Source organism: Callithrix jacchus, chromosome 11 (genome assembly GCF_049354715.1).
Source record: "Callithrix jacchus isolate 240 chromosome 11, calJac240_pri, whole genome shotgun sequence".
NCBI lineage: Eukaryota > Metazoa > Chordata > Mammalia > Primates > Cebidae > Callithrix > Callithrix jacchus.
Genome location: NC_133512.1, coordinates 98,685,106 through 98,756,580, shown reverse-complemented (window position 1 = coordinate 98,756,580; position 71,475 = coordinate 98,685,106). Strand labels below are relative to the sequence as shown.

General features: G+C 48.0%; 1 protein-coding gene across 3 annotated transcripts; it reads right to left on the bottom strand.

Moving 5' to 3' along the window:
- Nucleotides 1-40,468: 40,468 nt before the first annotated feature.
- On the bottom strand, nt 40,469-63,521 carry PDIA4 (protein disulfide isomerase family A member 4). 3 transcript variants are annotated; one of them, XM_035254487.3, is made up of 10 exons: nt 63,190-63,521; nt 58,300-58,477; nt 56,037-56,242; nt 53,031-53,169; nt 50,430-50,566; nt 50,038-50,196; nt 45,932-46,083; nt 43,276-43,432; nt 42,547-42,780; nt 40,469-41,599 (listed from the first exon to the last, which is right to left on the bottom strand). In XM_035254487.3, the coding sequence occupies exons 1-10, from the start codon at nt 63,275-63,277 to the stop codon at nt 41,184-41,186; spliced, it is 1,866 nt and encodes a 621-aa protein (XP_035110378.3). In that variant the 5' UTR covers nt 63,278-63,521; the 3' UTR covers nt 40,469-41,183. The 3 variants fall into 3 exon arrangements, with proteins under 3 accessions (XP_035110378.3, XP_035110376.3, XP_035110377.3); XM_035254485.3 differs by having other exon boundaries at nt 43,276-43,435; nt 50,347-50,552; XM_035254486.3 differs by having other exon boundaries at nt 50,347-50,552.
- Nucleotides 63,522-71,475: the final 7,954 nt, after the last annotated feature.

Here is a 71,475-nt window from a genome sequence, read left to right as displayed (position 1 = left end):
TCTGGTCCAAGCCCCGTGTGAAAGTGGATGAAAGTGCGTCCTTCGGGCACTGCTGCCATCTGCTGCTACTTTGCTTCAGGAAGGCATTTTGCAGATCACAGGCAGGGAGACGACCGAAAAAAACCAAAGCTCATTTTGTTGGCATTAAATGTTTAACGTTTCTATTGCTGAGCATTTGGCACACATACGTTCGTTTGCTTTTCTGTGATTCATTAATGTCTTCAGGTATTTTCAAAGGACAAGAGGCTTCCATTTGGTAATTTACTTCTATTTCCCATCATGCAACTACATTTATTTTAAATAGTAGTTTGCATTAAATTATTTAAAATTAAAGAAAAAAAATCAGAAAATATACCGCTTTTTGCAGCATTATTTTGTAAGGGTCACATAACATCAGACTTTTTGGAAAATTCTTAAAATAACTCATCCTAACTTATTTAGAGTAGCCACTTCAGAGATTTATATAATGAAAGTGAAAGTGGTTGCTCTGGCTGGTCCGATGGTAGTGGGTTATCAGAACTTATTAACATTAGTGTCACTAAAGTTGGTATACAACCCCCCACTGCTAAATTTGACTGGCTTTTTGCCATTTGATTTTGTATTTCAATTAAAGAAGCTAACTTTACAAAATATTCATGTTGGGGAAAAAGCATTCTTATATGAATGTCCTCGTCTTTTTTTTTTTTTAGGGTCTCACACTCTGTTGTCCAGGCTGGAGTACAGTGGCACAATCATAGCTCACTGCAGCCTTAAACTCCTGGCTCCGGCAATCCTCCCACCTTAGCCTCCTGAGTAGCTGGGACTACAGATACATGCCACCACGCTTAGTTACTTTTTTTCCCTTTTTTAGAGACAGAATCTCACTATGTTGCCCAGGCTGGTCTCCAACTCCTTGGGCTCAAGTGATCATCCCGCCTTGGCCTCCCAAAGCGCTGGCATTACAGGCGTTAGCCACTATGTCCAGCCTGAATGTACTTTTTTTTTTCTGAGCCAGAGTCTTGCTTTGTCACCCAGACTGGAGTGCAGTGGCACAATCTCAGCTCACTGCAATCTCCACCTCTGGGTTCAAGCAATTCTCCTGCCTCAGCCTCCTGAGTAGCTGGGATTATGTCACTACCACGCTCAGCTAATTTTTGTATTTTTAGTAGAGATGGGGTTTCACCATGTTGGCCAGGCTGGTCTTGAACTCCTGACTTTGTAATCTGCTCACCTCAGCCTCCCAAAGTGCTGGGATTACAGTCATGAGCCACTGCTTGTGGCACCTGGTGATAGAGCAAGACTCTGTCTCAAAATAAATAAAATAAAATAAAAATAAAATAAGTGGATCATCTAGGCAGCCTTCCACCTGCTTCCCAATGCCTTTGTCTCTTACAGTTGAACAGTGTGCACTCAGTTGCCTGCACCGTGGCTGCGGCTGCCCGGTCCGCCACAGAACAGAACAGGCAGGGGCTCGTGGTGAGGGAAACGGTGCCACAGCCGCCCGGGCTTTCTCCTCTGCATGGCCCGGTAGCAACTAATAACTGTGTTAGCTGGTTATCAAATACCGTGCTCTCCAGGGCCCCAGTAGAAATTGATCCTTCAAAGAGACTCCTGTTTCCAGCACCCACCTCTCCCATTTCCCCCACCCCTTCTCTGAGTACCCTAACCAGTGCCCTGGCAAAAAACACCCCACTATCCCCCAGGACAGAGCCCCTGTGCTGTCTCTACCACCTCGTGCCTCAAATTCTCTTTATCCACCTGCTTTTCTAGTTCCCCAACTAGCTAGACAGCAAAAACGTTGCCTGAGGTTTTTTTTTTTTTTAGATGGAGTCTTGCTCTGTCGTCCAGGCTGGAGTGCAGTGGTGCATTCTTGGCTCACTGCAACCTCTGCCTCCCGGGTTCAAGTGATTCTCCTGCCTCAGCCTCCTGAGTAGGGGGGATGACAGGCATGCACCACCATGCCTGGATACAGTTTTTTGTACTTTTATTAGAGACGGGGTTTCGCCATATTGGTCAGGCTGTTTTCGAACTCCTGACCTCAGGTGATCCTCCCGCCTCAACCTCCCAAAGTGCTGGGATTACAGATGTGAGCCACCACACCGGGCCAGCCCAAGTTCTTTACACCTACGAATTCCCTGTGCCTAGAATGCAAACTCCCTCTTCATAGGTTCCCAGTGTTTTGGGAGTGAATGAACACTTGAGTCAAAAAACATTTAATATAATTTGCTGATTGTAATATACAAATGTTTCAAGAGCTTGGTCCAGAGGTTACTTTATTCCTGATCAATGGGTCAAGCCAGCAGGCCCCTCTGGGAGCTGGGGTAGGTGGCAGGTGGCAGTGAATGATGGGGTTATGGGACAGGGCGGAAAGACAAGCAGAATGAACCAGCATCGCTGAAGACAGATCTCTAAGACATCAGGGCTTGAGTGCTCCCTCGGCTCGGGCTGTGGTGACCAGGCGTATGTTGATAAGGCGCTTCTCCTGACTGCACTTCAGGCACATGCAGCTCAGAAGCACCTTCAGGAGTCCTCCCAGCCTCTGGAAGTGAAGGGCCCCTGGCACCGTGTCCTCTCAGCCCAGAGCCTCAGTCAAGGCCGTTGTCCAAATACAAGGAGGTCCTGTCCGCCCGTTCTGCCTTTGCACAGAAGGGTGAATTCGACAGCCCTCGTATCTATTCACAATCCTTGCTGCACTTTATTTCCAGAATAAAAACCACTCCAATCCAAAACAGACAGTGTTTGTGTGTGTTTCAATTTTCTGCTCCATCCATTCCGTTTGGTGGAGTTTCTCCAAGAAACTTCTCAATTAAGCTTTCATCGACATTGTTTCGGCATCAGAGTTATTTTTTTTCCTTTCCTTCTTTGCTTCCATCTCTGAGGAATGGAATGATCGACTTCCCTGATGCACCAAAGGGTTAACAACAAAGGCTTCCTGGAAAAGGGAGAAAAGCCTCCACAGAAAGCTGGATTCCTGGCGGCCTGGGCCTGAGGGGCAGCATGGCCTTGCGCTGGTGGTGAGGGAGTCTCCAGAATGGCTGAGGGTGTGGACCCTGAGCCTTGATGCCTCAGTCACACTTCTCAATCCTCCCAGGAGCTGGCTCCAGGGATGGGGATCACCCCAGCAGCTGGTGTAGCTGAATCATGATCCCCGCTGCTTCTTATAAAAAAGATCCTGAGGCAGTCAGAAGCTCCAAGAACATTTGACTGTCCAAGAAGATGCAGACCCCAAAAGGGGAAGGATTCTGTTTAAGGAAAGGAATGGGGCGGCTCTATCACCATCCTACACCAAACAGGGACGCCTGGGAGGAGCCAGGGATGCCGGCTCATTGTTTTAGGAGGAAACAGGGAGGTGGACAAGTGTACCTTTAAAAGGATAGTTGGGGCCAAATGCTGTGGCTCATGTCTGTAATCCCAGCACTTTGGGAGGTCGAAGCAAGTGGATCACTTGAGATCAGGAGTTCAAGACCAGCCTGGCCAATGGTGAAACCCCATCTCTACTAAAAATACAAACAAATTTCCCAGGCATGGTGGCACATGCCTGTAATCCCAGCTACTAGGGAGGCTGAGGCAGGAGAATCGCTTGAACCCAGGAGGCAGAGGTTGCTGTGAGCCAAGATCATGCCACTGCACTCCAGCCTAGGTGAGAGTGAGACTCCCTCTCAAGCAAAAAAATAGTTGGCCCTCTGCATCTGCAGTTTCCGCATTCATGGATTCAACCAACTGCTGATCAAAAATATCTGGGGAAGAAAAATGGATAGTTTTGTCCGTCCTGAACACAGACTTTTTCAGGGTCATTATTTACTAAACAATACAGTATAACAACTATTTCTATAGCATGTACATTGTATTAAGTATTATATAAATCTGTACTTGGAATCTAGAGATGATTTATAAGTGTAGGGAGGTTATGTATAGGTTATATGTAAATTCTACATCATTTGTTTTTATGAGACAGAACTTTTGCTCTGTCATCCAGGATAGAGTACAATGGTGTGATCTCCGCTCACCAAAATCTCCGCCTCCTGGATTCAAGCCATTCTCCTGCCTCAGCCTCCCAAATAGCTGGGATTACAGGCATGCACCACCATATCTGGCTAATTTTTGTATTTTTAGTAGAGACGGTGTTTCACCTTGTTGATCAGGCTGGTCTCTAACTCCTGACCTTACATGATCTGACTACTTCGGCCTCCCAAAGTGCTAGGATTACAGGCATGAGCCACCACGCCCAGCAATTGTATACCATTTTATTTGAGGGGCTTAAAAGCAACCATGGATTTTGGGATCCAGTGGGGGTCCTGGAGCCATTCCCCACAGATACCAAGGGATGACTGTAGATGACTGTACATGCCACATTGCATTTACCCATTCATGCCCCTCCATGGGTACTGGGTTGCCTCCACCTTATAGCTAATTGTGAACTATGATCTATGGTGCTATGAACACAGGTGTACACAGATCTTCTGTTCCAGTCCCTGCTTTTTTTTTTTTGAGACAGGGTCTTGCTCTATCACCCAGGCTGAAATGCAGTGGTGCAATCATGGCTCACTGCAACCTCAACCTCCCAGGTTCAGGTGATTCTCCCACCTCAGCATCTCAAGTAGTTGGGATTACAGGCGTGTGCCACCACATCTGGCTAATTTTTTTTTTTTTTGAGAGAGAGACTCACTGTGTCACCCAGACTGGAGTATAGTGGCACTACCTCAGTTCACTGCAACCTCTGCCTCCCGGGTTCAAGCGATTCTCTTGTCTCAGCCTCCCGTGTAGCTGGGACACATCCAGCTAATTTTTGTATTTTTAGTAGAGACGGGGTTTCATCATGTTGGCCAGGCTGATCTCGAACTCCTGACCTCAAGTGATCTGCCCACCTCGGCCTCCCAAAGTGTTGGGATTACAGGCGTGAGCCACTGCACCTGGCCAATTTTTTAAATTATTTGTAAACACGGGGTCTTCCTATGCTGCCCAGGCTGGTCTCGAACTCCTGGGCTCAAATGATCCTCCTATCTCAGCCCCCTAAAGCAACTGGGGCTACATGCATGAACCACCATGCCCGGCCAGATTCTTTCAGGTGCACACCCAGAAGTGCAATTGCCGAATCATAATAAGGTAATGCTATTTTTAATTTTTTGAGGAACTACCAGACTGTTTTACACAGCAGCTGCACCATTTTCTGTTCCCACCAGCAGCGTGCAAGTGTTCCAATTACTCAGCGTCTGTTCATTGCTTTTGGTCATTTCTCACAAGTCAGTCAGTCAAGGTGCGGCCACAGCATTCCTAAAGTATTGTACTTCAAAACGAGTGCGATCGCGGCCCTGGGCGTCAACCAGGCGAGGTAAGGCAGAACGACCGCCTGGCCTCTGGCGCCCCCTGCGGGGCATGGACAGGGTGACAAGTGCTGGCTCGAACCTGCACAGGCCCGGAGACGCAGCCGAGACGAGCTCGGGGCTGGCTGGGTGGTGCCAACATTCGCTTCTCGCAGAGGCTCCAGGCAAGTGCCAGAGAGGGTGAGGTTCCCTGGGAGTCTTCACGTAGGAGAACAGGATAAAGCCCGGTGTGCCCGCTGCTCACATAAGGAGGGTCAGGGTAAGGTGTGGGAGGAGCACAGAGGCAGAGACAGGTAGGGGCTGGAGCATTTCCAAAGAAGTTGGTATGTAATTTTTTTTTTTTTTTTTTTTTTTTTTTTTTTTTTTTTTTATGGAGTCTTGCTCTGTCGCTTAGGTTGGAGTGCAGTGGCACAATCTCGGCTCACTGCAACTTCCGACTCCTGAGTTCTGCCTCAGCCTCTCTAGTATCTGGGATTACAGGTGCGTGTGCCACCACACCCACCTTTTTTTTTTTTTTTCTTTTTAACACGGGAGTCTCGCTCTGTCACCAGGTTGGAGTGCAGTGGCACGATCTCGGCTTACCGCAACCTCCACCTCCTGGGTTCAAGCGATTCTCCTGCCTCAGCCTAGGGTAGCTGGGACTACAAGTGCACACTACCATGCCCAGCTAAATTTTTGCATTTTTTCAGTAAAGACCGGATTTCACCATGTTGGCCAGGATGGTCTCCATCTCTTGACCTCGTAATCTGCCCAGCTCAGCCTCCCAAAGTGCTGAGATTACAGGTAATTTTTGTATTTTTAGTAGAGACGGGGTTTCACCATGTTGGCCAGGCTGGTCTGGAACTCCTGACCTCTGGTGATCCACCCACCTAGGCCTCCCAAAGTGCTGGGTTTACAGGAATGAGCCACAGCACCTGGCCAGGATGCAAGATGTTGATTAAGGATCAATACCTATGACAGAAAAGTGGGCTGCAGGGAGAAGAGGAGTGGGTCCTCACCCAGTCTGGAGGAAGCGAACTACAGTATGATTCCAATCCAATAACCAGCGATCCAGGACCCAGCGTTAGAGCAAATCATGCCCATCAGACTCAAACAAGTTTTTTGAAAAGTTTTTTCAAAGTAAGAGAATAATGGAGCAGACATTTGTTACACTGTTCCTAGAACCAGTATTCACAACAGCCACAGGGTGGAAACCCCAAATGCTACTCCACGGATGAATGGATAAACCAGATGTGGTGTGTTCCCACAATAGATAATAGAGTCCTCAAATGCATAGACACAGGAGCAGAATGGTGGTGCCCAGGGCGCTGGACTGCGGGAGAGAGGAGCTTGGAATGGGAAGTTGTGAGGATGGAATTTCAGTTTTGCAAGATGAAAACATTCTGGAAATTGTGTACAATGTGAATGTACTTGACACGACTGAACTGTACACTTAAAATGGTTAAGAAAGCAAATTGTATATTTTATACATATGTAACATAAAATACATATTAACACATATATAATGTAATTTTTTTTTCGTCGGCCACTCTGCCGCCCAGGCTGGAGTGTGTCATGGCACCTTCGTGGTGCACTGCAGTCAGTCTCGACTTCCTGGTCTCAAGCAATCCTCCCTCCTCAGCCTCCCGACTAGCTAGTACTACAGGCATGTGCCTCCATGCCTGGCTGATTTTTGTATTTTTTGTAGAAACAGCGCTTCACCATGTTGCCCAGGCTTAATTATATATTTATATAATTATAATTAGGCATAGGTTCTGGCTCCAGGGTCTGGAGATATGGTTTGGTCGAGGTGTCCTGGGCTGGACCTCGCAGGGTCATGGAGGTGAAGGGAAGGAGGGCCAGTGCAGGCGATTCTGAGCTACTCCTCCTTCAACAGCAAATAATAAGGCAGCTGGGAGTGGCCGGGGACCCTACCCTTTCTCCCCATCTCTGGAGTTCTTTATTTCTTCTCATTTCTCTTCTTGGATCTCTCCTTTTTCTGCAATTCTTTGTCTTTACTGGCCTAGAAGCAGGGTTAACGTATTTTTTAAATGTTTGTTGTGCTGATTATGTTTGTTGTGTCATGCAGCTCTTGTTTCTGTTGTTTTGTTTTCCTTTTGTTGTTGTTTTGAGACAGAGTCTGGCTCTGTCACTCAGGCTGGAGTGCAGTGGCATGATCTCGGCTCACTGCAACTTCCGCCTCCTGGGTTCAAGTGACTCTCCTGTCTCAGCTTCTTGAGTCACTGGGATTACAGGCACCTACCATCACGCCTGGCTAATGTTTTTATTTTCTGGTAGAGACACGGTTTCACCATGTTGGCCAGGCTGGTCCTGAACTTCTGATCTCAAGTGATCCACCCGCCTCAGCCTCCCAAAGTGCTGGATTACAGGCGTGAGCCACCGTGCGCAGCTTTTTTTTTTTGTTGCTAATGTGTGACTGAAAGTATTACTAACCAGGTATCTCTAACCAGGGAGATAAGCGTAGTTACTGGAAACAGCATCAAAAGGGAGACAGCTGACTTGGCTTAATATTCTGACAGGTTAATATCCTAATTTCCTGGAGATGGAGGTATATAGTTGCTATAAATGGGATAGAACTTCAGGAGTAGGCTAACACTGACATTTAATTTATGAAATGTAGCTTGCTGTAGGTGCCATCTCCTGGTATGCCCCACTCACATTTGTAAGTTGTGCCCCAACAAAAACACCATATCCCTATCCACCCAATCACACTGCTGCAATGAACAAACTGGTGTACCTTCAGCCAATCAATACCTGCTTAGGACCTTATTCTCCTCCAACACAAAAGGAGGAATTAGTCTAGGCCTCTAAAAATGCATCTCTAAAGTTCAGTGATTCTGGTATGGTTTTTAAAACTTTTTAAAACAGTTTTATTGAATATTTATTCACCACTAAATGTATCCTTTTAAAGTACACAATTCCGTGGGTTCTCTGTGTATTCACAGAGTTGTGCAACCATGGCTGTTATGAAATTTTAGAATGCTTTTTGTTTTTTGAGACGGAGTTTCACGCTTGTTACCCAGGCTGGAGTGCAATGGCATGATCTCAGCTCACCGCAACCTCCGCCTCCTGAGTTCAGGCAATTCTCCTGCCTCAACCTCCTGAGTAGCTGGGATTACAGGCACGCACCACCATGCCCAGCTAATTTTTTTGTATTTTTAGTAGAGACGGGGTTTCACCAGGTTGACCAAGATGGTCTCAATCTTTTGACCTCGTGATCCACCCGCCTCGGCCTCCCAAAGTGCTGGGATTACAGGCTTGAGCCACTGCACCCTGCCCACTTGTTTGCTTTTTGAGACCAGATTTCACTCCATCACCCAGGAGGCAGTGGCATGATCTCGGCTCACAGCAACCTCCACTTTCCAGGCTCAGCCTCCCGAGTAGCTGGGACTACAGGCACAGGCACACACCACCATATTCGGCTATTCCTTGTGGAGATGGTGTTGTGCCATATTGCCCAGGCTGGTTTCAAACTCCTGAGCTCAAGTAATCTGCCTGCTCTGGTCTCCCAAAGTGCTGGGATTACAGGCGTGAGCCACCACATCTGGACAGAACATTTTCAGTACTTCAGAAAGAAACCTTATAGTGGCCAGGTGCAATGGCTCACGCCTATAATCCCAGCACTTTGGGAGGCCAAGCTGGGTGGATCACCTGAGTTCAGGAGTTCAAGACCAACCTGGCCAACATAGTGAAACACTGTCTCTACTGAAAATATAAAAATTAACTGGGTGGGGTGGTGCATGCCTGTTGTTTCAGCTACTCAGGAGGCTGAGGCAGGAGAATTGCTTGAAGCCAGGAGGCAGAGGTTGCAGTGAGCTGAGACCATGATGCTGCACTCCAGACTGGGCAACACAGCAAGACTCTGTTTAAAAAAAAAAACAAAAAACAGAAAAGAAACCTCATAGCTACTTGCAGTCAACTCCCCATTCTCCTAACCCCTAGACCCCAGCAGGCACTAATCCACTGTCTCTACAGATTTGTCAGTTGTGGGTGTTTCATGTAAATGGAATCACGCTATATGTGGGGTTTTATGTCTGGCTTCTTTCACTTAGCATCTTTTCAAGACTCATCCATGTTGTAGCATGTATCAGGAGTTCATTCCTTTTTATGGCAGAATAATATTCCATTATATGGATATACCATATTTTGTTTATGCATTCAACAGTTGATGGACATTTGGGTTTCACTTTTTGACTATTTAAGGACAAAAGTTGCTGAGAACATCCAAGTTTCCAATATGATTTTAAGTGGGGTTTTTTTTTTTTCTTGAGATGGAGTTTCACTCTCCTTGCCCAGGCTGGAGTGCAATGGCACAATCTTGGCTCACCGCAACCTTGGCCTCCTGGGTTCAAGCAATTCTCCTACTTCAGCCTCCCCAGTAGCTGGGATTACAGGCATGCACCAACTCACCCAGCTAATTTTGTATTTTTAGTAGAGATGGGGTTTCTCCACGTTGGTCAGGCTGGTCTCAAACTCCCTACCTCAGGTGATCCACCCACCTCGGCCTTCCAAAGTGCTGGGATTATAGGCATGAGCTACTACACCCGGCCTAAGTGGTTCTTTATTTAAACACATCTTGATATATTTTTTTTGCCACTGTGGGTCAGTGGATTGATGGAGATAAATGATCCCTCATGCCTGCTCTTCAAAATAAGAGAAGGCTAGCCCACAGGAAGGCATACACTAAAATACTGAAACATATTTGTTGAAGGATTGAAAAAAAAAGGATATTGTGCCAAAAAATCAAGTGATGGCATATGGTCAGATGGCATTCCCCAGGTGTCAATGGCAGCGTCAAACAGATTAGGTACAAGATGTTAAATCATTACATATCAATGTCCTGTGAACATTATGGACTAAAAACGAGGAAGGAAGGAATCAGGAAAGTGTTCAGAAAATCTCCCTGTCACCTACTTCTTTTTTTTTTTTTTTTGAGACAGTTTCAACTCTCTCACCTAGGCTGGAGTGCAATGGTGAGATCTTGGCTCACTGCAGCCTCTGCCTCCTGGGTTTAAGGGATTCTCATGCCTTAGCCTCCTCATAGCTGTGATTACAGGTATATGCCAACATGCCCAGCTGATTTTTGTATTTTTTAGCAGAGATGGGGTTTTGCCATGTTGGCCAGGCTGGGCTAGAACTCCTGACCTCAAGCGATCCACCTGCCTTGGCCTCTTAAAGTGCTGGGATTACAGGCCTGAGCCACGGCACCTGTCCTCACCTACATGATTTATGGGAGGTCCACAGCCACCTAGTACAACTCCAGGACTTGAGCCTCAGTCCAGCCCACCTTCTGGACTGCCGGAATGGCAGCTCTCACAGCTGTGCACTGCACTAAGTCATCCACAGTGGCACTGGAAATGTGGCCCCCAGGATGGGGTATGATGTAATTAGAATGGAAATAATAAAAATACAAATAATGTTTTTGTATATTTAGTAGAGACGGGGTTTCACCATGTTGGCTAGGATGGTCTCACTCTCGTGATCCACCCACCTCAGCTTCCCAAAGTGCTGGGATCACAGGCATGAGCCACCGAGGTGGCCAATTTTTTTTTTTTTTATTGAGACAGAGCCTCACTCTGTTGCTAAGGCTGGAGTGCAGTGTTGCCATCTCGGCTCACTGTAACCTCCGCCTCCTGGGTTCAAGTGATTCTCCTGCCTCAACCTTCTGAGTAGCTGGGACTACAGATGGACACCACCATGCACGGCTAATTTTTTTTTTTTTTTTTTTTTTAGTAGATACAGGGTTTCACCGTGTTGCTCACGCTGGTCTTGAACCCCTGAGCTCAAACAATCTGCCTGCCTTGGCTACTACATTTTCTATAATGTATGATGTAATTAGAATAGAATATATCCGAATATATATTTTATGACAATAAGAAGCAAGATGTAATTACTTGAATTCATCATATATAGAAGCCCACCTTAGTGCTACAAGGAGAGCGATCATTTCCCTCAAGAGTACATTGTGCATATTTCTGTCCAGTAGGAGGAAATCAATAATTACAGCGTGAAGCTAATCTTTCTACGAGTTCACTTTAAAAATTCAAATGTCGTAATTAGAACATTGCCCAGGGATCCAATTTGGTCATAATGATGCTTGCCAGCAGGCTCTGCTGTTTTCACCGAGATGATAATTATGCCATCGATGGATTGATGTGGTGATTAACTGCTGCGTGTGTCACTGCTGATAGTATTACAATTCAAAAACTCCCTCTGCAGCCCACAGCCTCGTCGCCTGAGGTCCCAGGAACGCTTTTCTCCCATGCTCCAGCAGCACTAACTTGCCAGGCCCTTGCTTCATATAGATATTTATTCACCGTCTAATGCAGACCAACTGGCAAGACTCAAGAGAAAGCTGTACGCAAGGCAAGGAAAAGAAGACGATAGAGGAAAATAACATAAGAAAGGATAGAAGTCTTCGTGGTGGCAAACGTAGGGTGTGGGTGTGTGCACAGATGTGGGCCTTGTTGTGACAAAGGAAAAGTCAGGCCGCTGGAAGATAAATACCATTGAAAACCTGCCTGGTTAACCTTCCACCAAAAAGTACAGGATGGGGAGGGAGAGTAAGAGAAAAAAACCTTTACAGAAGAGAAAGATGACCAACATGTTTCAGCCAGGAGATCAAGGTTGACATCAACAGGGTGAAGTCATGTTGGAAATATATAACCAGAGTCTCTCTGCGCCACCCAGCCTGGAATGCAATGGAGTGATCTCAGCTCACTGCAACCTTCACCTGCCAGGTTCAAGCAGTTCTCCTGCCTCAGCCTCCCGAGTAGCTGGGATTACACGCAAACCACCACACCTGGCAAATTTTTTTTTTTTTTTTTGTATTTTTATGTTTTCGAGATGGAGTCTCTTTCTATTGCCCAGGCTGGAGTGCAGTGACACGATCTTGGCTCACTGCAACCTCCTCCTCCCGGGTTGAAGCGATTCTCCTGCTTCAGCCTCCCGAGAGTAGCTGGGACTACAGGTGCATGCCACCACACCTGGCTAATTTTTGTGTTTTTAGTAGAGACGGGGTTTCACCATGTTGGCCAGGCTGGTCTCCAACTCCTGGCCTCATATGGTCTGCCAGCCTCCCAAAGTGCCAGGATTACAGGTATGAGCCCCAGTGTCCAGCCTTTTTTTTTTTTTGAGACAGTGTCTTGCTCTCTTGTCCAGGCTGGGGGTCCATTGGAGTGGTGTGATTACGGCTTACTGCAGCCTCAACCTTCTGGGCTCAAACAATTCTCCCACCTCAGCCTCCCAAGGAGCTGGGAGTCTCACTCTGTCTCCTAGGCTGGAGTGCAGTGGTGTGCTCTTGGCACTGGGACAACAAGTGTGTGTCTCCATATCCAGCTAATTTTTTTATGTTTTTGTAGGGACCAGGTCATGTTGCCTGGACAGTTCTTAAACTCCTGGGTTCAAGTGATCCTCCTGCCTCGGCCTCCCAAAGTGCTGGAATTATAGGCATGAGCCAACGCACCTGGCCCTCAAGTTTATTTTCATTGCATTCTGTAACTAGGTGGTCCCTGACTCCAGTGGCCCCCCTCAACACGTAACCCCTCACCTCTTGTGCATCAATTTCCCCCCACTGTCTGAAAACATGTGCCGGGCTTAACCATCTTGAAAAATGATGATTCCCGCCAGGTGCGGTAGCTCAGCCTGTAATCTCAGCACTTTGGGAGGCTAAGGTGGGTGGCTTGCCTGACTCTGCTTCCCTGTTCCCTGCGTTCTCCAGCCTTTGCCTACGCAAATGTGTCCGTCCCTTGACACATCTCCTACTCCAACTGCACGATCTCAGCTCACTGCAACCTCCGCCTCCTGGGTTTAAGCCATTCTCCTGTCTCAGCCTCCTGAGTAGCTGGGATTACAGGCACCCACTCCATGCCCAGCTAATTTTTGTATTTTTAGTAGAGACGGGGTTTCACCATGTTGGCCAGGCTAGTCTCGAACTCCTGACTTCATGATCTGCCCACCTCAGCCTCCCAAAATGCTGGGATTACAGGCCTGAGCCACTTCACAGAAGGACCATCCCCCTCTGCCCCAGCTGGAAACTTTAGAGGCTTCATCCAGGTTCCCCATCCACTGTCAATGGCTTGCTTTTGTCTGAATTTTTCTTCAGAATGATTCTTCTGTTGTGTTCTTTACTTTCATTTCCATTCTTGTCCAGCTGCTCATCTCTCACTAAATTACAGCAACATTTAAAAAATATATTGAAAAATAAAAAAGGTAACCAGGTGAAGTGGCTCATGCCTGTAATCCCAGCACTTTGGGAGGCCAAGGCAGGCAGATCACCTGAGGTCAAGAGTCCGAGACCAGTCTGGCCAACATGTCGAAACCCTGTCTCTACTAAAAATACAAATATTAGCTGGGCATGGTAGTGGGTGCCTGTAATCCCAGCTCCTTGGGAGGCCGAGGCTGGTGGATTGCTTAAACCCGGGAGGTAGAGGTTGCAGTGAGCCGAGATCACGCCACTGCACTCCAGGCTGGGTGACAGAGTGAGACTTTATCTCAAAAATAAATAAATAAATAAAAACAAATTTTTAAAAAGGTGTGCCGGGCACAGTGGCTCATGTCTCTAATCCCAGCACTTTGGGAGGCTGAGGTGGGTGGATTACCTGCCACTGGGAGTTCGAGACCAGCCTGACCAACATGGTAAAACCAATCTCAAAAAAAAAAAGGTATTCCTGCACATGGCTCATGAAAGGGGAAAAAAGGGAAACCACAGGACAGCTCCTGACTGACCTGGCTGAGCTCCAAGAGCTGCCAGCGTTAACCCCCACCCCACCCAAGTCTGCTCTGTCATTCGCCGACTTTTCACACTTCCTTCGATGTCACTTTCACCAAACAACGCCTCAATTAGGAATGAATCAGGCTCCCCACTGCCGCAGTGCAGACACCCTGCTGGGGGCAAAGGACCCCAGAATCTGGACCTATTCTACCTTTCCTACCTGTATAGTAGCTTTTGCAATAAGTGGTTTATAAAAATCTAATATTCATCCCCCTCCCTCCTCTACTCCCCGCCCCCCGCCCCCCTCCCCGCCCCCTGCAAAAGCCCTCACAGATTGGTTTTGGAGAATGCTTGAGACCCAAGCAACTCATTATTTGTATAAGTGTAAATAAACCAAAAGAGTCAAACCTTTCTGCCTCTATTAAACATACTGCACGCACCTAAGTAACTTAATAGTCGCTGAAGGAAAGTTTCTCTTTACAGAGCATGCCAACTACTAAATGAAGGAGCAGTAGAATTAAAACATCACCATTTGCAACCCCTGACGAATTAACAGATTGGGCAACAATTATTAACAGATGGGCCGGGCGCGGTGGCTCACGCCTATAATCCCAGAACTTTGGGAGGCCAAGACGGGTGGATCACAAGGTCAAGAGATTGAGACCATCCTGGTCAACATGGTGAAACCCCGTCTCTACTAAAAATACTAAAAATTAGCTGGGCATGGTGGCTCGTGCCTGTAATCCCAGCTACTCAGGAGCCTGACGCAGGAGAATTGCCTGAACCCAGGAGGTGGAGGTTGCGGTGAGCCGAGATCGCGCCATTGCATTCCAACCTGGGTGACAAGAGCGAAACTCCATCTCAAAAAAAAAAAAAAAAAAATTAACAGATGTTAGCATCACAAAAAGAGAGGATCTGACATTATGTAACTCTTCATCGAAGTTCACATTAATTACCATTTATAAAGTAATGCCAAAGAAAGATCCAACTGGAATCTGATCAAGACTCCAGACCCAATCACCCACTTACAGGAGATAGGGAGGAAGGGAGCGCTTTAAACACCGCCCCTGAGGGCAGTCACGAAGCCGAACCTGTAAAAATGCCACAGGTTTCCTCAACAAGTGAATTGCAAGAGAAAGAGAGAGAAACCTGTAGGTTAAAAGAGAACCAAGGGTCAGAAAGTAGATTAGTGGTTGCCAGGGGCTGGGGGGCAGGAGAGGGAAACGGGAGTGACTGCTGATGAATACAGAGATTTCATTCTGGGGTGATGAAAACGTTCTGGAATTAGATAGTGAGTGATGGTTGCAGAATCTTCTGAATATGCTAAACATAAGTGCAGTGGCGTGATCTCACTGCAACCTCCACCTCTCGGGTTCAAGTGATTCTCCTGCCTCAGTCTCCCCAATAGCTGTGATTATAGGAGTTCAAGACCAACCTGGGTGACACGGTGAAACTGTTTCCACTAAAAACACAAAAATTTGCCAGGCATGGTGGCATGCACCTGTACCAGCTATTAGGGAGGTTGAGGCACAAGAATCACTTGAACCCAGGAGGCGGAGGTTGCAGTGAGCCAAGATCCCGCCACTGCACTCCAGCCTGGGTGACAAAGTAGACCAGGCCCCAAACTAACAAGAAAGGCAACACGTTAGCCAGTTACGGTGGACGGATCTTATTTTGTATTCAAATTCCAAAGACAAGCTGGAAAAACTTTTTTTTTGAGACAGAGTCTCACTCTACATACATATTCTTTACACTTAGTTCAAATGCATTCTTGTTTGTTTAAGGACAATTTAGGTGGCAGTTTCTGTGCTTAGAGGAGACTGGCAGAAGCTATGGGCGCTCCCTCTGGCCTTGGCTGGCCAACTACTGCTCGAATAACGGACTTGTAGGAAGCTGGGGAGTTTATTCCATGCCACAGTGGGGGTGGCAGGGCACGGCTGATTCAAGGGGTCGGGATGAAGTGGTGAAGGTATTTTGGGCACATTCTCTGCAGCACACAAGGAGGCTCTAGTGGGCTCAGCACAGGCTTGTGGAGTTGTACAGGCCTGGATTTGATCCCAGCCCTGCCGGCTGTTTCTCAGCTGTGGGATCCTTCACTCTGCATCCCAGAGTGCAGGATCACTGAATGGAGGTGTCTGTGAAACAATCACTATATAAGTCAGTAATGAAGCCCCTCTACCATTAGAGAAGGATTGCAACAGATACGGGGGAACGGTGGGGTTAATTTTTTTTTTTAAGACAGAGTCTAACTCTGTGGGTACAAAAATCATGAGTTTTTGATGATGAGTATGGGAAGAAATATCTAACATTCCTCCCTAAATTTTGGGCCAATTTAAGAGCGAACTCCATACAGCCAGGACAGAGGAATGAAATATGTCCTCCAGTGGAGTTACAAGGGGTGGGTACAGCACAGGCTGAGGAATGAGGACTGGGCTTCTGTGGGAAGGGAACTTAGGGATTTGCAGGAAAATTCAGAGATTAGAGGATGTGGAGAGGCAGAGAAATGCGGGCTTGCAGCTGCTCAGGGACTACTGGGATTGGACAGCAGAAAGGGGACAAGATGAAGTGTCCCTTTAACAGCCACCTGAGGAAGGGAGAGGGACTTGTCCCCACATCAGAGCCCAGGCAGCTGTGAGCAGCCTCATTCAGATCCCAGGCTCAGACTGAAAAACAGTAGAGCAAATGGCTCTCCCAGGGGCCTGGGAATCCAAGGAGAGAGTGTGCCAGGAGGGACCTCGCTGGGGTGTCCGGCTTATCATCACCCTGCATAGAGCAGGGAGATGTCAGAGAAGACCTAAAACAGTCAGAAACCAGCTAGAAGGTGGCTGGCTGTTCATGATTTTCATGGCAACGCTCTGGCAACATTAAACAATCTCAACAAGAAAGTGCTTCTCCCCCAAAGCCTCTATTGGTCTAAATTCTAAAATGTTGCCGCAGTTGCTGAATTTCAGTAACGTACATGGAGGATTGGAATTAGCACATTTTAAGTCTTCCCTTTATTACACATCATATGCTACATGAGAGTTAATTTGGAGAACTCTCAAACCAACACGTGCAGACTCCGTTAAGACATTTGTTTGAAGAGGGAGTCCTTTAGGGTCCCCAGGAATCACATGACTAATAATAAACCACCACGGGACATCTATAGACTACTGCATCCAACAACAGCAGAATGTACTTCTCAAGTTCACATGCAACACTCACCAAGATAGACCACATTCTGGGCCATAAAAGGCATGTTTATCCCTCAACAAATCTAAAAGAATAGAAATCATACAACATCTGCTCTCAGACCACCATGTTATCAAACCAGAAATCAATAACAGAACAGTATCTGGAAAATCCTCAGATTCTTGAGGATTAAACAATAGATTTGTATTAGTCCATTCTCATACTGCTATAATGAACTTCTTGACCAGGTGCAGTGGCTCATGCCTGTAATCCCAGTACTTTGGGAGGCTGAGGCAGGTGGATTACCTGAGGTCAGGAGTTCAAGACCAACCTGGCCAACGTGATGAAACACCATCTCTACTAAAAATACACAAAAATTAGTTGAGCATGGTGGCAGGCACCTGTAATCTCAGGACTTGGGAGGCTGAGGCAGGAGAATCGCTTGAACCTGGGAGGCAGAGGTTGCAGTGAGCGGAGACCGGGCCGTTGCACTCCAGTTTCTTTAGGCAACAAGAGCGTTTTTTTTTTTTTCCATCTCAAAAAAAAAAAAACCTTCCCAAAACTGAGTAATTTATAAAGGAAAGAGGTTTAATTGACTCACAGTTCTCATGGCAGAGGAGGCCTCAGGTAACTTATAATCATTGCAGAAGGAAGAGCAAGCACCTTATTCACAAAACAGCTAGAGCGAGACCAGAGCAAGCAGACAGAAACTACCAAACACTTATAGAACCATCAGATCTCGTAAGAACTCACTCGCTATCACGAGAATAGTATGGGGGAAATCACCCCCCTGATTCAATTACCTCCCACCAAGTTCCTCCCTCAACACCTGGGGATTACAATTCAAGGCTGGGCACAGTGGCTCCCACCTGTATTCCCAGCACTTTGGAAGGCAACGTGGGCGGACCACCTGAGATCAGGAGTTTGAGACCAGCCTGGCTAACATGGTGAAACCCCATGTCTACTAAAAATACAAAAATTAGCTGGGCACGGTGGTGGGCGCATGTAATCCTAGCTACTGGGGAGCTGAGGCAGGAGAATTTGCTTGAACCTAGGAGATGGAGGTTGTAGTGAGCAGAGATCACACCATTGCACTTTAGCCTGGGTGAAATTTGGGTGGGGACAGAGCCAAACCATATCAACACTTCTTTTTTCTTTCTTTCTTTCTTTCTTTCTTTTTTTTTTTTTTTGGTAACAGTCTTGCTCTGTTGCCCAGGCTGGGATACAGTGGAGTGATCTCGGATCACTGCAACCTCCACCTCCTGGGTTGGAGTGATTCTGGTGCCTCAGTCTTCCAGGCGCCATCATGCCCAGCTAATTTTTGTATGTTTAGTAGAGATGGGGTTTTGCCATGTTGACCAAGCTAGTCTCGAACTCCTGATGTCAGGTGATCTGCCCACCTCGGTGTCCCAAAGTGCTGGAATTACAGGTGTGAGCCACCATGCCCAGCCCATATTAATAAAAAATGAAAATACATCCATTCATGGGCTGCAGCAAAAGGAGTGTTTAGAGGAAAATTGATAGCATCAAATGCAGATATTAGAAAAGAAGAAAGATCTATAGTCAGCACTCTAGGTTCCCACCTTAGGAAACTAGAAAAAGAAAAGTAAATTAAATCCAAAGTAAGCAGAAGAAAAGAAATAATAAAATTAGAGAGAAATCAATGAACTTGAAATCAGTAGAGAAAAACAAAGAAACCAAAAGCTGATTCTTTGAAAAGATCAGCCTCTGGCCAGTCTGACAAAGACAAAAAGAGAGAGTATGCAAATCACTAATATCAGAAAGAGAAATGAAATGAAACAGATGGCATGGACAAGCTGAAAGACCCAGAATAGCCAACCACATTGAAGCAGAACCAAGTCACAGGACTGACCCTACCCAACCTGTATAAAGTTGTATGGCTGGTATAAAGCTACAGTAATCCAGACAGTGTTGTATTATGGGCTGTATAAAGCTACAGTAATCCAGACAGTGTTGTATTATGGGCTGTATAAAGCTACAGTAATCCAGACAGTGTTGTATTATGGGCTGTATAAAGCTAAGTAATCCAGACAGTGTGGTATTATGGGCTGTATAAAGCTAAGTAATCTAGACAGTGTGGTATTATGGGCTGTATAAAGCTACAGTAATCCAGACAGTGTGGTATTATGGGCTGTATAAAGCTACAGTAATCCAGACAGTGTGGTATTATGGGCTGTATAAAGCTAAGTAATCCAGACAGTGTGGTATTATGGGCTGTATAAAGCTAAGTAATCCAGACAGTGTGGTATTATGGGCTGTATAAAGCTACAGTAATCCAGACAGTGTGGTATTATGGGCTGTATAAAGCGACAGTAATCCAGACAGTGTGGTATTAGTGACAGAACAGATGAATGCAATAGAATAGGGAGTTCACAAACGGGCCCACATAAGTGTAGTCAACTGATGTTCACAAGAGGCAATGGCAGCACAGTGGAGAACAGATCAACGAATGGTTGTGGAACGACGGGATTTAAGTCGAAACGGATTTTTTTTTTTTTTTGAGAGAGAGAGTCTCACTCTGTCACTCAGTCCTAAGTGCAGTAGCACAGTCTCGGCTCTCAGCCTCTCAAGTAGCTGGGATTACAGGCATTTGCCAATGCACTCGGCTAATTTTTGTATTTTAGTAGAGATGGGGTTTCACCATGTTGGTCAGGCTGGTCTCAAACTCATGACTTCGGAAGATCCACCCACCTCAGCCTCCCAAAGTTCTGGGATTACAGACATGAGCCAACGGGCCTGTCCAACATTTTTAATTTTAAAAATCAACTGAAGGTGGGGTGTGGTGGTTCATTGCCTGTAATCCCAGGACTTCGGGAGGCCAAGGCTCATCTGAGGTCAGGAGTTTGAGATAAGCCTGGCCGACATGGTGAAATCCCGTCTCTACTAAAAATACCCAGAAATTAGCTGAGCGTGGTGGCGTGCACATGTAGTACGAGCTATTCCGGAGGCTGAGGCGGGAGAATGGCTTGAACCCAGGAGGCGGAGGTTGTTGCAGTGAGCAGAGATTGTGCCATCGCATTCTAGCCTGAGCGACATAGAGAGGAGACCCTGTCTTAAAAGAAGAAAGAAAGAAAGGAGGGGGGGGGGGGAGAGGGAAAGAGAGCGAGAGAAGAGAGAGGAGAGAGAAAGAGAAAAGAAAGAAAAGAGAGAAAGGAAGAAGAAAGAAAGAAAAGTAAAGAAAGAAAGAAGGGAGGGAGGGAAGGAAGGGAGAGAGTGAAAGAGAAAGAAGGGAAGAAACAAAGGAAGAAAGAAAAGGAAAATTTAAGTGTGTTTAATGTAAAAGTGAAAACACAGCCTTTACGCAGGGAACACCACAAGATGTAATGTTTTTATTTGATAGGTGGAAAGTTCATTCATGAAATCTTTTTCTAAATTTGAAAAAATAATCTTTAAAATGGACGTATCTTCTTTTTAAAATTGTTAATTGCTTCTTTTAAAGCTAATGAACTAATCGAAAAATACCAATGATCCTTACGATGATTCCATGCGTTTTACTGAAAATAATTTTGTCTTAAGAGGATTGTTCAAAATGATTCGCTGTGGGAGTCAAGAGGCCGGTCCCCCACTGCTGAGCCTGGAAAGGCAAAGAGCCCCGAGGCTGCGCTCCCCGCTCTCCCCGCGCCCTTCGCGTCGGGTCTGGCCCCACCGGCAGAGCCTGGGATCCGCTGTATGGCCCAGGGCGGGGGTCCTGGGCTGCCCCTGCTGAGAAGCCAGGCGCGCGTCCAGCCCCCGGGCGTCTCTCCGAGGCTCTGTGCGCCTCATTCCTCCACGGCATCGCTTTTTATTTATTATTATTATTATTATTATTATTTTAGACGGAGTTTCGCTCTTGTTACCCAGGCTGGAGTGCAATGGCGCGATCTCGGCTCACCGCAACCTCCGCCTCCTGGGTTCAGGCAATTCTCCTGCCTCAGCCTCCTGAGTAGCTGGGATTACAGGCACGCGCCACCATGCCCAGCTAATTTTTTGTATTTTTAGTAGAGACGGGGTTTCACCACGTTGACCAGGATGGTCTCTATCTCTTAACCTCGTGATCCACCCGCCTCGGCCTCCCAAAGTGCTGGGATTACAGGCTTGAGCCACCGCGCCCGGCGGCATCGCTTTTTAAAAGGATAATTGCTCATTATGTATTTTTAAATTTTAGCTTCCATGGACAGAATGTTTCCCTTTCTGTTTAGAGGGGGGTTCCTACCTCCTTCCAGAATAGCTCAAGGTGCCCAATGCACTTTGAAACAAAACCGCTTGATAACAGGGGCTCAGGACTATGGCGAAAACGCCAGAAAAGCTTCCTAAACAGCTCAAACAAAGCCACACAAACCTTGGAAAGCTCAAGAAAAGCATCGTGGGTGACACCAGGATCTGGGACTTTATTTATTTATTTATTTTAAAAGAGGGTCGTTGGGAAGGAAAAGGGGGAGATCCCGGGTAAGGGAAACGCGCGCTCCCTCCACGGGGAACCGAGGCAGGGAGAATCGCGCCAGTGCTGCGCGGGGGGAGTTGGGGGGGGGCGTCCGAGACCACCGAACCCCGGGGACTCCTGATGGAGGAGGCACTGAATTCCGAAGGGTCCCCGACCACCCTCTCTGGGTCGTTTCTTCCTTCCTAAGAGGACGCGCCCCTCTCGCTCCAGACGCCCTGGCCCTGGAGACTGAGGCCCCGCCGGGTGCACTGTTGGAGTCTTGATGGATGACATTGATGGACGCGGCTGATGCTGAGTTTCCATGCAAATCACCCACAATGCTTTGAGCAGGGTTGCCCGAGCTCCTTTAATGCCACCGAAGACAGAAAGACCTTTTGCTTACAAAGCCGATGTGTTTAATAGTTTTATTTTTTAAACATATACTTTATATTTGGGGCGTATTTATATATATTTTTTTAACACCTGTGAATAGTCACCATAACTGTGAAAGAGATGGAACTTTTGAGGCTTATATATATAGCAGCAGCCGCTTCTGTTTCGGCTGGTCCGAGTGCAGTGGTGTTTACAACTAATTGATCACAACCAGTTACAGATTTCTTTGTTCCTTCTCCACTCCCACTGCTTCACTTGACTAGCCTTTTGCTGCGAATTTGGGGTGGGGAAGCATTTTCTGTTCCCCACTATGGAAAAGCCAAGTATTAGACCCTGCCTGAGGGTTTTGTTAAACACATCGCTACTTGCCAGTGAAGATGACTAGTGGACAGAGCACAATGAGTGTTTTTAGGAGCCTGGCATGGTCCATGTTGAAAAGGGAGGTCCCCTTGTCTCTGAATTTTACCTTGAGAATAAGGAGAACCATAGCTTTAGGTGACCTAAGCAATGAACCATGTCTCACCCACCTCCTTACCCACGGTGTCAGACATGAAGGGGAATCCAGGAGAGGCCAAAGGTCTGCAGAGTGCAGTGGTAACAGAGCAAGTTCTGCAAGTTCCAAAGTAACGTGTACAGCATAATTCTATTTCACACTACAAAGGAAAACACTTTGCACATCTGTGCATAAGCTTGTCTGTGTTAATACAGTATCAGCAAGATCAAAGATGAAGGAAATCCCAAACTGTTAACCTAGAAATGATGCAGATGTGATATATCACAGGGTAGGGAAACTGCTCACCTCGGACGCCATGGTTCCTGGTATTATCTCTAAGACCTGGATCCACCAAGCTTTGCTTTTCTTGTGAAACATAAAGATTTCGGTATTGGAAAATATCCCCTTTCTCTTCGCAAATGTTGCGCTATTGCAAATCAAAATTATTTTGGTTTCAAACTACTGTGTGTGCAATGATAGTAGGATATAGTGTGCCATATTTGGAACATACTTATATAAAAAGCTACATACACTAGTGTTCAAATTTACCAGGCATCCTGTATTTCACCTGGCAACCCTATCTTATTCAAATACATCTTAGGAGAGAACTAATGCCAAATTCTTTTCTTCCTCAAGTTATCATATTACTCTGAGCTGGCCTTATAGTTGCACTGGGCATTCATTATTGCTTTGCAGATATTATCTGATTAGGAAGCTTCTGGAGATAGGGTACATATGTCATCAAGACTAATAGAATTGTACAGTCCCATATTTGTGGAATGAAATCTGCCTAAGTCAGAGAAATTTACTCTGCTCTTGCGTTTGTTCATTTCATAGTGTCCATATTAACAGTTATTTCACCATCAATTACACACTTTTTTCTCTCTCTCGCTCTCCCACCCTCCTAACTATCCATCCATCAGTCTTTTAGTTTTTAGCAATGTTTCTGCTGACTGGAATAGTACAGCAATGGGTTTCATGGCTTCGTTGCCATTGTTTGGTTGCTGGTTTTTCTTTGCGGGGTAGCAGAGAGAATACTCTTGGGGAAGAAAGGTTATTCTGGCTCTGCAAGTAATGAAGTCAGTGGCTGGCACTCAGCTGTTTATATGATCTCTCTCAGAACCTCGGTTTCTTCATTTGTAAAACGGTAATGTCTGTCAAACTAACCTAACTGGGTTGCAAAAAATATTAAATGAAATAAGTCATATGAAAATACCCTGTACCTTATAAAATACAAATGTATTCCTTTGCAAATATAAAATGGCGACTATGACCAATAGACTGTTACTCTATTGCAGTATCATTTAATTGCCATTATTCCTGAGATACAGTGACAGTCCTGTGTTAACAGCTGGTGCAAGATCATAGCATCATCAGCTGGCTTGAACAATCACTGTAGTTAAGACATGTCTATTACCTGAGAAGCAGCAAGCTAGCTGTACAGGAAACGGCTCAGGACTTAGATTGAGAAGACTCACAGAGAGCCCTTGGTCTCTGTAAGTCTTGGCTTCCTGAGGGTAATGCTCCTAGTGACTCCTTTACCTCTCTTGTTGGATCGCCTTAAGACTGAAACAAGAAGATAAACATGGAAGCTCTTGGGAAACCCACATGTGTCTTCAAGGTGCCTTGAGTTACTTGCAGCTATAAGAACAAACTAAGTATTCTATTGTTATATACATATTTGTGGCAGTCCACAATCTTATCAAACAACACTTTGCCTCTGAGGCTGTTAGGAATGTATACTTCCATGTCGTGAAGCAGGAAAAATCAGTGAATGACCCTTTGTTTCTGATGAGGAGGCAGCTGTATGGCTTTCTTAAGGTTACACAAGAACCTAAGGGCTGGACCGGGATTGGAAAGTGGCTCTGCTGCATCAGGTGGCAGTCCCACAATGTACTCTGCCCTCTTCCGCCTTCTTCTCTATATTCAAGTTCTTGGACTTGGTTTCTCTTCCTTCAAAATGCTTTCTCTCTGATAATATTCACATCTCTTAGTTTCAAAACTTAACAGAAAGAGATAAAGATAAAATAAAAATAAAAATAAAAAACAACAGGATTGTCAACTTTTAAATGTCTCTTTTGTCCATTGAATGTTGTATCATCAAATACCAGTCTTTCAACATTTAAAAATCCTGCCCTGGTGCGGTGGCTCATGCCTGTAATCCCAGCACTTTGGGAGGCTGAGATGGGAGGATCACTTGAGGTCAGGAGTTCAAGACCAGCCTGGCCAACATGGTGAAACCCCATTTCTACAAAAATTAGCCAGGTGTAGTGGCATGAGCCTATAGTTCCAGCTACCCAAGAGGCTAAGGCAAGAGAATCACTTGAACCCAGGAGCTGCAGTGACCCTAACCCTAACCCTAACCCAGGGAGTTGCAATGACTCAAGATCACGCCACTGCACTCCACTCCAGGTGAGAGTGAGACTCTGTTTCAGAAAAGAAAAAAAAAAGCCCTATTCATCATCATCCCATTTCCTGTCTTTGATCTCTTAGGACATACTAATACTATCTTCTCAATAATTGGTCCTTAGCATCTATTACTATTTCTTTGATTACAGTTTCTTTTTTCTTTTTGTCTGTAATGGGTTTTCCCAGATTTACTGTTTGTTTCTGGAAGAAAAGGATGGTATTTCCCTTGCTTTCTTCCCCACCCCCGCCCCGGCCCCTGCATTCCATGCTCTTATCTCAATGATAGAAACAAAATATTGCTATTTGGTGATGCTGACTTTCAACCTTTTAAAATTGAGATGATGGAAATAAGAACCAACGAAAGGCAAGAGGGTGGCAACTCTGTAAAAGACTAGTCAAGTGCAGTAGTGAGAAGGGGGGAAAGAGTAGAACAAGGAGTTCGATCTGTAACTGACTGTGAACAATCAATTGAGATAACTCACTACCTTCGGACCAGCCAACAGCCCCTGCTACTGCTCCGACTATTTAAAGTCTCCAAATCTGTTCATTTTTACCTTACAGTGATATTTTAGTTTCCATTTATTGATGACTATATTTACAGTATAGATGATATACATCCTCTAAGAATTCTCCAGCACATCTATTTATCAATAGATGGAAAACATACTAAACAACAAGAATCAGCAGTGTTGCTAAGAATCCTGGGAAAGAGACATGCAAAATTAGCATCTCGTCATCAGGGCGTTTCTCTCCTCAGGTCCTGTTTGTCTTGAGTGGCTCAGCCGCCACAAGGTCCGGGAGAGCCACCCAATCTGCAATGGCCTCCTTTATCTGTTTGCTGTGTGACCCTCAGAACAGCTCTGTGGGACCTGGAGGAAGCTGTGAGTCCTACAGATAGTCTGTGCTTCCTGAGTCGGTAAATCCCACTAAGTGCCACTATGTGGAGGCTGACACTTTCCCATCTCACTGAGTCAGTCAGTTCCCTACAGAGGTGCTTCCCCCATTGCCCAAGATCCCTGCCTCCTCCCTAAACCCCAACTGATAGAACCACCACCCCAGGAACATGAAGGGGAAGCATCTGAAATGCCCAAAGATCTGGGATTGCTCCTGAGGACTTTGGAATCTAAAGGGACAAAAGGCAGAAGCAGAAAGTCCGAAGTAAAGATGACTAAGAAAAGGCAAGTGGAAAAGATTTCTGTGAAAGTGTCAGAGGCAAAGCGCTAAAAGACCTGAAACTCACGACAAAAACAAAGAACAGCAAAAATACAGTAGGGATGTGTCTGGAGCAACAAGGATCGGGCTGCTCCTGGGGCAGCAGAGTTCACAGCTCTGTTTTACTCCTGATGAAGGGTCTTCCTCCTGCAGCAACAAGTAGACGCTACTGTAAAGGTGCAGGCAAGGGGAGGGGAAAGGCAGCAGCTGCCCAATGGAATTCACATCTTCAAGGCCTGAGAAAGTGTGCCCCTGGGTGCCCCAAGCCGATGGAAAAGCAGGATCACTGACGATGTTTGACTCCTCCTGGTACCTAGCACAGTACCTGGAACACAGCAGGTGCTATGTAAATGTGCTGAGTGAATGAATGAATGAATGAATGCAATCGAGGAGAATGAAGAACCCCAGAAAACTAGACATGGTAAGATGTTGTCCTAATTTTCAAAAGAGGGGAAAATGAGAGTGAGAGTTTCATAAATGACACTCTCTAAACAATGTTGCTCTGTAGCAAAATTCTAGAATGGATTATTTTAAGAACAAGGCAGGTATACATTGGAAGCCAACTTGAAATTAATAAGAAAAAGTTGTGCACCAGAACAGCTTTATTTCTTTTTTTTCTTCTTCTTTTTATTTTTCCAGATGTTCAAAGGCCTCCACACATTGACTTCCGCCTTGCCTTCCACCACCAGCTCCAAGACACCTGAAGACCGTCTTAAACCAGCGATTCCCTGAGCCTGTTCTGTGCTGGTTCCTCTAAGCTTGCTCTGTCCTCTCTCCAAGACTTGGTGATTTGGGCCTGATTATCTTTGACTTTTGTTATCTATAACTTACAATGTGTTTTGTGAGCAGTTTAATAGATAAGAAAGAAATGCTTGTTTTGGGGAGGGACTCAGAAAGTCACCAATACAAAGTTGTTGCTGTTTTTTTTCTGAGACGGAATCTTGCTCTGTCGCCCAGACTAGAGTGCAGTGGCATGATCTCGGCTCACTGCAACGTCCACCTCCCAGGTGCAAGCAATTCTCCTGCCTCAGCCTCCCAAGTAGCTGGGATTACAGGCACCTGCCACCGCACCCAGCTACTTTTTGTATTTTTAGTACAGATGGGGTTTCACTGTGTTGGCCAGGCTGATCTTGAACTCTGATCTCGTGATCCACCCACCTTGGCCTCCCAAAGTGCTGGGATTACAAGTGTGAGCAGCTGCGCCCGGTCTGTTTTTATTTGTAATTGCACAGCATGATTTTACTAAGTTGTTTATGCCTCTTATCTCTGTCTTTGATTGGGCTGGGGGTGATCTAGTCCAGTGAGGGGACTGGAAGTCCACTCAGTGGCCAGGCTCAGAGGCAGTGGATGGGGATTAGGGCCACTCTTGGAGAGGATGTTTCTGGGGCTGTTTCCTGGCCAGATCCTACCTCACCTGTTTCCAACAACCACATGAAGGAAGACACCGAAGCTGACTAATCAAATTGACTGATGACACAATAGGTGTCATCATACGAGTGAGAATCCAGCAGGCACTAGAGGTGGACAGTGCAGGCTGCAGCCACATGAGCTCGGCTTGAGTCCTAGTTTTCACCACCTACCAGCTAGCTATCGCTGTGCAGTCGCTTACCTTGCTTGAGCCTTGGTTTCTCCATCTAGAAAATGGTCATAATCAAAGTATCTTACTGGGTGTTGGGAAGATTAAATGAGAACCCATGTAGAGTTTGCTGGCACATTAAAAAAATTCCTATAAGAATGTTAGCTTAGGGGCCGGGCGCGGTGGCTCAAGCCCGTAATCCTAGCACTTTGGGAGGCCGAGGCGGGTGGATCACGAGGTCAAGAGATTGAGACCATCCTGGTCAAAATGGTGAAACCCCGTCTCTACTAAAAATACAAAAAATTAGCTGGGCATGGTGGCGCGTGCCTGTAATCCCAGCTACTCAGGAGGCTGAGGCAGGAGAATTGCCTGAACCCAGGAGGCAGAGGTTGCAGTGAGCCGAGATCACGCCATTGCACTCCAGCCTGGGTAACAAGAGCGAAACTCTGTCTCAAAAAAAAAAGAATGTTAGTTCAAAAAAAAAGAAAGAAAAAAGCATTCTTCGTAGAATAAAGAAAATAATGACAAAAAAAGAATGTCAGCTCTCCTTTTGTATGGCAAAAGGAACAGTCAGCAGAGTAAACAGACAACCCACAGAGTGGGAGAAAATCTTCACAATCTATCTATACGACAAAGGACTGATATCCAGAATCTACAATGAACTCGAACAAATTAACAAGAAAAAATCCCATCAGAAAGTGGGCTAAGGATATGAATAGAAAATCCTCAAAAGAATATATACAAAAGGCCAACAAACATATGAAAAAATGCTCAACATCACTAATCATCAGGGAAATGCCAATCAAAACCACAATGCGATACCACCTTACTCCCGCAAGAAAGCCCGTATTCAAAAAATCAAAAAATAATAGATGCTGTGTGGATGTGGTGAAAAGGGAACACTTCTATTTTTTTTTTTTTTTTTGAGTCAGAGTCTCACTCTGTCACCAGGCTGGAGTGCAATGGTGCCATCTCGGCTCACTGCAACCTCCACCTCCTGGGTTCAAGTGATTCTCCTGCCTCAGGCTCCAGAGTAGCTGAGATTACAGGCGCAGGCCACCATGCCTGGCTAATTTTTTTATTTTTTAGTAGAGACGGGGTTTTACCACGTTGGTCAGGCTGGTCTCGAACTCCTGACCCCGTGATATGCCCACCTTGGCCTCCCAAAGTGCTGGGATTACAGGCATGAGCCACAGCACCCAGAGAAAAGGGAACACTTCTACACTGCTGATGGGAATGTAAACTAACACAACCATTGTGGAAAACAGTGTGGAGATCCTTAAAGAACCAAAAGTAGAACTACCATTGGATCCAGCAATCCCACTACTGGTATCTACCCAGAGGGAAAAAAGTCATTATATGAAAAAGTGACTTGCACATACATGTTTATAGCAGCACAATTCACAATTGCAAAAACACGGAACCAGCCCAAATGCCCAGTAATCAATGAGTGGATAAAGAAACTGTGGTATATATATACACAGTGGAATACTACTCAGCCGTAAAAATGAATTAATTAATGGCATTTGCAGCAACTTGGATAGGACTGGAGACTATTATTCTAAGTAAAGTAACTCAGGAATGGAAAATCAAACATTTTATGTTCTCACTCATAAGTGGGAGCTAAGCCATGGGGATGCGAAAGCGTAAGAATAATACAGTGGACTTCAGGAACTTGGGGGGAAAAGGGTAGGAGGGGTGTGAAGGATAAAAGGCTAAAAACTGGATTTGTATATACAGCTCCAGTGATGGGTGCACATCAAAATCTCACAAATCACCATTAAAGAACTTACTCATGTAACCAAATACCACCTGTTCCCCAAAAACCTATGGAAATGGAAGAGTAAAAAAAACTAAAGCCTGGGCACGGTGGCTCAAGCCTGTAATCCCAGCATTTTGGGAGGCAGAGGCAGGTGGATCACCTGAGGTCAGGGGTTCAAGACCAGCCTTGCCCAACATGGCAAAACCCTGTCTCTAACTATAAATACAAAAATGAGTTGGGTGTGGTGGTGCACACTTAACTAATTTTTGTATTTGTAGTAGAGACCGGGTTTTTAGTAACTAATCCCAGCTACTCAGGCAGCTGAGGTAGGAAAATTCCTTGAACCTGGGAGGCAAAGGTTGCAGTGGACCAAGATCATGCCACTGCACTCCAGCCTGGGAGACAGAGCCAAACTCCATTTCAACAACAACAACAACAACAACAAAAATTTAAAAAAGAATGTTAGCTATCAGGGTTCAGAATCATTTTTCCTGGCTGAATGGACACAAGCCAACGAGAAACCAACAGACATAAACTAGAAAGGTAACAGACAAATTATCAGAGCCGAAGTTTCCCTTTCTGTTTAAAAATACAAACAACACCAATGACAAATCTGAGCAAGTACCAGATAAGAGAATCCCACGCAGTAAAAATGCAAATACTTGTGTAGCTTCACAGAAGGCTGTCATTGTCCCCAAGTTCTGTACTCATTGGGTGGAACCCAGGACCCAGGGTCAGTTTGGGGTCCCATATTTTAAAAAAGACATCAATAAAGGAAAGCCCGCTCAGGGCAAGGTGAGCAAGATGGTGACACACACTTCCTCCATGTGAATGATTCTTGACTTTGCAAAAATGCTTTCAACTAACGGTTTGGTGGTTCCTCAAAAAGTTAAATACAGAATTACCATATGACTCCAAACTTCCACTCCTAGGTATATACCCCAAAGAGCAGAAAATATGTCCACACACAAGTCCGAGAACAAATGTTCACAGCAGCACTATTCACAACAGCCCAAATGTGGACACAACCCATGCGTCTGCTGATGCAAGAATGGATAAACTATGGTGGGATGCATTTATAATGGAATGTGATTCATCTATAAAAAGAAAGGATGGGCCGGGCGCGGTGGCTCACGCCTGTAATCCCAGCACTTTGGGAGGCCGAGGCAGGTGGATCATGACGTCAGGAGTTTGAGACCAGCCAGGCCAATATGATGAAACCTCGTCTCTACTAAAAATACAAAAAGTAGCTAGGTGTGGTGGCGTGTGTATGTAGTCCCAGCCACTCGGGAGGTTGAGACAGAAGAAATGTTTCAAGGTCCCAACCTTGGCATTGTGGGGCTGTGCCAATGAAGCTCCTGGGGCGCCCACAGAAAGGGTCATGTAACTGACAATCCTCAGCACAGCCAGGCCTGGAGCACTTGTAGGGTGTGGGGCATGGGACTGGCACCACTCTGACCCTACCGTGTGTGAGTCACTCCTTGCCTCCTCATCTGTTACTGCCCTGGATCAGCGGGAAATAAACCAGGGACAAAACCAAAACCCAAACCCAGGGGAATGATACTTAAAATTGTGCAAATACCAAAACCTGGAATGAAGTCCTGGCTTTTCCTTCTGCCTCATGTGAACATCCATCTGGAGAGTGAGCTGGAAATCAAGTGTCTCCGTGCTTGAGACCCTCCAGCCTTCATTATTATTTTTTTTAATTTGAGTGCTGACCGACAGTAATCCAGCCTTTAAATTGTGAAAATAAAACTAAGTAACAATAGGCCAGTTGCAGTGGTTCATGCCTGTAATCCCAGCACTTTGGGAGGCTGAGGCAGGGGGACCACTTGAGGCCAGGAGTTCAAGACCAGCCTGACCAACATGGCAAAACCCCTGTCTATTAAAAATACAAAAATTAGCCAGGCATGGTGGCTCACGCCTGTAGTCCCAGCTACTTGGGAGGCTGAGGCAGGAGAATTGTTTGAACACAGGAGGCGGAGGTTGCAGTGAGCCGAGATCGTGCCACTGCCCTCTAGCCTGGGCAATAGATGGAGACTCTGTCGTAAATAAATAAAACTAAGTGACAATAAAAAACAAAGGGTGTCCCAGAGTTTCCAGGGTCCCATGGGGGAGCTGGGACCTTCACACACAGCTGGAAAGGGCCTGGGGACTGAGCTGCCTGCTACAGCCGGGGCCTCACCAGGGTTGTGTCGAAACTATGCCCTGTGCAATCAGACCTGCAGGGCTGGTCCCAACTTGATCTGCTTTTCCTGGTCCAGGTCACCGCACAGGCTGGAGTGGTCTTCAGAGTGAAATGGGCGCACCTGGATGCTCCCTGCTCAGGCCCTGAGATTGCAGCTCTTGGCCCCTGTGGGTCATGTAACTGACACCTCTCAGAACAGCCAGGCCCGGAGCACTGGGTCTCACACCAGCACCCAAGAGATGCTGAAGCCCGTGGCCCCTCCCTCCCTGGGGACCTTGGTTGATGGCTTGGCTACTTTTTTTTAATCTCTCAAAACACAAAGGGTCTGCCCACGCACTTTCCCCACGGTCCCCCCGGCGAGCTGCCATCTACCATTCTACAGGTTGCTGACTGTGGGGACAGGCACTTTCACACTTCAGGGCGATTTTTCGGTGTTCCCCGTGATTATAGAACCCACATTGTCTCGGGCAGCATTCACTAAGTCATAAATAACTGAAAACTATAAAAAGATCCATCCTCAGCCTTCTCTGGAATTTGAATGGCCTTGGCCTGGCCTGACTGCCTCCTGTTCATGGCCTCAGTGTCTGGGTTTTCTCTTAAAGATTTCATCCTTTTTTTCTTTTTCTTTTCTTTTTTCTTTTTTTTTTTTGAGACGGAGTTTCACTCTTGTTACCCAAGCTGGAGTGCAATGGCACAATCTCGGCTCACTGCAACCTCCACCTCCTGGGTTCAGGCAATTCTCCTGCCTCAGTCTCCTGAGTAGCTGGGATTACAGGCAGGCGCCACTATGCCCAGCTATTTTCTTGTATTTTTAGTAGACACGGGGTTTCACCATGTTGACCAGGATGGTCTCGATCTCTTGACCTCGTGATCCACCCACCTCGGCCTCCCAAAGTGCTGGGATTACAGGCGTGAGCCACCGCGCCTGGCGCATCCTTCTTTTCAAAAGGAGGATACCTCTGTCCCCATCTGTTTTCCTTACAAGTAGAGCCTCCTAGGGTCAGAGAGAAGGCTCACAGGTACCAGCTAGGTCCCCTTTGACAGGGTCAAGAGACATTCCCCTCACCTCCAACCTGGTCCTGGGCCAGCCACCTTGCCTCAGTTGGGAAAGTTTTCTAGACAGCCTTTCTGAAGATCTAGGGATTCCTTACCTGAACTCCTATGGGATAAGTGTGTACTGCAAACAGCCCCTCTGGAGAGCACGGGCCCCTGCTTTACCTGGTTTGGTTTTCACCAAGAGGAGGGGATCTGGGAAAGAGGGGCTGAGGCAGTAGAGCTACTGTGATCAGTGTTATTGTTTCCGAGCCACATGAGCAGGGGCAGGAGCCTGGCAGCCACAAGGTCACAGCATTTAGGCACCTAGGCTGGTGGCAGCAAAGGGGAAAGGTAGAGTCTACACCTTGTGCTAACTCAGTAGAGAGCCTTGAACTCTCAAGGCATTGAAATGGAACATACTCAGCAAACAGCCAACCCCATGCAGGTTTTTAAATTATGTTTATTATTAGAGACTGGGGTCTGGCTATGTTGCCTATGCTGGACTCAAACTCCTGGGCTCAAGTGATCCTCTCACTCTGTCACTCAGGCTACAGTGCAGTGACACAATCTCAGCCCACTGCAACCTCCGCCTCTTGGATTCAAGCAATTCTCATGCCTCAGCCACCAGAGTAGCTGGGACTACAGGCGCATGCCACCACACGTGGCTAAGTTTTGTATTTTTAGTAGAGATGGGGTTTCACCATGTTGGCCAGGCTGGTCTGAACTCCTGGCCTCAAGTGATCCGCCTGCCTCGGCCTCCCAAAGTGCTGGGATTAAAGGCATGAGCCACCGCACCTGGCCAAACTCCCTCCATTTAAGGAAACTGAGAATTGGAGAAGAGATGGCCTTGCCCAAAGCCACAGAGCTGGCCAGGATACTTCCAAGTATTCAGAACTGCATGGGAGGTCAGATGCAGTGGCTCACGCCTATAATCACAGAGCTTTGGGAGGCTGAGGCGGGTAGATTATGTAAGGACAGCAGTTCGAGACCAGCCTGGCCAACATGGCAAAACCCTGTCTCTACCAAAAATTAGCTGGGCATGGTGGTGTGCACCTGTAATCCCAGCTATTCAGAAGGCTAAGGCAGTAGAATCGCTCGAATCTGGGAGGCAGAGGTTGCAGTGAGCCAAGATCGTGTTACTGCACTCCAGCCTGGGTGACAGAGTAAGACTCTCTCAAAAAAAAAAAAAAAAAGTGGCCACCAAGCACGAGGTGTAGCGGGTCTCTATGGTTTCTATAGGGTATGCTACTAACAGGTCAGAGAATGGGAAGGCTTCTGAGCAGGACAGCTCCTCCAGGCACTGTGTCGAGACGACCCATGACACAAGCACTGCAGCCCAGGCAAGGAACCGTTCTTGTGTTCCAACGCAGTTGAGGCATTTATGCTGTGCACGCAGTAATCCGGCCAGACCACCCTGAATGCAGCTCCAGGCTGGAATCTTCAGCTTTTCTAAGGGACCTCCTCCATTTTTAAACCTTTGTTACAATTGGGGCATCCTGTGTGCTGGATTGTTTCTTGGGGGTATAATCCTATGAGGAAAAAAAAGTGGGGCACTGACTTAGGTCAGACGCTTCTAACTAAATCCAGCCCTTAAGTGCCTTTCTTTGGCCCAGCCAGTGTTGATAAGACCATTTGAATCGGATCTGACACTGTAAAAATTTGGGTGATTTCACATGAAAATGCCTGGCTTTTCTTGAAAAACCAGAAGAATTTTTCAAGATTCACACCAGCAACAAATGCCTGGGGTCAAGCAGCTGCACCCACTTCAGGGGGACAGAGGACCTCAAGTGCACCCTGGTTGCCCCCACTCCCCACTTACCTTGCCTGCCAGGTCCCTTGAACGCTGTAGTTTCAACCTCTGGACTCCAGCGAACCCAGATGTCCATGAGTTCCGAGCAGGAGACTTTTGTAGCAGACTGGGGAGGGAGGATTCGAAGGCACGTTTTCAATTCAACCTGACCTGAGCCTACCCTTGCTGTTAATAGATGAGAAAAGCCAGAAAGAATAGACAGAAGGGAATGGGAAGAGTGGCTCATGTTTGTAATCTCAGCACTTTGGGAGGCCAAGGCGGGCAGATCACTTGAGCCCAGGTGTTTGAGACCAGCCTGGGCAACATAGTGAGACCCCATCTCTACGAAAAAAAAAATGCAAAACGTAGCCAGGTGTGGTAGGGCATGCCTGTAGGACCTGATACTTGGGAGGCTGAGTGGGAGGATTACCTGAGCCTGGGAGGCTGAGGCTGCAGTGAGCCGTGACCGTGTCACTGCACTCCAGCCAGGAGGAGAGACCCCCATCTCAAAAAATAAAAAATAAATAGAAGGACTCCTTTCCCATGATTCCTTCTCCAAGCTGCTTTCTAAAAAAACCCCTGCTGGCTCATGCCTGTAACCTCAGCACTTTGGGAGGCCGAGGCAGGCAGATTATTTGAAGTCCGGAGTTCAAGACCAGCCTAGTCAACAAGGTGAAACCCATCTCTATTAAAAACACACACAAAAAATTAGCCAGGCATGGTGGGGCATGCCTGTAATCCCAGCTACTCAGGAGGCTGAGGCACGAGAATTGCTTGAACCTGGGAAATGGAAGTTGTAGTGAGTTGAGATCATGCCACTGCACTCCAGCCTGGGTAACAGAGTGAGACTCTGTCTTTAAAAAAAAAAAAATAGCCAGGTGTGATGGCTCACACCTGTAATCCAGCACTTTGGGAGGCCCGAGGCAGGCAAACCATGAGATCAAGAGATGGAGACCATCCTGGCCAACATGGTAAAACCCCGTCTCTACTGAAAATACAAAAATTAGCTGGGTGTGGTGGCGCATGCCTGTAGTCCCAGCTACTCTGGAGGCTGAGGCAGGAGAATTGCTTGAACCCAGGAGGCGGAGGTTGCAGTGAGCCAAGAACGTGCCACTGCACTCCAGCCTGGCAACAGCAAGACTGTCTAAAAAAAAACACAACCTTCTCAGTTTTGACTTTTGAACTAGAGGTTTTTTTATTCTCTCTCTTCCACTGTCTCTCTAACCTAAGATGGGAACATGATGAATTCAAGAGCTGTGCTCATCTTGCCTTGTGCTGAGCCGAGTGAAAAGAGTGTGGAGCGAGGGGAGGGGAAGCCCTGGTTTAGGCAAGAGAGCCCCTTCCTTGTCTGGCCCCTCAAACCTGGGCTTCCCAAGAATCTACAGTTTTCCATTTATTCATTCAAAAGGCATTCAGTTACTGTTACTAAGCGCTGGCCCTGGGCAGCCTCCCAGTTTCACCTCTCACTATCTTTTTTCTTTTTTGGTGGGGACAGAGCCCTACTCTGTCATCCAGGTGGGATTGCAGTGGCTTGATCTTGGCTCACTGCAGACTCTGCCTCCCGGGTTCCAGCAATTCTCCTGTTTCAGCCTCCTGAGTAGCTGAGACTACAGGTGTCTGCCACCATGCCTGGCTAATTTTTGTATTTTTAGTAGAGACAGGGTTTTACCATGTTGGCCAGGCTGGTCTCAAACTACTGACCTGAGGTGATCCACTTGCCTTGGCCTCCTAAAGGGCTGGGATTACAGGAGTGAGCCACTGTGCCTGGCCCCACCTCTCACTGTTGCTTTCCAAGCCTTCTGCAAGATTTAAAAATACTAAAAGCTATACTGAATACTGAAAAAACACTAAATACACTCGTGTCACCTAATAACAGGAACATGTACTGAGAAATGCACTGTTAGCGATTTTGGCATTGTGGTACATCACACAGGTACCGCCTGCCACCACCCTGGCGGTACGGTATCGTGTAATGCTCCTGAGCTACGTAAGCATTTGGGTATCCATGCATAGAAAATGTCCAGTAAGAATATGGCATCAAAGATTAAAACAGTATGTCTGTAAAGGGCACTTTCTATGAATGGAGTTTGAAGGACTGGAAGTTGTTCTGGGGAGTCAGTGAGTGGTGAGTGAATGCGAAGGCCTAGGACTTTACCGTCCACTACTGTAGACTTTATAAACACTGCAAACTTAGGCCACACTAAATTCATTTTTATTTCTCTTTTTTTCCCATTCCAGAGGTGATGATAAATCCATTTTTAAAATACAGTAGCAGCCAGGTGCCATGGCTCATGCCTGTGATCCTACCACTTCGGAGGCCAAGGCGGGTAGATCACCTGAGGTCAGGAGTTCAAGACCAGCCTGGGCAACATGGTGAAACCCCGTCTCTACTAAAAATACAAAAATTAGTCAGGCATCGTGGCGGGCACCTGTAATCCCAGCTACTTGGGAGGCTGAGGCAGGAGGATTGCTTGAACCTGGGAGGCCGAGGTTGCAATAAGCAGGGATCATGCCATTGCACTCCAGCCTAGGTGACAGAGACTCTTGACTCAAAAAAAAAAAAAGATAAACTAAAATATGGAAATTTTGCTATGTTATGAAGGTTACATCGCTAAGTGAAAGGAAATTTTCAGCTCCACTATAATCTTATGGGACCGCTGTCAGAAATGTGGTCCATCATTGACAGAAATGTCATTCCTCAGTGTATGAGTGGACCTCTTTATTTATTTATTTAGGATGGAGTCTAGCTCTGTTGCTCAGGCTGGAGTGCAGTGTGTGATCTTGATTCACTGCAACCTCTGCCTCCCCGGTTCAAGCAATTCTCCTGCCTCAGCCTCCCAAGTAGCTGGGATTACGGTGCCTGCCACCGCACCCAGCTAATTTTTTTTTGTATTTTCAGTAGAGAGGGGGTTTTAGCATGTCGGCCAGGCTGGTCTCGAACTCCTGACCTTATGATCCGTCTGCTTTGGCCTCCCAAAGTGCTGGGATTACAAGCGTGAGCCACCGCACCCTTAATTCATCATAGTAGGAGTCAAAGCAGCATGTCCACTCAGGTTTGATCCCTTTGCTGCACCTGGGAGGGTCTGAGGTTGTATATCTGGTGGACAGGAGGGTCAGACTTGTCCATGGGGCTCCTAGAGACCCTGCTAGCTCACAGTTCTCACCCTAAGGCTGGCCCACCTTGAGGGACACCTTGGTACTTCCAGAGGCAGGTGTGTGTTCAGAAGACAGACAGCTGACAAGACTGTTAGGAGAGCTGGTCATTAGGGAGCTCCTGTTCTGTGGGATATGTGGTCAAAGTCAGGGACCTTGAAGTCAAAAGTCCTATCATCTCCTGGAGTGAGGCCCAGCCTGCCAGCGCCACAGGCTCTAAGAGGTTCTTCAACCAAGAACCCCATGGAAGTTTTGTTTGTTTGAGCTCAGTTTTTTCCCAAGCCAAATAACTCACAAAATTCTACTTTAGTGGAGCATGCATTAACTTCCTTCAGAAGGCTGGAACATGCTCTGGGAGCTGCTGGGGCCATGAAGGACACCAGTTCTGAGTTCTGTTCCCACCATACAGTTTACCCACCCTGTGGCTCTGGGGGAAATTCTTTCATCTCTGACCTCTGGTTCCTTTTCTATGAGGCAAGACCTGTCCTGCCTCCATCACATTGTAAAAAAAAAAGGTGGGATAGACATGTTTAAAAATGCAGCAACATTTTAAGTGGGAGATGAGTAAAATGTGTTATTCTAGTCCCTACTTTTGCAGATGCTGAAAAGTTTCATAAATGACAAAACCCTTCATTCAGAAACCTGGGTGTCTTATGTCTTCCCAGGTCCACTCACCCACCTGAGCAACTGATCAGCCTGAGAGCCCTGGAGATCCTGCCCCCCTGATCCCTGAGACCCAGTGGCCACCCACAATGCAGCCCGCCCTGGCTCCCTTGCTCCCGAGGGAGGTGCCACAGCAGTGAGAGTAGCTGGTGCTCACACCCCACCCAGCTCTGTTTGCTCCTCAGCCCCACATCCCCCCGCTTTCTAGCTGTAAAATGAACACAAGAACCTACCTCACAGGTCGCTGGAATGAGACAATCTGGCAATGCTCAACACAGGGTCTGGCTTTTGCTAAAGGCGAGATAAATGTTAACTGCTACTCTTGTTATCAGTGTCTATCTCATCACGTCACCTCCCTGCTTAAAACCATCAGTGGGCCGGGCACGGTGGCTCAAGCCTGTAATCCCAGCACTTTGGGAGGCCGAGGCGGGTGGATCACGAGGTCAACAGATCGAGACCATCCTGGTCAACATGGTGAAACCCCGTCTCTACTAAAAATACAAAAAATTAGCTGGGCACGGTGGCGCATGCCTGTAATCCCAGCTACTCAGGAGGCTGAGGCAGAATTGCCTGAACCCAGGGGGCGGAGGTTGTGGTGAGCCAAGATCGCTCCATTGCACTCCAGCCTGGGTAACAAGAGTGAAACTCCATCTCAAAAAAAAAAAAAAAAAAAATCAGTGATTCCCCACCAACTGAAACAAAGATCACTATCCTGAATCCAGGCCCCCCACACCTGGCCCTGCCACTCCGAACCTCAGCAACCCAGCCTCCCTGCACAGTGTTCCGTGCCACTGGTGAAGGAGACGGAGGGAAGTTTACCTCCTCCTCCTCCCAGCTCCTGAGGTAGCCTCTCCAGGCCTGCACCTGGGACACGGTCCCCTCTCTGGGCTCCCACGGCCCCGTACATACCTTCACCGTGGCACCGATTACGCTGGGCTCTCATCAACCTACTCTTGCCTAGGATAACACATACCCTTTCTCCTATCCTGTCTTTTGTAGGCAATATAAAGGGAGTTGACTCAGTTGTTCAAGACACTCCTGGGCTACCTGACCTCCAGAGGAAACACTTCAATTTCTGCCTCAGGGCCTTTGCACATGCAGGCCCCATGCCTGGAACATTTACTCCAGGTGTTTCCCAGACTTCAGTATGCCTAGGACTCTCCTGGGATCTTATAGGCAGAGTAATTCAGTAGGAACGGGGCCCAGCCTGAGACTCCACATTTCTGACAAACATCTGGGCACTCCTATTCTTTGCCCAGCTCAAGCCAACTCCTCTGGAGGGTCTTGGCTTAGCATCACTTCAGAGCAGGGCTTCTCTGACACACGAAGTGAGGCCACACTGCTGGTCCTCCCCACAGCGGGGCTGTCTTCCTCAGGGTCCTTTGCTCAGGGTCCTTTGAACCTGTGGGAGCCACTGGGAGAGGAACCACTTTGTTCTCATGGTACAGCACTGAATGAATGGGACTTCTGCTTCAAGAGGCAGTCTGAACCAGTGCCCCACCCAGGGTCACTCCTGATCTTTCTGGCAGTGTTGAGGGAAGGGCCTTGAAGAAAGGGCCCATAACCAGGACTGAGGGCCACCTGCTGTCCTGATATGAGGGAGGGGTGGAGACTTCTCATCACACAGGGAACTCTGAGGACACACAGAGCATAGCCCACCCACAACTCCCAGCCTCCCGGGGCCAGGGTTAACGTTACAGTGGGTAATTGGGTAAGTCCACCAAGGCTGTCCCTTCATGGGTGACCCAATGCTTTCTGCCTGCACCAACTGCAACACACACTCGTCACTGCTGCAAGAGCTGCTACCAGCATAAGGATTTTCACCCTTGCCACTCTTCAGCCAAAATTAGAAGCAGCTGAGTGATGGAGGTGTGGGGTGAGAATGGCAATGGCTTATCTCAAACAAGCCCCTGTGATGAAACGAAACTCATGTCTCACTCAAATGCCCTGGAACCCTTATGGCACAGAACCACGTCTATACACAGGCTGGTCTAGAGGGGCCCAGACCCCTGCAGAAGTGCTTGGGAGACCTCTGAAGTCCTCAGCCTAGGTCAGGACGATCCCCGCCCATCTGTGTCCTGCAGAATGTGGGGGCTACATGCCAGGCCTCTGCCCGGCTTCAGCTACACACCGCTCCTGTCCCACCCTAAAGCTCCCAGCACAGAGATGTTTTCTAAAACACTTCTTAAGGTTCATTTTTAATAACGTTTTATTCCACTGCGACCAGCCTACTCTAGCTTTTCTACCACCCTGCCGTCTCCGCGTCTGAGTCCAGGGTCCTTTCTGCTCCAGCACTGGGTGCTCTAAGAGGTGGGGCTGCCACATGGGTGGCCTCTCTCTGGAGCTGAGCCCACTCTGGGGAACCCTGCACCTGGACCATGTCCCTTTGCCCACGTCCTTGGTTTGCAGGGAGACTGCCTGCTGACACCCAGACTGAAAAGGCACCCCAGGCAGAGTGCTCAGTGCCAGCTTCCACTTTGTGCCGAAACAGAAGAATCAGAAACACACACCAGAAGTCCAATCTTCTACACTGACGAATTCCTCAAACAACGAGAAACAGAGAGTAAAATCAACATGATTTGGCAAAGGGTTTTTAAACCTTAAATTAAAAAAGAAAACATTTTCACACAGAATAATTATCTGCTTTGAGGAAATAGTAATTAGAAGGTGTAAAAAAAAAAATCAAACCCCAAATAATGATAAAAATAGATGTATCCTCTGTAAAAATCTGGACTAAACTACTGAGTCATTGATGTTATTCAGTATTCAGAGCATGAGGTGAAATACCGAAGTATAAAAAAAGGAATCCGAGATACTGCCATTCGCTGCCGGCCTTGGCGTGGGCGCCCTGACCACGCGCCACACAGGGCATCTGCTTGCTCCCACCCTCTGCAGACCTCAGGCCTTCAAAGCTCTTCCTTGGTCCTGCCCAGTTTTGTGGCATGTTCTTCTATAAACTTGCTCAAATGCTCCAGATCTCTCTCTCCACCCTCAAATTTAACTGGGTTCTTTTTGTCCCCACTGGGGGCGAAGTAGATGGTGGGGAAGCCCTCCACCTTGTAGCGGTCGCTGGGGACATCATTGGCGGTGGCGTCCATCTTGGCGATGACCAGGCCCTTCTGGCCCTTGTACTTCTTGCCCAGGCTGTTGTACACAGGCTCCAGCTGCTTGCAGTGCCCGCACCATGGTGCGTAGAACTCGATGAGGACGTCCTTCTTGGGGTCCATCACAATGGAGTCAAAGGTCTTTCCCACCACGACCCTGACAGGTCCCTTGTTGTTCTTGGGCACTGGCTGGGATTTGATGACTGGCTTCAGTTTCCCTGCCAAGGAAAGCAAAGCAGAGGAGGGGGTGTCAGTGCTGAAAAGGGCAAAGATTCTGGGGCCTTCTCTGGACCAGGCAGTGGGGCTGGTGTGGCCACCAGAGGGGTAAGACATAGGAAGAGTCTCATCTCCAAAAGCCCCCTCCCAACAATGGGCTGTTTATTTCTCTGGCAAGATGCTATCCTCTACTCTCTCTGTCCCTGCAAAGGCCAGAGAGGCTGAAGGTGGCTCCAGCCAAGCCCTAAGGGGCCATCGGGTCCTGCCAGGGAGGCCATCATAAGAGTCGCTGCCCAGGGAAGAGGTGGTCCTGGGAGCACGAGCACTAAGGACCCAGGAGCCATAGTGGGGAAGTGCCAGGACAACCCACAGACATCAGAACAGCATGGTCTGCCCACAACGTGGCTGATGCTGGGGACCTGGGGCCATGTGCTCAGCCAAGATCAACAGAGGCTCTGTTAAAAGCCGCAAAGCAAGGTGGCCGAAGGTGAAGAGGCTCGAGTCAGGCTCTGAAGCCAGAAGGGGTGTTCAGCGCACCCAGACTTCACCCTGTCTGGGCTCCATCTTCAGATGCCCCCTTCTGCACACCTCAGCCCTGGTCCCAAATTTTAGCACGTTGGCGCTGAGTGATGCTAGGTAAGCCCTGTGGTGGACCCCAAATCTTGCTTTTGCTTTCAAAGGAAACACTGGAAGAACTGCTGAGAAAAAAAATAGTAATACTTGCAAATGTTCCTTCTTCTACGCTGTTCTGGTGCCTTGAGTTCGGAGTCACACCCGACCCTTCTCTGGACAAGCAGCAGAGGGTCCCTCGGGGGCAAAAGGGGGCTTCTGGCTGACTTGTGGGGGCATCATACCCATGGCCAGAGCACTAGATGCCCCACAGCCTGTCTGGATTTTGTGTGAGGAGCACAGCAGCTGAAGGGAGATCCCAGCCCCAGTCACGGCTCACCTTTTTTGAAAGCAGTGACAAACTCGCGGAGGGTGTCAGAGTCAAACTCCTCCGGCTCCATGGCAAACTTCTTCCCGCTCTCGTCAAGGATGGCAGCGTTGACGTCCTCCCCGCTCTCGCTGAGCCCCAGGTCCTTCACCTCCCCGGCATAGTCCTCCTCATCCGCGATGGCAAAGGTGTACTCAGGGAAGTCCTTGGCCACCTCTAGGACTTTGCTCCGCCAAAACTGAGTTGCTGAAAGGAATCAAGGGCCGTGAGCCAGGCAGCCACACAGAGCACGTCCCAGCTCAGACTCCGAGGTCAGGCTTCAGGTGCTGTCACTAATATTCTGTCAATGCTCAAGCCCTGGATTTGCCTTGATTAGAGGGAAATGCGCTTCTGGAAAAGCCCCACTTGTAGCAGGTGGGGCACAGCTGCAAGCTCAATAGGCCCATAAGACCTGTGCCCAGGTGGCATGGCTGCCTGGGGCCGGGGCTGGTCTAGTCCCAGCTCTTCAGCCTCTGAACTCCTCCAGGTCTCAGCTACCTCAACCCTAAGAGGGCTCTGGACTTGAATCTAAGGTCCCCTCTTGCTAAAAAGGGAAACCACCAACCTGCAAGGGCCCCAGGCTGGGATTTCTGAGTGAGCCATGCACATACAGCCACACCTCCCTGAATGCTCCATCTTGCCTAAATGGAGGAGTCTGTACCCCCCCGGCCCCCGCCACAAGTCTTGGTGGGGACCCCTTACCAGCTCTGTAATCAAAGCTGAAGTCCACGCTGTAGTAGACAACCACCAGGGGACGCCTGGTGTAGCGCTTAGCATCATTGGAGGCCTTGCGGTGGCCGACCAGGGGCAGGGCGTGCTTCAGTACGAAGTCCTTGATGGCCAAGTCCTCAGTGGATCCCTGCTTCAAAGAGGGAACAGGTGAAGGGGCCACCATCTCCCCACCCGCCACTGTTCTTGGGTACAATGTTTGAGGGACTTCGGGGGAGTGGCTACTTTGAAGGGATCAGTCTCAGGAGGCAAAACACCCTGGGCGTGACCCCACTCAAGCACACCCAGTAATTCCCTGCTATCTTTCAGGGCTCCTTTCCCTCTAGTGGACCATAGATGGCTTCTTGGGAAAAGGCAAATACCTTGGCCCTTTCTTTGAGGGCGTGGGCTTACTAATCCCAAAAAGAGACCACTCAAGGTAGGCCTGGCTCTGGGTGGACAGGAAGGGTTACCACGGACTAAGCTATGTGGAACTTTCCACCTTTAACTGGTACAATCTTCACAACAGCCCTAGGAGGCCCACTTCACATATGACAAGGTGAAGTGAGACCCCAGTTCACGCAGCTGGTAGGCGGTCCAGTCTTGAAAAACCACCCCTTAACCTGCACACTACAGCATAGCGGTGTTGCCTTGGGGAAGAATTTGGAGCCGAACAAAGATGGCTGGCTGAGACCCTCCCTTCCTCCCTCTGGAGAGGGAGGCTGGGCTGCAGAGGGCTCTGCACAGTCTGGCCAGGCAGCTGTTCCTGGACAGGTTCAGCAGTGTAGCTTGTTCCAGCTGGACCATGAAGGTTTCTGGGAGGGATGCTTTAGTGTCAGGTGAATCCAGCTCTGATTTCACACAGCACTGGTGACCAGCTGTGCACAGCGGCAGGTGCTGAGCACGAAGGCTCGGGTAGGCAGCAGGGTGTGCTCATGCACGCATGGTGTCCTGAGGGCTCACACTTCACAAGGACTTGAGTCCCCCACAGACTGCCCTCCAGAAGTGGGCACAGCCAGGTCAGCCACCTGCCCAAGGCTGTACAGTCAGCCCATGAGCCCAAGGGCTCCTGTGGAGATGGGACACTCAGGGAGGGGGTCTCACGTGGCACTAAAGAGCGGGAGGGCCCCGCTGGTGGAATGGGAGCAGAGGCACCCAGGGAGGAGGCAGCAGAGACTGAGACGGGGCACGAGGCACAAAGAGGGCCTGGCATGGCAGAAGTGGAGGGTGGGATGTTCTGGAAAGGTGGGAAAGGAAGGTCTGGGAGGCCACGCTAAGGCACAGATGATCTGCCTATCTCCCAGGTGGCAGGAGAGCCATGGAGTCTTTAACCATGACACTGCGCTGCATGCACTTCGCTCAGCAGGGAAATGCCAGAGGAACTGGGAGCAGCAGCACTGTTCCCAACAGACACAACCACACAGATCTTTAAGCGTCTACTGAAAGCCATAGATCCCTTTCCTGGAACATGCACAGAGCTGTGTCCGATTCTTGGGATCCATGGCCCCCCAAGCTCATCAGGACCCCTCTTTGGACCCAGGATCTTATCTCTGGATGGAGGGAAGAGAAGCTGGGGGGGGGAGAAGTCACAGCAGTCATTGTGAGTCTAGAGAAGAGGCAAGCTACCCTAAGCCTCCAGTTGGCAGAGAAGCAGATGGGATGGACGCACAGACCTTGAGAAGGAGTGACAGGACTAAAGACTGAGAAAGGAGACAGAGGATGGGGGACTGAAAGATTCAGGTTGTGCTATCCAAGGTACTGGTGTGTTCTGGTGCAGGGCCCCAGAACTCCTGTCCTGTCATGCCCCTTCCTCCAGGTCACATGCCCAAACAGCCAGGGGCCTGACACTACAGGGCCAGTAGGACCTGGAAAGGCCCCTGCACCCCAATCTCAGCTCTGCTTCCCACCTGGAGCTGTGGGGTCCGGGCAGGGGTTAGGGAAGGTAGAGTTCACTTCTCTGCAGCCCAATCTCTGTTAAACAGAAGCTTCAGACTCAACATATAGGATCCTTCCAAATCTGAGATCAATTCACTGAAGTGCAGGGCCCTGTCTAAAGCACTCAGGAGGCTGAACTGGCCCCAGGCTCCCCTTGGACTGGGAACTCCCACTGCCCCTCTAGGGCTGAGTGTGTCACACTCTAGGAGGATGAAGTACAGGAGAACAGTAGTGGAAAGAAAAGGCAAACTCCACCCACCAAGCTCAACAGCTCTCTCTGGTGAACAGAAAAAGCTGCTGTCCCTCCCTAGCCTCCGCAGCCCGAGCGGCCCCAGCAAACATGGCTTGGCCTCCACCAAGCACCACATGCTGGCCCAGGCCAAACCCACAGTGGAACAGGTGCTGAAGGGAGACTGGTGATTGCCTGTCAGGAGGGACAAAGGGTGGCAGCAACTGTTCTGGCAAAACCAGGTGGAGCTCTGCCAGGCCCCAAGACCTGCCAGGTGTGCAGGAGCGCCAGCCTTGTCCCTCCAGCCAACTCAGACCACAGCCACCTTCAGAAAACATGTCGGGCGAGGAGAGGGCGCTGGAAAAGGAGTTCCAGACCTTGCAGACAGAGCGATATCTCCACATTTGAAACCTCAGAGGTGGCCCAAAGCTGAGTCCTCCCACCTGCTGGGTGCCTGAGGCTGGCACGGCAGAGGGCCCTGCTCACCTGAACGTCCATCACGTGGCTCCGGGGCTCATACTTGGACTGGAATTTCTCAGGCTGCATTACAACCAACTGCCCCTGGGAGACTTTCAAGAACTTTGCTATTTCTGTGCTGAAAGTGTGGTGAAATTTGTAATCTTCTCGCAGGTTGTTAGCTGAAAAGTTAACAGAATGATGTTATTTTTTAAACCGCCTAAATGTCTGAGATTTAATTTATTACCCACATCAGCCAAAGAAAACGTTCTGAAAATGACCACTGTGGGCCACGCGCAGTGGCTCACACCTGTAATCCCAGCACTGGGGAGGCCCAGGTGGGTGGATCACTTGAGGCCAGGAGTTTGAGACCAGCCTGGCCAACATGGTGAAATCCTTTCTCTACTAAAAATACAAAAATTAGCCAGGTGTGGTGACACAAGCCTGTCGTCCCAGCTACTTGGGAGGCTGAGGCAGGAGAATCACTTGAACTGGGGAGGCAGAGGTTGCAGTGAATCGAGATCATGCCACTGTCCTTTGAGCCTGGGTGATGAGCGAGACAGTCTCAAAACGAAAGAAAGAAAAAAGTCACCACCATAAATTGTGTGGACAAAACACTTAAATGGACGTTTGTTTTTAGAAACCTGGTACAGATATAACATCTAAGTCCTAGCTGGGTGCGGTAGCTCAAGGCTATCATCTTGGCACTTTGAGAGGCTGAGGCAGGAGGACTGCTTAAACCCAGGAGTTAGTTCATCTATTCATTTGACACAGGCTCTGTCACCTAAGCTGGAGTGCAGTGGCGTGATCTCTGCTCAATGCAACCTTTGTCTCCCGGCTTCAAGCCAATTCTCCTTCCTGCCTCAGCCTTCTGAGCAGCTGGGACTATAGGCATATGCCACTATGCCCAACTATGTTTTCTATTTTTATCGAGACAGGGCTTCACCATGTCGGCCAGGCTGGTCTCGAATTCCTGACCTCAGGTGATCTGCCCGCCTCGGCCTCCTAGAGTGCTGGGATTACAGGCATGAGCCACTATGCTCAGCCAAGCCCAAGAGCTTAATACCAGCCTGGGCAACATGGTAAGACCCCATCTCTACAAAGATAAAATAAATTAAAAAAAGAAGAGGGTCGGCCAGGCGTGGTGGCTCACGCCTGTAATCCAAGCACTTTGGAGGTCAAGGTGGGTGGATCACCTGAGGTCGGGAGTTCAAGACCAGCCTGACCAACATGGTGAAACCCCGTCTTTATATTAAAAAAGAAAAAAGAAAAAAAAAAGAAGAGGGTCAGGTGCGGTAGCTCACACCTGTAATCCCAGCACTTTGGGAGGCCAAGGCGGTGGATCACAAGGTCAAAAGATCAAGACCATCTTGGCCAACATGGTGAAACCCCCGTCTCTACTAAAAATACAAACAGCTGGGCGTGGTGGTGTGCACCTGTAGTCCCAGCTACTCAGGAGGCTGAGGCAGGATAACTGCTTCAACCCAGGTGGTGGAGGTTGCAGTGAGCCGAGATCGCACCACTGCACTCTAGCCTGTGCCTGGTGCCTGGTGACAGAGCAAGACTCTGTCTCAAAAAAAAAAAAAAAAAAAAAAAAAAAGGAGTTCACTGAAAAACAGGGCCAATTTGCCAGGACCTGCTGTCTACCGATGTCTATAAGCAGCACAGATTCTCTGGCAGGCAGAATGTTCTGGAGCCTGTGTGAGAAGCACACAGTCCTATATCCCTATGTTGAGTTTTCATGTCCAGCACTCTTCGTAGGGGTTTAAGTTTCCCCTCCTTGGGTTGGTGGGCTGCCTGTTTGAGGGCTGGAGCTCTGAATGAAGTTCTTTAGCTAAAGATACTTTTACCTAAATCTGTGAAAATGCAGGATGAAACCCCACGGTCTGAGGACACCTTACAACAGGGCTGGGCAAACTTTCTGAGAAGGACTAGAGTGAGTAGTTTCAGCTCGAAGGACCACGTTGCCTGTCGCAGCTGCTTAACTCTGTTGCTGCAGGGCAAAAGCAGCTGGACAGGGTGTGAACAAATGAAGCTGTGTTCCAGTGAGATGTCACACACAAAGACAGGCCATGGCCGGACCGGGTGTGTGGCCCACAGTGTCAACCCCTACCACCCTAGACCCTACAGATAAATGCACCTTCAGTCTCTCCTATTCTCCTCCCCAAGGCATCCAAAGCTCATCCTGGGCCGATTCTGAGATGTGGTGTCACTCTACCCTTGAAAGGCTCTTGGACTAGCGGTTTGTGACTCCCAACTGGGTTATAGGACACACATGGCTGAGATGGTAAAGTGTGTTTTTGGGAGGGCAGGGGGTGGAGGAACAGCCTGGATAAGCTTGTGGCTTTCAGAGTCAGACAGACTTAGATTCAAATCATAATTTTGTGACCTACTAACTTTGTAGCTTTAGGCTTGTTAGTTATTAACCTTCTGAGCTGCAGGTCCTTCTCTACAACAAGGGTATTAGAATCCACTAAGGCCACATGGGCTGGATGCTGTGGTTCATGTCTGTAATTCCCACTTGAGCCCAGGGGTACAAGACCAGCTTGGGCAATGTGGCAAAACCTCGTCACTACAAAAAATAAAAAATTAGCTGGATGTGGTGGCACTCACCTTTAGTTCCAGCTACTTGGAAGGTGGGAGAATCACCTGAGCTGAGCCTGGGAAGGTCAAGGCTGCAGTGAGCTGAGATCACGCCACTGCAGTACAGCCTGGGCAATTGGAGTGAGAACCTAGTCTCAAACTAAATAATGCCCCATCTATCTAAGATGGCGCCTGTTCTAAGCCTCCAGGTTTCCCTGGGATTTGTAGTCACTTGGCTTCAGGTAGAGACAGACTCGCACCAAGAACTTCACTTCCCGCCCCCCAGGATCACAGACCCTTTGATCCCACAGCCAGCCTCTCTGCTCCAGCCCTGCCAGCCTGTCTGTAAACACCTTGTGTCCCTGGGGCTACCCCCTCTCTCATGGCCCGAAGACCTTTTTCATAAGCAGACAGGCATAGCAGGCCCAGTGACTCTTGCCCCATCTGTAGCCCTAAACCCGCACATGCCAAATCACAGACCCTGACTCTCTGACTCCTTGGAATGCGGTGCCAGGCCTGCCTGAGGCTCACTGCACTGGAACCTGCATTTTAACAAATTCCCCAGAGATCTGCATGCACATCAATGCGAGTTAACTTGTAGTCAGACTTAGGGCTGGGGACTCCCCTGCTGCCCATAATCCTGGGTGGGTTGGGGTTTCCTTCTGCAAGTTTCTTCCTGACGAATTAGGAGTGAATAACAAGGCCACCTAATTAACAGACGAAGGGAACTTAGCTCTACAGGTTTTATACAACATTAATCTGCATTTGACATATGCACAGTTGCATTGTACAGCACTAGATTAGCACTAAATGGCAAGCTGTGCATTTGAAAGATTATAATTAGTGCTTAACACAGAAAGTCAGGCTGGTTTTGGTGGGGGGGAGAGGGTGGCACTCAGAAGACATTGATATAGATGGTGAGGACCCTGAGTACACCTGTCCCCCGGCATCAGGAGCCAGACTTAGGCAGATGACGGATGTCAGGGCTGGGCCCCTACCCTTGGAGAACGCTATTGCTGACAGCTGTTCGTAGTCACTTTACTCCTCAGGCTAGCAAGACTAGCATTTATTACGTACTTAGCATTATCAGGCACGTTGCTAAGCACTTCATCTGCATTATCTCAATTTAATAACCTCTCGGAAAGACCACCACCTTGGGCAAGGGACCACCAGGCTGAGTCATTGCCTGTGGTCACAGTGATAATAACTGGAAGAGCCAGGACTTAAAAGCCAGTCTGATTCAGAAAACGGTACTTCACAGCCTGAAGACCTTCCCTCTAGCAGAAGGGCTCAGGCTCTGGAAGGCAGACATGGAGCTGGGACCGGTCTGACTGTGCCCCTCCCCTGCACCGAGGTCAGGAGGGCCACAGGGGACTCCTCCAGCCCCAGCCCCAGCCCCAGCCCCAGCCCCAGCCCCAGAATGGGAAGCTTCTTCCCACAGGTAGCTCATCAAACTACCCTCAACGATGTCCCAGGAGCTTTCTACAAAACCAGGCGACAACCGACGGCCCAGGGCACGCACATTTTGTTCAGCCCAAAGGGCCACAACTCACCGGCATCCTGGTACTGCTGATAGGCTGGGTCACTCTCCCCCTTAAAGGCCCCGATGATGATGACGTCGTCTCCATCCTTCAGGAACTCCTGGACCTGCTTCAGGGTCAGAATCTCCTTGGAGGGAGGCCCGGACTGCTCAATCATGTAGTCAACGATTCCTGGGAGCAGAGCACACTCCTGAGCAGGGACCCTCAGAACTGCTCACCTCCCGCAGCCCATGCCTGCCAGCTCCCAGCACCTTCCAGAACAGCTTCCTGCCAGGGACCTTCCCTTCCCCACAGTGGTGGGAGAGAAGGGAGTGGCCATACCGTATTTTTCTCGTGGGCCGTTGTAGTCAAAAGGCCTTCCTTTGCGGAAAATTTTCAGGGTGGGATAGCCAGAGACATCGAACCTCTTGGCCAGGTCTGTTTCTGCGGTGGCGTCAACCTTTGCCAGGGGAATTGGAGGAGAACGCTTGCTGAGCTCCTTGGCGGCCTTCTCATACTCGGGGGCAAGTTTCTTGCAGTGTCCACACCTGCCAAGAGGAAACTGGTTTGTCAGGGGTTCATTCTAGTGTGGATTCACTTTCTAGCTAAGTGAGCTGCAGAAACCCATCCTGCGCTCCCCAGTCACCTGGCCACATCCAGTAAGCCTCCAAATGCCTCCTAGACCCTTAGGCCCTCGGGCCCTCTTGCAGGACAGACACAGGCTTCATCCCATGGCATTTACACGGGGGGCGGAGCATGTGTACACACCCGCACAGGACACGCTCAGACAGGATGTTAGTAACTGCGGCAAGGGGGAATACATGGGAAAGGCCAAAAGAGACAGGGTTCTAAGGAAGAGGACTTGGTTAGGGAGTTGGGAGCCAGCAAGGATATGTCACAGATGGCTTCAGAGAGGGAGGAGCAGTGGAGCTGGGATCCAAGGGAAAGCAAGGAATTAGCCAAGAGCCCACAGGAGGTGGGGTGAGAGGAGTGTTGGCAGGTCCAGGTAACAGGAACAGAGTCATGGAGAACAGAAGAGCGTCACAGACCCTCCTTGACACAGACCACCCAGGGAGGAGATGAGGGAGAGTCCCCTGGAGTCAGGACTGCGTCACACAGCCCATCGCCCACAAGAACTGGCCAGGCACAGTGGCTAACACCTGTAATCCCAGCACTTGGGGAGGCCAAGGTGGGCAGATCACCTGAGGTTTTAAGTTTGAAGCCACCCTGGTCAACATGGCAAAACTCTTGTTTCTACTGAAAATACAAAAATTAGCCAGGCATGGTAGCAGACACCTGTAATCCCAGCTACTCAGCAGGCTGAGACAGGAGAATTGCTTGAACCCAGAAGGCAGACACTGCAATGAGCTGAGATCATACCACTGCACTCCAGCCTGGGTGACAAAGTAAGACTGTCTCAAAAAAAAGGATCACACCCAACTGGGGTCTGACACACACTATCTTATCAAAGTCTTTAGGACACCCAAATGAATTAAAGGGTGCATCCTGCAACTTCAAAACCATTTGCTGGCTGGCACTGGCTCATTCCTGTAATCCCAGTGCTTCCAGAAGCTGACGCGGGAGGGTGACTTGAGACCAGGAGTTTAACCCGGGGCAACATAACGATACCTCATCTCTCTAAATATATATTTTTTTAAATTAGCTAGCCATGGTGGCATGCACCTGTGGTCCCAGCTACTAGGGAGGCTGAGGCAGGACAATCAATTGAGCCCAGGCTGCAGTGAACTATGATAGTGCCACTGTATTCCATCCCAGGTGACAAAGCAAGGCCTTATCTCAAAAAATCTCAGAAAACAAAACAAAAAAACAGCCTCTCACAACACACTCACACACTCACACACACACACACACACACACCCCACATCAAAAGACCAAAAAACTATTTGTGAATAAATGGATAATCATCCTCTGAGGCATCATAAACCAGATCAGGGAACTCGCAGTACATGCCGAGTGTGTGCTCTGTAGCAACCTGGCTCCTGAGTGAGAAACAAAGCAGCCCGCCAGTAAGACGTGCAACCACCGCTCTCCCTCTCACACATCAGGCCAGGGCCCCGTGTGTAGCAAAACAAGGGCCTGTATCTCCCAGCATCACAGGAGGGTTTGGAGGATGTCCCATGTGTCCCAGATGCCTCCTTCCTTCTCTCCCAGCTCATTCCTTCTCTAACCATCCATCTGTCTTCCCTTTTCATCTGTATACCCAACAACTCCCAGGTTTCTGCTGCAGAATCCTTGGCTTCATGTTTGGGCTTATCCAGCCATTGTTGGAACAAGAATATCCTGGTCCTAAACCTGACCCCACTGTGCAGAAAGTGCGACCCATCCCCTGGCCTGTTCATCAGCCATGGCCCCCACCTGCTGGTTCTAGGCCCAACAGCTTCCTCTCCTGCTGGCTCTCCTGGGACTCACTACAGAACACACCCACCTGAGGCAGTTCTTGCTGGACTAATGGTCAGACATACCAGGACTGCTCAGGAATTAGAACCATAGGTGACCCACCACAAAGTCACCAAGATAAACAGTATGCTGGGCTGTCTCCTGGGAAGGCAGATGGTCTCTCCTGGAGCTAGCCCTCTCCCTCAAACTATCTTTCTTCCGCTCTACTCTGACTGCTCCCGGCTTATCCACACACGCCCAGTTATGCCTCCCTTCCCTCCCCTCCCCTCCTCACAAAGCAGACACCTCAGTTCCCCAAGTTGGGCAGCTCAGACCAGCCACTCTGGCCACCTTTCTGTCTGCCATCTTCTTTCCTTTGGGTCCCTTCTCCACCCCCAAGAATGGACTACTTGGCAGCTCCTTCCACATCCACTCCCCCAACAGCTCCCTTACGGCCATGCTTCTTCCAGAAGACCTGGCACCTCAACCCTGGCCCGCAACTCATGTCCACCTTGCTCCTCTGCTGTTCCTGCCTCACAGGCAGGGGCCTGCTGTCTGTGCCTGCCACCCCATACCTAGTGCCCACCCAGAAGGGTACTGAATACAGGAAGGGCCTGACATCACCTTACCATGGGGCATAAAACTCCACCAGAATGATATCTGCATCGTTCACAACTTCATCGAAGTTCTCTTTGGTCAACACAAGTGTTACTTCTGGTGGAGGCGTCCAGTCGGGCTGGGAGACCTCTCTGACCTTGGCAACAATTTCTGAAAGAAACCAAACAAGACTGAGCACACAAGGCCTGAAGTGGCAGGCTTCACCTCCCTCCTGAAGCAGATGGGGAGGGGGGAAAAGCAAGTGTCGGGACCCACAAGAACAGATGTCCGATTTCCTAAAACACGGCCACATCCCTGCAGTGTTGGAAATACAGTTGAGTCAGAAGATTCGCTGTTTCCCAGCATTGTCCATCGATCTCCACAGCCTGCAGCCCTCTCCAGATGGCCTAAGACTTACCGATGATCAAGACTTCCTTTACCATGATAACATATGCCTATGGATACAATTGTGGGCATCTCCTTTATACATACAAAATGTATAAATATTTAGTCATTCACATCTAATGTTACTATATTACATACCTTGTAAGATGTGTGCAAAAAAAAAGGAAAAGTTAAGAGGAGCAGTAGCTCCCACTGCTCAGGCTGCAATGGCATTACCTGAGAAGGCTTTAAAAATGCTCATCTGTGACCTCATCTCCCCAGAAATGAATTCCAAGAGTGGAACAATATATTCATACAAAAAATGTGCCAAGCAGTTCTTAGGACCAGTGGTTGCAAACTGTCACTCTTTCTCCCCACTGTAGAATCAACCAAGGAACCAAATCTAAAACCACTTCTGCAAAGCCGCAGTCTTCAAACTGAAACATGACAAGCACCTCACAGCATGAAGTGTCTGTCCCCTGCCCCTAGCCCACACTCAGGGGTTCTGAGCCAGTTTACACGTAGGAGGCCCGTTTACCAAAACATAGCATACACTGCTCTAAAGGTTCCAAAATGGCCATGTCTCTCACAGTCACATGTTAGCCACAGACGTCCAAACACATATGCCTATTTACTTTGCAACAACAGACGTACTCAACTTTCAGGCCAGGAGTGGTGGCTCATGCCTGTAATCCCAGCACTTTGGGAGGCCGAGATGGGTGGGTCATTGGTGGCCAGGAGGTCAAAACCAGCCTGGTCAACATGGTAAAATTGTCTCTACTAAAAATACAAAAGCAGGTTATGGTGGCATGCACTTGTAATCCCAGCTACTCAGGAGGCTGAGGCAGAAGAATTGCTTGAGCCCAGGAGGCAAAGGCTGCAATGAGCCAAAACTGTACCACTGTACTCCATCCTGAGGCACAGAGCAAGACTCCGTCTTAAAAAAAAAAAACAAACCTTTCACACATGCTTTTAAGTATACAAAATATCTCTGAACAACACAGAAGAAACTTGTTACACTTCTGTGTAGTACCTTCTTAGAGGGGAGCTAGATCACCCAGGTTCAGGGAAGAAAGACTATTCATTAGTCTACATCTTTGAATTACCAAGTATATAAACATATTACCTAGTCAACAGACAAATAAAATGTAACACTAAACGTCAACGCAAGTGACTCCATTTTCTTTGTGTACCTCACAATGCCTCACAATGAGCTCCACTGCTTAAAGGAGCAGAGAAGAGCCTCTCACACCGCCTCAGAGATGTGATCTCAGACCTCATCCAACTGACACCATGCTCCACAGATGAGAAGCTGAGGCCTGGCAAGGGGAAGGCACTAGTCCAGAACACAGGCCTATCTTATAAGGACCAGAAGTCTACTGAATGTTCTTTCCTCTACTCCACACTGGGAAGGGAAAAATGCAGGCTTATCTTTTTTTTGTGCCAGTGATTAAGAGAGATATGGCCTTGCTAAAGGATACCATGATTTTATTGGTTCATTTACTTAATAAAATTTATGTAGTGGCTAATGTGAGCCAGGTAGGGATCCATCATGCCAGATTGCAGACATCCATGGAGAACCCCTGGATGTGGCTCTCTGTGCCTATGGTTCTCAGCATATGGGTTTGAGCTGGTAGCAATGGTGAGCCCTGCATGCCTATAAGAAATGCAGATTGTCTGGCCTGACTTGTGCTGTATCTGGGCTAAACGTACTGAATCAGAAAATCTGGGACTAGGGCCCAGCAATCCAAATAAGCCCTCCAGGTGACTGATGCTTGCTAAACATTAAGAACCACTGCTCTAGACCAAAACCAAGAACCTTGGCCTCTCATGTCATTTCCTAACACTCTTGCTATTTACTTATTTTTTTGAGATGGAGTAGTGCTCTGTCGCCAGGCTGGAGTGCAGTGATGCGATCTCGGCTCTGCCTCCCAGGTTCAAGAAATTCCCATGCCTCAACCTCCCAAGTAGCTAGGATTACAAGTGAGTGCCACTATGCCTGGCTAGCTTTTTGTATTTCAGTAGAGATGGGGTTTCACCATGTTGGCCAGGATGGTCTCGATCTGACCTCGTGATCCACCTGCCTCGGCCTCCCAAAGTGCTGGGATTATAGGCATGAGACACCGTGCCCCGCCTTCATTTATTTTGTGAGACAAAGTCTCACTCTGTTACCCAGGCTGGAGTGCAACAGCACAATCTCGGCTCACTGCAACCTCCACCTCCTGGGTTCAAGCAATTCTCCTGCCTCTGCCTCCCAAGTAACTGGGATTACACACATGAGCCACCACACCCAACTAATTTTTGTATTTTTAGAGATGGGGTTTCACTATGTTAGTCAGGCTGGTCTTGAACTCCTGACCGCAAGTGATCCAGCCACCTTGGCCTCCCAAAGTGCTGGGATTACAGGTGTGAGCCACCGGGTCTGGCCCATTTCTTAACACTCCTGACCAAGTCTTGAGTTGCAGAGTCTGAAATGCAATGATGCCTTCTGCTGCCCCAAGAACAAGTAAACATTCCAGAGGGCTAGGGCTCTTAAGAAAGTCAGTCCCTGGTACCCTCAACATTTCTTCCTCTATTACCCAAATTCCCATTCCCTGCACTTTCTGTTCCTGGGGGAAGGTGTTCTTCCTTCACCAGCTCAGGTACCAGCTCACCTTCCTGGGTCCTGGAGCCCTCGTAGTCTACAGCCTGCCCCTTCTTAAGGATCTTGATGGTGGGATAGCCACTCACATCAAACCTGCTAGCCAGCATAGACGCCGAGGTTGCATCGATCTTAGCAACAGGAATGGGAGGATCATTATCCTTTAATGTGTTGGCAATTTTTTCATATTCTGGAGCAAACTGCTTGCAATGTCCACACCTAACAATCAGATTAGGGAGGGGAAAAACATTAAGTGTACCTATGGAAAGTTAAATCCAATGATACATACTGCTGTGGTTTGGATGCAGTCTGTCCACACCACAATGTTGAAATCTGATCCCCGATGTGGTAGTGTTGGGAGGTGGGACCTAGTGGGAAGGGGTTTAGGTCATAAGGGTGGATCCCTTATGAATAGGTAAATGCACTTTCAGGAATGTAGCTTCAAAGAGCTTGGCATGGCCCGGCGCCGTGGCTCATGCCTGTAATTCTAGCACTTTGGGAGGCTGAGGCAGATGGATCATCTGAGGTCAGGAGTTTTAGACCAGCCTGGCCAACATGGTGAAACCCTGTCTCTACTAAAAATATAAAAAATTAGCTGAGCATAGGAGTGGGTGCCTGAAATCCCAGCTACTCAGGAGGCTGAGGCACAGGAGAATCACTTGTACCTGGAGGCGGAGGTTGCCAAAGACAAGACTGTTGCCCACGCTCCAGCCTGGGCAACAAGAGCGAATCTCAAAAAAAAAAAGAGCGCAAGCTTGGCTTCCTCCTCACCATGTGATCTCTGTACGTGCCCACTCTCCTTCCACTTACTGCCAGGAGTGGAACCAGCATGAGGCCCTCACCAGAAGCTGAGCAGATGCTGGCACCATGCTCCTATCCTTCCCAGCTGGCAGAACCGTGACTGAAATAAATCTCTTTTCTTATAAATCACCCAGTCTCAGGTAGTCTGTTACAGCAAAACAAAATGGACCCAAACACAAAAATGAGAACTTTTAGAAATATCTGCAGTTAAGAGAGACACAAGAAAACATAAAGAAGTTCAAAGTCAAACAGGTCCAGGTTTAAATTCCAGCTCTGCCATAGGCAAATACTTTCAACGCCTAAAGCTCAGTCTTTGGCTGGCACGGTGCCTCACGCCTGTAATCTCAACACTTTGGGAGGCTGAGGTGGGCAGATCACTTGAGCCCAGGAGTTTAAGATCAGCCTGGTCAACATGGAGAAACTTCATCTTTATAAAAAATACCTTGGGAGGCTGAGGCAGGCAGATCACTTGAGGCCAAGAGTTCCAGACCAGCCTGGCCAACATGCTGAAACTGTCTCTACTAAAAATACAAAAAGTAACTGGGCGTGGTGGCAGGCATCTGTAATCCAGCTACTCGGGAGGCTGAGGCATGAGAATCGCTTGAACCCAGGAGGTGGAGGTTGTGATCAGAGATCATGCCATTGTACTCTAGCCTGGGCAGAAGAGTAAAACTGTCTCAAAAAAAATTTTTTTTAAATTTCTCAGTTTTAACTTCAAATATGGTAAATATTGATAAACATGACCCACATAAAGCTCTTCGAGGTGCTCACTTTTTTAGAGTGTTAAAGGATCTTTGAACCAAAAAGGAAGAAATCTGATAATTTATGAAAGAGTATATCCTGACTATTTGGTCTCAGAAGTGAAACAGGGAGAGCAGGAGACAGAAAAGCAAAGCAGGGGTCATGAGATACAAAACAGCAGAGGAGAACTAAGGGAGGAGAGGAACATGAGAGCTCTAATGGACTGTACCAGGAGGGGTAATGACAGTAAAAGAAGTGGGGATGCCTGACTGGTCCCCCACAGGGCCTTGCTGTGTAGTAAAAACTCTACCACACAGGCCAACAGCCTGCACTTAGAGCAGCTGCCTGAGCACCAGCCATTGAGGGAAGAGGAAGGCGGGTGGCCTGAGACAGGTTGGGGCAGAATCTGTAACAAGGACGTGTCTGTTACCAACAGAGGGCTCTGTGTGATTGCTGCTTGGTAAATGCCTGTCCCCCAGCTGTGACCATCAGAGGATGTATTCATCTTTAACCCACTGGACTGAGACAAGAGGACAACGCCTTCCATGAGGGCTGACTCACTGGCCGTTCAACGCAAAGTGGTAGAACGACTGAGCTGCCAGCATTCCTACAGCTAGAGTGCAAGTTCCTGCACCCAGACACTGCCACCCCCGGGGTCTGGATGACCTGGTGAGGGGCTGAGTGCACGGAGCACAGCGCTTGTCCACCTGCAGGAACGAGAATGTGGTCCTTACCACGGAGCATAGAATTCCAGCAGCACCGTGTCTTTGTCAGCCACAAAATTATCAAAGTTTGCATCATTTAGGACCAAGACTCCATTTTCTTCCTTAACTTCCAAGTCGTCGTCTTCCTCATCATCTTCCTCCTCCTCCTCCTCTTCATCCTCAATGGTATTTTCTTTGTTAGAAGAATCTGAGTGGAAAATGCCCAGACTGGTTAGAAACCTGGTGGTGACTCTTCTTAAAACTTTCCTAAAACCCATACGCTTCGGAGTGTGTCATTGAGTCCTAGGAGGTCCCTGGGGTGCCCACCACGTGACTGGCTGGTGACATCAGGCCTCCCTCATGGCAGCAATTCTGTTCTAAGTTTTCCACTTAAAATTTCATTCAGAGGGAAGTCATAGCTAAATAGTATTTGAAAACCACAGCTCTAGAATATAAAGTCCAAATGTCCCAGCGAAAGTTGGAGGGCAGGACAGGTTACCCTTCCAGAGTCGCAGCCGCTGCCTTGCTCTGCAAACCTTGCCCTGATCCCAGAGAGTCTCAGCATCGGCCACCTCCTCCCTACTCCCCTGTACCACCCTCTGCAATCTTCCCAGGCCTCAGGCCTGTAGCTGAGGCTCCGCTCTCTACATCCCACACTGTGAGTTTCAGAGGCACTGCATTTCACGATCCCCCCAGCTTGTCTGTGTTCAACATTATTGCTCACTGATGTGCCTCCTCCTCCTCACCCTGTATGCTTTCCACAGGCAGGGCCTCAGGAACACCTCCCATGAACAAATTACCTGCCTGGCCCCAAAAGATGACAAACAGGAAATGAGTACTCAATCTTGACTTTTCATTGCAGAGGATGGAACACTAATTCCATTTCTGAAAGGGGGTGGCATTTGACCTCATACCCATAAAAAACAGCCTTTGGGGTTTTATAATCCTTGAGGAAAAGGCTCAAGGGTGAAGGGGAAGAGGGTGAGGAATCACATTTTACTTATAAAGGTACCTCTGAGTAATCTCCGGGGCAGAAGTTATTTTGGGATGACAAACATAGAAATCAATGAGGCCAATATGTATCAAAAATTACACCTTTGTTTGGAAGCTAAGTTTTCTTCCTAGAATGTGAGAAATTGTGTATATTTACTTGTTCAAGGTTCAATTTATTTATTTATTTATTTTTTGCCAAATCACAAAGAACATGGAAATGCTGTTTTTATTAACTAGGTTCTCTGGCCACTATCATACCAGTAAACAGAACTGGACACAGTGAGCATGGTAATTTCATTAATGCTGATGCCAGAATGTTTCCAGGGGCCAATTACTCTTTTCTGGATATGTGTCCCAGGAGGTAAATGAACACTGCTAGTTATTGTTTGGGCCTGTGGATGAGGTCAGGGCCTGAAACCTGCTCCTGGGATCCTTGAACTCCTGGGGCTCATCAACTCTGATGAAGGAACCCTGCGTGGACTTGTGGCTACTTGGACTGGAGGCAGGCTGCACCCGCCCCACATGGCCGTGCTCCTCCAGCCCACTCCTTGGGTCTACGTGGGGCAGGGGGAAGGGAGCAGCTTTGCTCATCACCGTCAACATTTACCAATCTGCAAACATTACAAAAAAGCCAACAAGAAAGCCCAGCAGCACATCAGTCATCCCGCTCGGCCCTTCTCCTTTGAAGCATCCCACAGCTTTTCCTGACTTGCACATTCCTGTTCCAACTTCAGGCCTAAGCTCCTCCTTTGTCGGGGGAGGAGAAACAGCTCTAAAATGCCAAAAGCAAACCCACCAATCTGAGATGAGCCTCTGCCTGCCTCCCCCTCCACAGCAGGAACTTCCCAGGCACTGTCAGAAGTGCAGGTGGCAGAGGAAGCCAGCCTGGGCGCAGGCCCATCTCCTACTCTGGGGTCTCAGGACTGTGTGTGTCTGACCGCACAGGCAGGGGCCAGGCTGACATCTCCCGAAGGAGGAGAGGGCAACCCAATGTTCCAAAGGTTTGCTGGTCTCCCTTTTCAGATCATTCTAGACCCCTAAGAGGGAGAAAAAAGAAAATAACTTCTGCTCTGGGCTATTTAGAAAATCTTGCCCACCACTCTATTTACCTGTGTCTTAGAAAGAACCATGTGAGGATACACATCTTGCTCTGATGTCATTAACTAAGACTAAGCCCAAATATTAGGTTGGTACAAAATAATTGTGGTTTTTTGCCATTTTTAAAAAATTAGTTAGCTTCATAAACTAGCAACCAGCCAATACTAAAGAGTTTCTATTAAACACAGAAACAAGAACTGTGTTGTCAGCTATGGTATCATTACAGCTGATATTTATTATATGCGCCAGGCACTGTGCTGGGCTCCTAAACACGCCACTTCACCCCTTAAGGGAGACTGTATTACAGGTCCTCTTACACTTTGCAGATGAAGAAACTGAGATGCAGGGAACTTCAGTCACCTGTCCAAGGATCACAAAACCACTTAGCGGAGGGTCCTGACCACTTAACGGCTATGCTATATTGTCACATTAGATTTCCTTCTCAATACACCCAAAGTTTTTGGTGGAATCATTTAGGTTTTCCACATTTTTATGGCTCTGAAAATAATTATGTCTCAGGAATGAAAAGAGGAGGGAAGTTTAACAGTTCCTTAGCATGAAACGCAGGTGAATTTCCACTTACTTTTACATCTAAACAAACCAATCCCACAAAAAGCAGACAACAAACAGTATCAGAGTATTTTCCCTTCCTACCGCAGCAGGAAAGCAGGAAGGATGTGTAGGGCACGGGCACCTTCTAACCTGAGACACGGAAAGTCATGCAGCCTGAGGCTTAAGCCGTCAGGGCTTACCCTGTGTTTAGTAACCGTGTTGGGGGAAGGAGGGCATCTGGGTGCCAAGACACCACTGAGCTGTTCGAATTTAAAATGTAACAGAAGCAAAAAGGAAACAAACAAAAAGCCTCAAGACTTGAAACATTTGAGGGGTGGGGTAGTGCAGCCCTGAAATAAATCTGTTGGACAGGTAATCTGTGAATCTATGACAGGCTTTGACAATGAAGGGCCGCCTCCGGGATGAGAAGGGGTCAAGGTAAGCCCATACCGTGGCTCACGCCTGTAATCCCAAACACTGGGAAGTTAAGGCGGGAGGACTGCTTGAAACCAGTTCGAAACCAACTTGGGAAACATATTGAGACCCTATCTCTACCCCCGCCCCCTCCCCCCCCAAAAATCAGCCAGTCCATAGCTTGGCGCTTTCAAAAACAAACAACAACAACAACAACAACAACAACAAAATTAGCCAGGCGTGGTGGTGAGCACCTGCGGTCCAAGCTCCTTGGGAGGCTGGGCAGGAGGATCCTATGTGCCCAGGAGTTTGAGGCTGCAGTGAGCCATGATTACGACACTGCACTCCAACCTGGGCAACAGGGGCAAGACCTTGTCTCCAAAAAAATTAAAAACAAACAAACAAAATAAACGGAGCTGGACGCCCCAGAAGGCCTGCCCTTGACCATGATGACCTTTGGGATTCCTAGGCTCACCCCAGGAGTAACTGCTTCCCAGGGACTCTACTGTGTTAGTGACCTCTGACCCAAAGGATAAACTTGCTGGTCCTAATAGCTCCTAAAGCGACTCTCCCAGGCCTCTCAAGAATCCCCCCAAAACAGAATCACTGGATCCAAACCCTTAAGACAGTGCTATCGTACTTTTTCGCTATGTTCCAAAAAGTACCTTCCAACCACACTGGTCCTCAAACTTCACTGTGCCTCCCGAGGTTAATTCTGGCTGTGTCTCAATGGAGAACTGACTTAAAACGCAGATTCCGGGGCCCACACCTGCATTCTGCTTCAGTGTATTTTGGGTATCTGTATTTAAATAAGCACTCAGGTGATTTGGGTAAAGGTTTCAAGACACAAATTTTAAGCAGCCCCGCTATCTGGTTCCTTTCAGCAGGTGTTTTTCTCGCGGAGTATAGGTTTTCACTTCCTTTCCTATTTGGGCAAAGACTCTCTGAATCAGTGACCCACACAGAAGTTACTCAATGTGTTTGAAAGGGTATAAAGTTCACAATTTCCCTACACACTAATATTAGAAAAGAGTGTATATTTATGTTGGAACAAACTCAGTAGGTTAAAAAGCTAGTGATTAAAAAGTCAGGGCAGAGAGAGGTTAAGACCAGTACCGGGATACTATTCTCTAAGAATGAGGACCTTTTCTTCACTGGTGCTTCCTCATCTTCAGAGTTCTCTTATGGTTGCCGTTAGCTGATTTCGAAGAAAAACGCAGGAACCACGACCAGTGGCTGTTATTATTCCGCTGGAGTGAGCGCTTCATAGGCAGGGACCACACTCACCATCTTTTCCTCCCAAAACCCAGTGCAGGGACTGGCACAAAGTAAATAGAAAGCGCAAACCCAGCCACCCCTTTCTCCCCCGAACCAGCATCTTTGGATTAATCATTTCCAAATCTGCAGACCACACTTTAAGAAGTAAAATGCTTGCTGCTCCAAAGAACTCACGCTTGGTTCTTCACGCCCTCGCCCCTTCTCTACAGTGGCTCCCTGTCCCTTCCCACTCCCTGGGCGCGTTCGCTTGGAGAGTCGGCCTGAACCTAGGAAAATCAGCAAATTAGGGACAAGGAGCCAGCTGCAAAAAAGGCGCTTTGCAGCCCTCTCCACGCCTCGGGTGACAGGGCGCTTCCAGGGAGTCGGAGCCCAAGAGACTCAGCTTTCCTCTCCCGGGAGCCCCAAAGCGATCCAGCCACTGCCACCACCCCCGCCCCTTCAACTCCGCCAAGTTTGCCCCGGGCTCCGAGCCAGTCGCTAGTTCTGGGGCGTACCGCCCACCAGCCGGGGTCGCAGCGCCCGAGCCCCAGCACAGCTCTGCAGTCCCCGCAAGGACAGCCAGCCCCACGGAACACTCGTGCTCACCTTCGTCCGGGCCATCGGCGCCCGCCACGACCAGCAGCTGTGCCAGCGCCAGGAGCAGCAGGAGTAGGCAGACTTTCCGGGGCCTCATGGTGACGGGGGCGGAGCGCGGCCTCCTAGCGTCCGCGACCGCTGCGCGCTCCGAGTCTGGCCTACCGCCCCTCGTTCCCGAGCGACGCTGGGGGGCTGGAAAAACCCACGGGAAGTCGGCCCCGAGGAAGGGCGGGGCGCGGAGGAAAACACGGGCCGGCCAATCCCAGTGCGACGCTGGAGCGGACCGTGCGCGCCTCAATCGCGTAGAGACGGCTCGGCCACTCTAGGCCCTCCTCCGTTCTGCGCGCGGCCCTCGACTGCGCGTTTAAAACTCCGAGCCCTAACATGAGGTGCCCCCTTCTGATTGGCTGCGCCACGACCACCAATCAGCGGCTGCCACTCGGTTTGCCCGGAGCGCACAGGCCCAGAGAAGGAGCGGGGGAGAACAAAGGCGGAGGGCCGGGCACGGCGGGGGCGGGACTTGATACGCCTCGGGGCGCGATTGGCCATCGGTGCCGGGGGCGGGGAAAGAAGAGGCGGAGCCTGGGAAATGTGAAGTGAGGCGGGGCTCGGCTCGGCTCGGCGTCCTGCGCTGGAGCTGGGCTGGAAGAACAAGAGTCCGTACCGGAGCGGTGGGGAGCAGGGCGGTCCTAGCAACCCGCCGGAGCTCTGGGGCGAAGCACAAGCCTATCTGTTAGTGGGAGGAGGGCAGAACGGGGCTTCCAAGTCGGCTACATGTTCTTGGCTTCTTAATTTCTTTTTCTGCTCGAGCAAATGAAAGTTTGCATTTCCCTCCGGATTACTGAGCTAGAGAGCGGGGAAGCATGCAATAAAGTGAATCCAGACTAGAATTTGGGGAAGCCTCCCTCCAAGATTTCATCTCGGAGAAACAAGCCATCAGATTCTTGTCTAAACTTTGCTTCGTCTTATTTGATCCTGTAGTGATTTTCTGCAAAATGAAATATCAGATAAGCAATCTAGTGGTTTACACAGATCTGAATATAAGCTTGAGGTTTTCCCTCTTGACCACTTTGGAGAAGAAAACTAGGTTAAGATGATGATTTTTGTATGTCAGGAAAGAAGCCTGTAATGTGTGTTAAGTCTGAGACTTTTTTTTTTAAACACCTGAGAGTTTTAAAGGCAAATGGGGGGAAAAAAGAAAAAGAATAGAAACCTGAGTTCAGGAGTATTTTCTCGTGTGTGCAGATTATTACGTGAGAAAGAAAAAAATGGGTAACTCTCAGACCTTAGCAATTAAAATATTTAATAATTTTTTGTTGAACGCCTATTAATCTGATTGTTCCTGGTCAATTTTTTAGGGCAGGACATTGTGCAGCTAACTCTTAAACTACACACTGACTTATTAGAGTACTGTGAATGTCGGCTATCAGACAGTTCAATATCATATTATTTTATTTTTTGTTTTATTTTTTGAGACAAGAGTCTCGCTCTGTCGCCCAGGGTGGAGTGCAGTGCTGCCATCTCCGCTCACCGCAACCTCCGCCTCCCGGGTTCAAGTGATTTTCCTGCCTCAGTTGCCCCAGTAGCTGGGACTACAGGCGCCCCGCCACCACTGCCGGCTAATTTTTGTATTTTTAGCAACTAAAGGGTCTGGTGCGGTGGCTCACGCCTGTAATCCCAGCACTTTGGGAGGCCAAAGCGGGCAGATCACGAGGTCAGGAGATGGAGACCATCCTGGCCAACATGGTGAAACCCTGTCTCTACTAAAAATACAAAAATTAGCTGGGTGTGGTGGCACGTGCCTGTAATTAAAAAAAAAAAAAGCCATATTCTTCAAAAAGACAGATAAGTCGTAGTTCTCATCTTCTTTTTTCTTATGACTCTGTTAAACTGAGAGGAATAAGGACCCCATTTGCACAGTTGTGGGACAAATACAATTTCACTGGCCCTTTGTTGATACAAAGATGGGAAGAAAACACTTAAAATGCTGTCTATATATGTATATAAACACACACATATCTTGTAGAAATTAAAGTAACAATGTTTGTTTTAAAAGCATTTAGGGCAGGTGTGGGGCTTACACCTGTAATCCCAGCACTTTGCTAGGCCGAGGAGGTGGGTGGATCCCCTGATGTTGGCTGTTCAAGACCAGCCTGACTAACATGGTGAAAACCCGTCTCTACTAAAAATACAAAATTAGCCAGGCATGGTGGCATATGCCTATAATCCCAGCTACTTGGAAGGCTGAGGCAGGAGAATTGCTTGAACCCAGGAGGCAGAGGTTGCGGTGAGCCTGAGATTGCACCATTGTGCCAAGATCCCGCCATTGTGCCAACATTGTGCCATTGTACTCCAGCCTGGGCAACAAGAAAAAAAAAAGAATTTAGAGATGGGCGTGGAGCCTGTAATCCCAGCCTTTAGGAGGCCGATGTGGGAGGATTACTTGAGGCCAGAAGTTCAAGACCAGGCTGAACAACAAAGTGACATCAACCTCACCCTCCATCCTACATCAACTCTCTCTCTATAAAAAGAAAGAGTTTGAGGATGCAGTTAGCTCTAGGATTGCACCACTGCACACCAGCCTCAGTGTGGATGACAGCTGATATTTTGTTGTTGTTTTTTTAAGACAAGGTCAGACTCTGCCACCCAGGCTGGAGAGCAGTGGCACGATCTCAGCTCACTGCAACCTCTGCCTCCTGGGCTCAAGCCATCCTCCCACTTCAGCATCCCAAGTAGCAGGGACTACAGACAGTGTGCACCACCATGCCTGAAGATCCCATCTTAAAAAAAAAAAAATCTTGATAGTCCTTGATATTTTATTATTGAATAATTTTTACAGTGCCCTTTTTCAAACTACAGAAGTATTTAGGTGAATTACATTAAATTGTCATGTGCTGGCTTCGGCAGCAATATATTAAAAAGAAAAAAGTAAATGGAACAATGCAGAGATTGGCTGCTGTACAAGGATGTCACATAAATCTGGGAAGTGTTTCATATTTTAAAATGAATAGGCCGGGCGCAGTGGCTCAAGCCTGTAATCCCAGCACTTTGGGAGGCCGAGGCGGGTGGATCACGAGGTCAAGAGATCGAGACCATCTTGGTAAACATGGTGAAACCCCGTCTCTACTAAAAATACAAAAAATTAGCTGGGCATGGTGGTGCATGCCTGTAATCCCAGCTACTCAGGAGGCTGAGGCAGAACTTCCTGAACCCAGGAGGCGGAGGTTGCAGTAAGCCGAGATCGCGCCATTGCACTCCAGCCTGGGTAACAAGAGCGAAACTCCGTCTCAAAAAAAAAAAAGAATAAATAAAAAATAAATTGTCATCAAAGCTGATTTCATTGCTATTGTACAAAAAGCCCTAAAGAAAGATATATAGTCTTTTTTTTTTCTATTTTTGATATGGAATCTCTTGTCATGCAGGCTGGAGTGCAGTGGCACGATCTCAGCTCACTGAAACCTGCACTTCCTGGGTTCAAGTGATTCTCCTGCCTCAGCCTCCCGAGTAGCTGGGATTACAGGCATGCACCACCACACCCAGCTAATTTTTGTATTTTTAGTAGTGATGGGGTTTCACCAAGTTGGCCAGGCTGATCTGGAACTCCTGACTTCAAGTGATCCACCCACCTCATCCTCCCAAAATGCTGGGATTACAGGTGTGAGCTGCCGTGCATGGGAAAAAAAGGCTGATGCCCTCCCACAAATCAGACTTCTGTATACTGCTAAATTCAGGAGAAAAACTATTTCTATGCAATGAGGGCAGGAAAAGGAATCATATCACAGTTCAAACTTGCCTAATATAAGATTAGACAATGAATACCTGACATATTAAGTCCTAGTTCAGGACATTATCATTTTATTTAGAAATCCGGAGAATCATTTATGTGGCTCAGGCCAAAATAAGCTAAAGTAAAAAAAAAAAAAAAATTCTTTTTTTCTTTTTGAGAGTCTTGCCCTGTCGCCCAGGCTGGAGTGCAGTGGCACTATCTCAGTTCACTGCAACCTCTACCTTCCAGGTTCAAGCAATTTTTGTGCCTCAGCCTACCGAGTAGCTGGAACCACAGGCACGCACCACCATACACGGCTAATTTTTATATTTTTAGTAGAGACAGGGTTTTGTCATGTTGGCCAGGCTGGTCTTGAACTCTTGACTTCATGTGATCTGCATGCCTCAGTCTTCCAAAGTACTGGGATTACAGGCATGAGCCACTGCACCTGGCCTAAAATACAATATTTATTTATTTATTTTCAGGCACAATCTCACTCTGTCACCCAGGCTTGAGACCAGTGGCATGATCTCAGCTCACTGCAACCTTTGCTCCTGGGTTCAAGCGATTCTTCTGCCTCAGCCTCCCAAGTAGCTGGGATTACAGGTGCACATCACCACACCAGGCTAACTTTTGTAATTTCAGTAGAAACAGGTTTTCACCATGTTGGCTGGGCTGGTCTCCAACTACTGACTTCAGGTGATCCACTCACATCGGCCTCCCAAAGTGCTGGGATTACAGGCATAAGCCATTGCACCTGACCTCATAAAATACAATATTTAAAAATTTTCATGTGTCTTACGTATTTTTTTAATCCACTTGAAAGAGTCTTTATAAATCCCATGAAATCAGTGACTAAACCTATGTCTCTTACTGTCAGACAAGGGAAGATAACCATGTACTCTCAAAGATTATTCTTTCCCAAGGTATAATTAAAAATTCATTGATGTGTATAAATACCTTAGTGTATTTACTTTCTGGGAAATGAAGGCAGAAACAAAACCAGTATAATGCATTGCAGGCCCTTCTTTTATGATGTGACCTACTTCAACACATTACCAAATGTTTTTACTTCTCAGAAATCAGCCTTAGATACCCCAAATGTTTAAGAACAAAAGCAAAACAAAACAAAAATACAACCCGTCTCTATGCTTCTAAATGGTGGACAGAATTTTTGCCAGGATACTGGAGCAATTTTGAAAGCCTGAATAGTTGAACCCTTTTTTCTGTAGATATTAATTCCCAACCTATTTGAAATGGAAAAGATCATGGATTAAACTAAGAAAATGGCCAGGTGCGGTGGCTCCCACCAGTAATCCCAGTATTCTCAGAGGCCGAGGCGGGTGGATCACCTGAATTCAAGATTGAAGACCAGTGTGGCCAACATGGTGAAACCCCATTTCTACTAATAATACAAAAAAATTAGCCAGGTGCTGTGATGCACGCCTGTAATCCCAACTACTCGGGAGGCTGAAGCAGGAGAACCACTTGAACCTGGGAGGCAGAGGTTGCAGTGAGCCGATATTGTGCCATTGTACTCCAGCCTGGGCAACAAGAGCAAAAAACGGTCTCAAAAAACAAACAAACAAAAACAACCAGAAAACCCTAAGAAAATAAGTGCACAGCCATAAAAAAGAACAAAATCATGCTCTTTGCAGCACCATCAATACAGTTGGAGGGCATTATCCTAAGTGAATTTCTGCAGAAACAGAAAACCAAATACTGCATGTTTTCATTTATAAGTGGTAAACATTTGGTACACATGGAGACAAAAATGGCAGTGGTAAATACAGGGGATTCCAAAAGGGGGAGGCAATTAAGGGGCCAAGGGTTGAAAAAGTACCTTACTAGGTACTATGTTCTCTACTCAGGTGACAGGATTATTACAAGCTGAAATCTCATCATCACTCAATCTACTCATGTGACCTGCACATGTGCCCCCTCAATCTAAAATTAACCAAAAAGAAAAGAAGTATACAAACCTAGCCGGGAGCAGTGGCTCACGCCTGTAATCCCAGGACTTTCAGAGGCTGAGGCGGGTAGATCACAAGGTCAGGAGTTCGAGACCAGCCTGACCAACATGGTGAAACCACATCGCTACCAAAAATATAAAAATTACCCAAGCATAGTGGTTCACATCTAAAATCCCAGATACTCAGGAGGCTGAGGCAGGAGAATCACTTGAACCCAGGAGGTGGAGGTTGCAATGAGCTGAGATTGTGCTACTGCACTCCAGCCTGAGCAACAGAGTGAGATTTGATTAAAAAAAAAAAAAAAAAAAGGTATACCTACCTAAACTGGTATCACCCCTGCTCACTATAATTTAGTGCTCCTAGCACTGGGCCTGGCAAAATTGACAAGACACCAAGTTTGATTTGAGAAGACATACATAGAGGTGCAGTTTGCTTTTTCTAAAAGCTTAGTCTGGGCCGGGCAAATTGGCTCATGCCTGTAATCCCAGCAATTTGGGAGCCTGAGGTGGGTGGGTCACCTAAGGTCCAGCCTGGCCAACATAGTGAAACCCCAACTCTACTAAAAATACAAAAAAATCAGTGGGACGTGGTGGTGCATGCCTGTAATCCCAGCTCCTCAGGAAGCTGAGGCAGGAAAATCACTTGTACCAAGGAGGCAGAGGTTGCAGTGAGCCAAGATTACGCCATTGCACTCCAGCCTCCATGACAGAGCAAGACTCCGTCTAAAAACAAACAAACTTGGTCTGGAAGTGTTACCAAAACACCAGGGATTTGGTCTAGGTCCTGCTGCTCCCCACACAGAAACCAATCATTGAGACAACTAGTATTGCCAAGGAAGAAGGCTTTAATCAGGAGCTGCAGCTGAGGAAATTAGAGCTCAGTCTCAAATCCATCTCCCTGATTGACTAAAACAAGGGGTGTATATAGCAGGGAAAAAATGTAACAATGTATAAGATAAAAGGAGCTAGAGAGGGGAAGGAGGCATCCAGTGGGTGATCTGGTGAGTTTCAGTTCTTCCATACTTCCTGAAGGTCTTTTTCTGAGGAAGGAGCTCAGATAAAACAAAAACAAGTTTCAAGCTTTAAGAGCAGAAGGGTCAATTTTTATGTTTATCTGAAAACAACTGTCTGTGGGACTATGGGGCCAGTTTCAAAAGCATATCTCTCCGCCTTGTGCTAGACCAGTCATCACCAGCCTGTTTGCCTGCTTGGCATGGGATCATCTTCACGTCCATGTGTTACCCTCACTGTGCCCCACCTCAAAATGCCTGCCCTCACTTTCCTTCAATGGCCTACCCAAGTTCCATCTTATTCCCAAAGACTTACCCAGTTATTCCAGCCTACATGAAACTCTTTCATGCTTGGCATCTTATTATTTGCTTTTTTTTTTCCCCCCCAGAGAGAGAGTCTCACTGTGTTGCCCAGGCTGGAGTGCAGGGGCACATTCTCGGCTCACTGCAACCCCCCACCTCCCAGGTTCAAGCTATTCTCTTGCCTCAGCCTCCCAAGTAGCTGAGATTACAGGTGTGCACCATGACCAGCTAATTTTGTGTGTGTGTGTGTGTGTGTGTGTATTTTTAGTCAAGGCAGGTTTCACCATGTTGGCCAGGCTGGTCTTGAACTCCTGACCTCAAATGATCCATGCACCTTGGCCTCCCAAAGTGCTGGGATTACAGGCATGAGTCACTGCGCCCAGCCTCATCATTTGCTATTGTAATTGGTCCTTATTTGATGTACACTTGTCTTCTCCTGCAAACAGTTTTGGAATATTGAGTTTTGAAATACGGCATTGCCATTTTCCTATACCTGAATTAAAGTGTCCCCCCAAAATTCATGTCCTTCTCAGAACCTCAGACTGTGACCTTATTTGGAAATGGTCATTGCACAAGTAATAAATTAACCTGAGGTTGCATTGGAGTAGAGTGGGTCCCTAATTTAACCTCAGTGGTATCTTTATACAGAGAGACACAGAGACATACAGAGGGAAGATGGCCATGTGGTGACATACACAGGGATTGGAGTGATGCAGCTACAAGCGGGAGGACACCAAGAATTGTCAGCAATTGGGCCAGGCAGGGTGGTTCACACTTCTAATCCTTTAGAGGGCTGTTAAAAAATAAAAACAAAAATAATTAGCTAGGCCAGGCGCAGTGGCTCACACCTGTAATCCAAGCATTTTGAGAGGCTGAAGTGGGCGGATTGCCTGAGCTCAGGAGTTTGAGACCAGCCTGAGTAACATGGTGAAACCCAAACTCTACTAAAATACAAAAAAGTAGCCAGGTGTAGTGGTGTGCGCTTGTTATCCCAGCTACTCAGGAGGCTGAGGTGGGAGAATTGCTTGAACCTGGGAGGCAGAGGTTGCAGTGAGCTGAGAGATCACACCGTTGGCACTCCAGCCTGGGCAACAGAGTGAGACTCCATCTAAGATTAAAAAAGAAAACCCAGGTGTAGTGGAACACACCTGTAGTCCCAGCTATTTGGGAGGCTGAGGCAGAAGGATCACTTGGGCCCAGGACACTGAAGCTAGAGTAAGCCATGATTGTGCCACTGCATTTCA

Coding starts and splice junctions, on each gene's coding strand:
- PDIA4 (XM_035254485.3), bottom strand. CDS start 63,277: ATGAGGCCCCGGAAAGTCTGCCTACTCCTGCTGCTCCTGGCGCTGGCA. Junction 46,084..50,037: donor TCAGCAGTACCAGGATGCCG/GTGAGTTGTGGC, acceptor TTAACTTTTCAG/CTAACAACCTGCGAGAAGAT. Junction 41,600..42,546: donor TGTCACTGCTTTCAAAAAAG/GTGAGCCGTGAC, acceptor TTTCCTTGGCAG/GGAAACTGAAGCCAGTCATC.